Consider the following 60,948-nt stretch of genomic DNA (forward strand, 5'->3'; position numbering starts at 1 on the left):
AAAAGCTTTCTTACTGTTTCTCAAAGCATTCTCTCGTGTCTGTTTGTGGTGTAGTAGAATCCTATCAATGTCTAAGGTTATTGTACAGTACAATGAGATCGCTAACTGGAAGGAGGAAGAAGGATCATAAGTGATAGAATTTGGTCTCCTCATCTGACTTCCAATATAGCCAACAAGGAATAAACGTGCAGTCCAGACAGGGGAGTTCGAATTCAAACTCATGGATTTATTTGTCTCGGCGGCCCAGAGTGAATAAAAAGGTTGCTTTTCACATACAAGGATTATCAGAATACATTAACATGTCTGTTTTGTACACAGGATCAACAAGGTTTGCATCTCAAAACCCCAACATGTAGGTACATACAACAGTCATTGTTAACATCAATGAACATAGAGAATTTACTGTAAGCCGCTTTTCATATAAGTAAGCCTGGTTTCTAAGATAGGTATCTTTATATTCTATTCTAACCAACATAATGGGTCCATCCAGCCTACTTACATGAACATCAGCCGACAGCATTTCTCTGGGTGGGTAGCGGGGGAGCCGCAGACCTGGGGAGGGTCTGGGCTCCTGAATCACACTATGTTTTGCTCTTAAGTACTATCTTTTCCCACCAATAATAGCACATGTTACTAATACGTTTGGTCCAATCCGATTGGTTCTTCTGGAAGGGCGGTCCGCCCCTCCCCCTGGTTTCCTCTGTGGGGGCTGGCTGCCCCCACCTTCTCGATCTCCTGTGTGGGTCTTGACTCAGTAAACAGAGGGGGCCCGCCGATGGCCCCCCATTCGGTGTGGTTCCTTTGATGAGTACAGCAGAGGGCGCTTTTGATGGCCCCCCTCCTTGGCTGCTCAAATCTCCTCTGACTGAATAAACATTCCTGTGTGTACCCTTAGTGACCAGATCATATAGCTGTGATAACTCTAAATATCTATATAGATGTTTTTATTGGTTTCTTTATCTAATCAAAGCCAATCAAGTATCATGCTTTTTCATTTAGCTTTAAACCATGTCTTTATTGATTTGTCCTGTCTTATACTTATCAGAGCCAGCTATCTGGTCTCGGCTGTCAGTGCAGACATCTGCTAACATTTGGGTGTGACAAATACATTCTGCTCTTCAACAAGTCTAAGCTGGTCTGCCCTCTGCACCCCGTGGGGGCTATCACCTTTTTACATACAGTACTCAGTCCCGTGTGGGGGTTGAGAATGGCTGTCTCTGTAACACCAGTATCGGCTCCTTACTTTTAGCACTGAAAATCCATTCTGCTATTGAAAGGTACACCTGGCTTTTACATCATGGTTCTCTAATTTATTCACACATTTTAGTTATGAAATTCAAGGTCAATATTACCACATTCCCCACTTTGGCAATTCACATTGTCATATACAGTATATTGACTTGATTTTCTATACATACTAACCATACAACATAATAACAAAATCATAATTCTTTCAAATGTCTCCATTTTTCTTTTTTCTCAATTTTTTTTTCATTATTCTTTGGTACATATCATCAATGAGTTTTTGCTCCTCAAGGCTCATTAGCCAGAGGCCCACCTTTTAAACAACAACTTTTGGGCTTGTTGAAAACAATAAAACAATTTCTTTTAATCTACAAATTATACATTAAAATATAATAAATCACAAATTTAAAACCCAATTTCCTTAATCTATATGAAAGTCTGTTTCCACACTCTTTTAGATGATCTGGTTGAGAGAAACATACATTAGTATCACAATATTCATTTCCTTTCTTACCTAAGACAGCACAATCACATCTGCATAATCCTTCAATTGGTCTTCTCATCTATCCACCCCCCTTATGACCATATCATGGTCATATAACCTTACCACCTCGTCGTCACCAGTCGGGCAGGGAAGGCGGAGAAACACTCAAGGAGAGAAAAAAATTTCACCACCTCCTCACTTTGGCCATAATCTATGTGTATGCGTCTTACCCTGCATTGTGTCAATCTATCTGCCCTCTGCCTGTGCCTTCTACCAAATCACATGTGCACAAACAGAGTCCATCAGTTGCTACCGTTCAGTTACCTCCCGTCCTCCACACCAATCAAATTTCACATTCCACAGAGGCCCTTGCTCACCTATCCTGCACAGTTCCAGACCGGCCTTGCCTCCCCCTTCCCCCCATGCTAGCCAGCCTCAGCCGTAGCAACTGTTTGTAGGCCTGTGATCCCGTCACATTTCGACCTATGACTGTCCTTCCTCGGATTTACAGACGGCTCTCCCAGTCTGGACGTTTCCCAAACCTGTGTCTGTTTTGGCCTCTGTTCTCGGGGCTATGATGAAGGAGGGGCTAGCGTCCACAAGCGACCTCTTTTCCACAACCTAATAATTTCCCACAGGAAATAACTGAACAGGTTCACTCCTCTGTGTCGTAATCTAATGAAATGTATTCATACTCAACATTTATGACTCCTCTACTTGTGTCGTTCCGCTTCCCCCCCCTCGACTGAATCTGTGAGGGAAAAAAACACAAAGCAAATCCTTTTACACACTACGTCAAATACTTTTAAGAGAAGCCAATGTTAATCATATGCAAATGTGATGGAGCCACTTAGCTTTTGTTGACATTCTGTCCTGACGCCATTACTCCTGCCACCAGCTCTCTCCTCTCACACCCAGACCATGAAAAGCAGATTAGAAATAAAAACAAAAGACAAATAATTAACAAAATCGCCCAATAAACTCATCCTTCAACCACATGTTTTGCATACAACAGTAAAGCAAATAAAAATAATAAGCACCAAACATTAAAATTAAAGGTTTTTAGAAGGGAAAGAAAAACCCAAAATAAACCAAACACATTCTCCTATCACCTATGCGGCAGACCACTTGTGAATGCTCCATGCATACCAAGAAAATATTAAAGGAATAAAAACAACAAGCTTCAAACTTCACATGCACACCACCTTTTAACTCTTCATTTTCAGTCCAGAAATGTACAGAAAAAAAAACAGAAAAGAAACCTAAAAATCTAGACTCAAATGCTCATCCACACATAACAGTGTCTGTTAACTTCTAAGACATTCAAAAGAAATAAACTTGAATGAAAGCAGTGTATCAAAACCACCACCGCTTTTAAAACCTCTCTCCTTAAAAAAACAAAATCCACTCTTTCATTCAATATCTCACAGCCTCAAGCACCCACTAAAATCAAAAGATACTCAGACATGCACTCACACCCCACTGAATTCATCCTCACATAACTGTTCCATTCAAACATGTCTTTGTGACTTGACACGTCCAAGTTAGCACAGTCTCCCCTACAGGCTCCATTCAAACACATTTCAGTCCACATAATCAAAGATTAAAATAGAACTATATACTGACAAACCATCCAAAAGAAATAAAATCAAATGAAAGTAATAAAATAAACTCCTTCAAACAACTGACATGAAACCAAACAAACACCTTTCATTCCATATCTCCCACCATCTCTTCCCAACATATAACACATCTCATAAACAAATACTTTCAACCTTTTAATCAACCACAGACAAGACACTTGGACAAGACACTGGTTAGTATTTCTTCCCGCCTCACTCAGCTCTCTCTGTACTCAACCCTAGGCTAACCCAATATACTTCACTTAGACTCCTACCCTCGCTTCCAAGATGGACTGGAATCCATCTTTAATTCAAACCTATCCATGCATTCCAGTGCACAGGCAGTCTCAAATTATTCCCTCACCAAAATAGTCACCATTCAAAAGTCATAAACCAATTGAATGATCATCTTATTGATTTGTATCGCTCGCCCTCCAGCTGTCTCCTGAATTAGCCCCCTGTCTCATCCTCTTGTCACCTCATGCTGCCTTTGATCCTGTATAGACCCCTTAAAACCACGTCCTGTGCCCCTGTTTGTAAAAATAGCTGTCATCTGTTATCACACTCTGACCCACGCTCCCTATCTCCACCAGCTGTGACCTCTCCCCTGTTGCATCTAATCTGACCAGGCCTGCTCCGTCATCCTGTCGTAAAAAACAGCCACTGTAAGCAACAGCTGTCCCGCTTGACCCCGCCTGGGCATACAACGTTATCAACTTCCTGCTGTAAAGATATTCTAGGTCCCTCTCGTGAGTGTAACAGCGATCATAAACAACAGGTTCTAGCAACCCCCGTGGCTTCCCGTGACCTGTCTCAAAAGGATTTCTACCCCCCTGGGCAATACAACCTTCTCAACTTTTGTCTCTTTCGTGATCTATGCATACAGTCTCCCCTGAGCATAAAGGCTTTTGACACAAAGACCCTATCTCCTCACTTCATGAATATAGGCCCCCTGTAAATCATTAAAAAGTTAATCAAAACATCTCGTCATCCCCCCAGAGGCAAGCCGCCTCCTAGGTTTGAATAAAACACACATTCCTACTGCTTCCAGGGGAAGGCTAAACACCCTCCCCTCAGAGGTTAAGTAGCACATATTTGCAATTTCACCTAGTCACAGACAGTGTCCTAAGTACAGATAACCACGGAATAAAAACAATCATTTCAATTACTGTAAACACAATCATATCAAAATTAAAACAGCCTATATAAACCAATGGCTTTAAAGAAAAACAATCACTTCAACTACTGTAAACACAATCATAACCATTAAAAAACAGCCTATGTAAACCAATGGCATTAAAGATTTAACATACATAAACACCATATCAATTCTCCACACACGTGCACAACCTAAACAGTTTCAACTCAACAGTGTGACTCTATTTAAGTTAACAATGTTATTAAACATTTCAACAAAAAGTAAACAGACTGCATATCACAGATATAAGCATTACACATGTGGATAGACATCCTTAGTGGTTAAACGTTATGATGAATTGAAAACGGGGGAACCCTGTCTCTGGTCTGCATCCCCTTAACAATTGTATGTATTTAGCTGTACTATTTTTAATCAATCAATCACTCAATCCCCCCTTGGTTAAAAATATACCCTTGTGTCCAATGTGTATCTGTATGGTTCCATCAACTACACTAACCCAGAGCAGCCAGGCTGAGAATCCCAGCCTTGTATAGGCCATGTATTCATTTTTTAATTCCCCTTGATAGGCCACTGCCTTGTTTGCAGCCTAAGTAAACCTCTTATTGACTTCCTCCCATAATCTAATCATCATACATTACACATCTGTCCCCCTTGTTACACAAACATACAATATCAATCTACAAATACAAACATTTCAATACATTGCCAAATAGTTCCTCACCCGTTATTCATCCTCAGAGCGAACGAAAATGAATGCAGCGATCCGCATTGTAACGCGCATGCGCAGTAGCGCAAACGCACAGCAACCAATGTATACCGCGACAACGTACAACTATTATCACAAAACACTCCGTTTCGTCCTAATACAATGCCACGACAACCACCGCGTCCTCTAACACTTCCTAACTATCATTCTCAAAACTCTAACCATAACACATGTCCCCCGCAAACTCACAAAACAGCCGCACGCAAGCTAACAGCCTAGCCAGCCTGATGCTCCCCCTTCTAGGTCCCACAATATGACGTCAGAAGCGACCAACTTTTGCAAATAACTCCCAATCAACGTTACTACTACACAATCGCTCCATACACAAACATGCTCCACTCAACGCCACTATGCCGCTTCTAACCATAATATTGCACGAGCCCTTTCCACGGCGTTATCTCCCAAACGCTCATACCAGCTAAGTAGCTAGCCAACCTGATGTGATGTTCAATGCGCTCCCGGGAGCCGCGCGCTATGTGCCGTTCGAGATCCATACATTCCATTCAGTCCGCTCGTCACCAATCTAACTCCAAACAACTCACACATGCTTAAATCTAATCCATTTTAAAAGAACAAACTATCGTAAAAGAATTTAAAACATCCTTATATACCAACGCCGTTTACACAGTCCAACACGAATCATAAACCAATTCTCCTACCCTTTCTTTGCCCGGCTCCACACACAGCCAGGACGTTCACACACTCCACTCAACACTATGACGTCATCAACCGGCGACTGCTTCTCCATAACAACATCATTGTCCACATTGAATACCGCATTAAATATAACCATTAATACGGCCACAATCACATCAACTTACGCCTCGATTAGCTTCTTAACAACAATTCCTTCCACAGTGTTCTGTCAAATCTCCTACCTCGCCGCCTTATCGTCCCTAGAATTACCGCGGCTCTTCCACAGAGCTAAGCCAGTTAGCCCCAACATCCAATATGATTCGCTTCAGACTCGTATACCGCCCTGATCCACGTTAAACAACACAACAACCCGGCCGAGTTTGCTATGATCATACATGGTTACACAAATACATAAATACATAAAAACATAAATACAAACAAACCGACCCCCCGTACGAGACATCGATTACATGGCGCAACGCTATCATTATTTTATCGTCACTCCGTTCTCTGTTTCTATGTTATCTGTACTCTGTTCTCTGTTCTCTGTTCACTGTACTCTGTTCTCTGTCTCATTGTACTCTATACTCTGTAACTCTGTCTACTCTGTAACTCTGTCTCATTGTACTCTATGGTATCATCACTCTGTGGTACGTTCATCACTCTGTGGTATCAGGGCTCATATTCCCTGTACTCTGTTCTCTCCGTGGTACCAGGGCTCATAACAGCCTGTACTACAATCACGGTTCTCTCTGTGGTCTCAGGGCTCATATTCCCTGTACTCTGTTCTCACCGTGGAACCAGGGCTCATAACAGCCTGTACTACAATCACGGTTCTCTCTGTGGTCTCAGGGCTCATATTCCCTGTACTCTGTTCTCACCGTGGAACCAGGGCTCATAACAGCTTGTACTACAATCACGGTTCTCTCTGTGGTCTCAGGGCTCATATTCCCTGTACTCTGTTCTCACCGTGGAACCAGGGCTCATAACAGCCTGTACTACAATCACGGTTCTCTCTGTGGTCTCAGGGCTCATATTCCCTGTACTCTGTTCTCACCGTGGAACCAGGGCTCATAACAGCCTGTACTACAATCACGGTTCTCTCATCACACTCTTTACCTTACCCTATAATCTTCTCTTTAAGATCTGACTACTCTGCATTGTCCATCACTTTCCATAGTCACCTCACAGTCCCACTTCCTGCCTTTCTGCAACTATACTCCACGTTCTACCGCTCCACGCCGTGTCCCCTCAAGTAAATTACCTATCCCTAACCTATCCCCCTAAGATATTACTTTCAACAAAAATTAAAAAAAAAAAAAAAAAAAAAATACTATCCCCCTGTCCGCAAGGGCCTGGTACCAAATACGCTGCCCGTACTTATTGCCATAAACCTCAAGCGAACAGGCCGGGAACGGCCTCCTGTGTCTAAATAACCACACAATACATCAAAAGCTCATGATTGTATATTCACTGCACAACAAGCGCGATCCCTTTACCGTTGGACAGTCTAATCTAAACACCGCTCCCCCATTCCTGTACGCAAAGGCTATATTCACCCCGGGCCCCAACTAGTGGCCTACACAACCAGCCTCCATCCTGTCCCTTTGTCCTCCATCCAGACAGCAAAACCCTGCACTGCAACCCCTTAATGAATTTTCCTGGATGTCCCCAACATGCAAGCAGGGCCGTGGCTCTGAGCAGCCAGCCACACAAACCTCACCGCACATCTTCAGGGGGGGCACAACAGGGCGGGTGAGACGGCACCATTTCTGTTGTAGAATCCTATCAATGTCTAAGGTTATTGTACAGTACAATGAGATCGCTAACTGAAAGGAGGAAGAAGGATCATAAGTGATAGAATTTGGTCTCCTCATCTGACTTCCAATATAGCCAACAAGGAATAAATGTGCAGTCCAGACAGGGGAGTTCGAATTCAAACTCATGGATTTATTTGTATCGGCGGCCCAGAGTGAATAAAAAGGTTGCTTTTCACATACAAGGATTATCAGAATACATTAACATGTCTGTTTTGTACACAGAATCAACAAGGTTTGCATCTCAAAACCCCAACATGTAGGTACATACAACAGTCATTGTTAACATCAATGAACATAGAGAATTTACTGTAAGCCGCTTTTCATATAAGTAAGCCTGGTTTCTAAGATAAGTATCTTTATATTCTATTCTAACCAACATAATGGGTCCATCCAGCCTACTTACATGAACATCAGCCGACAGCATTTCTCTGGGTGGGTAGCGGGGGAGCCGCAGACCTGGGGAGGGTCTGGGCTCCTGAATCACACTATGTTTTGCTCTTAAGTACTATCTTTTCCCACCAATAATAGCACATGTTACTAATACGTTTGGTCCAATCCGATTGGTTCTTCTGGAAGGGCGGCCCGCCCCTCCCCCTGGTTTCCTCCTGTGTGGGTCTTGACTCAGTAAACAGAGGGGGCCCGCCGATGGCCCCCCGTCGGTGTGGTTCCTTTGATGAGTACAGCGGAGGGCGCTTTTGATGGCCCCCCTCCTTGGCTGCTCAAATCTCCTCTGACTGAATAAACATTCCTGTGTGTACCCTTAGTGACCAGATCATATAGCTGTGATAACTCTAAATATCTATATAGATGTTTTTATTGGTTTCTTTATCTAATCAAAGCCAATCAAGTATCATGCTTTTTCATTTAGCTTTAAACCATGTCTTTATTGATTTGTCCTGTCTTATACTTATCAGAGCCAGCTATCTGGTCTCGGCTGTCAGTGCAGACATCTGCTAACATTTGGGTGTGACAAATACATTCTGCTCTTCAACAAGTCTAAGCTGGTCTGCCCTCTGCACCCCGTGGGGGCTATCACCTTTTTACATACAGTACTCAGTCCCGTGTGGGGGTTGAGAATGGCTGTCTCTGTAACACCAGTATTGGCTCCTAACTTTTAGCACTGAAAATCCATTCTGCTATTGAAAGGTACACCTGGCTTTTACATCATGGTTCTCTAATTTATTCACACATTTTAGTTATGAAATTCAAGGTCAATATTACCACAGTGGTCTTGGGGAAATTCGTTGTGGTAGGTCGGCTGAGCCCTTTGGGAAGTGTATCCGTGCATTTGCACACCTTAACCTTAGACCTGGATACTTCCCGTGGGGGTCTGGCCACATTGTCATACAAAAATACAGAATACTTTTATATGAAATGCTTTTTTCTGTTTTGCTCCTGTGCTAGATAAAAAATAGATAAAGTATAAAATAGAAAGTCAAAAGTACGTAAACAAAGTGTAAACAAAAGTGTTCAATATACATATATACAATATACAATACAGAGTAGAATTTTTTTTGTAACTGAGTTACAATACAATATACAGTACAATGCAGAAATGGGATGAGGTACAACTTAGGGTAAGGTGCAATGAGGTATGAGTTGTAGTGCAAATCTCTTTACCAATAAATATAAAGTGTGTTAAGTGTCTAAAGTGGGTAAAGTGGGTGCTACAGTGAGTTGTTTATTTAAAGTGAGTGTGTACGTGTGGATGTGTGTGCTGTGAGTGTATTTGATAAATTGTTACATAGTGTTATTGTCATTGAGCATTGAACATCCTGATGGCCTGGGGATAGAAGCTCCTTCTCAGTCTCTGTACTGGCCATGCGACTCCGGTATCGCTTGCCTGACCGCAGCAGTTCAAAGAGGCAGTTGTTAGGGTGACTAGAGTCTTTGATTATTCTCTTAGCCTTTCCCCTGCAACGCTTGTTGTAAATGTCTTGGAGAGTGGGAAGGCCACCTCCAATTGTGCGTTCGGCTGAACGGGCCACTCTCTGTAGTCTGCTACGGTCTTGTGCGGTGCTATTCCCAAACCAGGAGATGATATTGCCAGTCAGGATGCTCTCTATTGTGCATGAGTAGAAGTTCTTAAGGATCTTCTGACTCTGGCGGCTAGGTGGCGCAGTGGGCAAGGCGCTTGCCACCAACGCAGGAGATGCTGGTTTCGAGCCCAGCTCTCTGTGTTGCTACCAGCTTGGCTGGTCGTTCATACTAATACAATTGGCAGTATTAGGGGGTGGGAAGCTGGTGGGTGGGGATCGGACGTTGTGGACAGCGACTCCTACAGGTCGGTTGGTGCTCCTGCGCAGTAGAATCAGGAAGCGACGAGGGCAGCGTGTCCCTCCCATGCAGACCCTCGCTGCTGAGAGATCGCGCTGTGCAGGTGAAAAGATGCGACGGCTGCCTCCTCGAGTACCGGAGGGGACACGTGATGCAAGGCTTCGTCCACATTGCAGCCGGCTTGTGGGAGGCATGGCCTAACAACGTTCGAGACAGGGGAGGGTAGAATTGGACAATACGAAATTGGGGACGGGATAAAAAATAGAAAAATGGGGAGAAAAAGTAGATAAAAAAAAGGATCTTCTGACTCGCTTTGAACTTCCTTAGGCGCCTAAGGAAGTAGAGGCGTTGCCGTGCCTTCTTGACTACACTGTCAATGTGCGTGGTCCATGTCAAGTCCTCGGATATGTGGACTCCGAGGTACTTAAAACTGTTCACTCCCTCGACCGGTGCCCCGTCGATGCTGAGGGGGCTGTAGTCCCTGACCCCCGACCTCCTGAAGTCCACAATCATCTCTTTTGTTTTGCTTCAGGGAGAGGCAGTTCTCCTGACACCACCGTGCCAGATCCTCTACCTCTTCCAGGTAGGCCCTCTCATCGTTTTCAGAGATCAGGCCCACCACTACTGTGTCGTCAGCAAATTTGATTATCGTGTTGTTGTTCCGCTGTGCCACACAGTTATGTGTGTACAGTGAGTAGAGGAGAGGACTCAGAACACAGCCCTGGGGGGCCCCTATGTTGAGGGTAATGGATAAGGAGGTGCAGTTACCTGGGGTCTTCAGTCAGACAGTCAGAGGAGACAGCAAAGCATCACACCAGGTGAATCCTGGTGGAATGGTTGTCACTGTTTGGGTTCACAATCAATTGGAGAAGCCAGCTGATGGCATACGTGGGCTTCGCACTGAACTCAGCCACTATGAGGGCCACTCTCTCCCCTCAAGAGGACATTCTGGCATCCCTACAGAGGTTCCATCCTCCCATGACGGTCAATGCTCTGTTAGTGATGCACCTCCTCAGCAGAATGTCAGCAGGCAGCCTACCCGGTGGTTTCACGCATGCACAAACTACAGAGGTGGTTTGCTCTTCTCAGAATCGACCCAATGCGCCAGAAAGGGAAACTGATTACCATTCCCCCATCTGTCAAGGGTGATCTGGATCACTGAAGGACCCCCTAAAACTTGGCGAGGGGAATTCTCACAGGCAGCATCCCCCCACATTACTGTTTTCACAGACACCTCCCTGATAGGCTGGGGAGGGACTTGTCAGTCACAGGCAATAGGGGGCAGGTGGACAGAGACTTCTGCCCCCCCACATCAATGTGTTGAAGCTCAGAGCAGTTCTGCTAGTGCTCACTCACTTTCACAGCCTTGTGAGGGGTCATCATGTCTTGGTCAGGACAGACAGCCGAACCTCAGTGGCCTACACGAACAGACACGGCAGAGTACACTCCCCCCTTCTTCGCCAAACAAGTATAGAACTGTGGTCCCGGGCCTCAGTCCACCTGCTCAGTCTCCGAGTTATCTTGATTCTCATTGTCTCCAGGTGTGGACAATGTGGGAGTAGATCTTTTGTCCAGAGGGTCCCCCCTCGAGACAAGTGACACTTACATGCTTTCTATGGCGCAACGTAAGAAGTTCAGCAGAATCTGAGGAGACAGCGCCAATTATTTTATATAATTTTCAGATTCTGAAAAATAGGTAACTATAATCAACCCGGATAACATTCGAAAAATGTGTAATTAGATTATAGATACATTTGTCAAGGAAGCTTGATAAAACATTTTATTACATCTTTAAAATATGGCAATTTTCTTTCTCAAAGCAGACCCCTGCCGTCCCAATCCACAACTCAACTTCTGACCCCCCCCCCCCCCCCCCCCCCCCCCTAAAATGACAGTGATCTCAGCCTTTGCATTTCTAATTGGGCTGTTTCTACTAGCACAAAGATAGATACCAATTTCCCCTCTGCGTTCAGTAGAAAGCTATCCAGCTGCAAGCTATACTAATTTACCACAAATTAATTGAAATAGTAGTTTCTGTAGATTTTTTGTGAAGTATGTCAAGAAAAATATTATTCAATAAACACATTTATAAAATACAATGTGAACGAAACAATACACAACAGTAGACGTTTATGTCAGAATGCTTTTTGTTAGGGTCATTTGATTTGACCAACTGTAAATGCTTAATATGCTAAATGTTTTATTTGCAAATGTTGAGATGATTAAAGAGTATTTGTGGAACAATTTATTTTGTATAAGGTGGCAGGTGCAATCTTTTCAATGTTTGATTTTCATCAAAAAGTTATCCAAAAGTATTCAGATTAGATTACAACTGTTTTATAATCTAAGGGATTACGTTGCTTATTACAAAAATGTCCATTGTCTTCAGTAACTGACTACATTTCACGAGTATCACCAGTTGTTCACGCATGAATAGGAGTGTAGGAGTGATTGACTGTTCTTATGTGTATACTGCCACCTAAAGGCTTTGATTTATACAGTATGGATAGTCCAATATCATGTTGAGACAAATATATTCAGATTTTATTTTGTAGCGAGTAGGTGTCCAATGTTAATCATTAAAAAATAAAAGAAATTATGCTTTTACTCTACAGCATTAAATGTAGTGGAGTAAAAGTATAATTTGTATTATTTTTTATGTAGTGAAGTAAAAGTGAAAGTCGCAATAAATATAAAACAAAAGTATAGATGCTCCCAAAAACGTAAAGTACTGTAATTAAGTACTTTTACTTTGGTATTTTACACCACTATCACATCGGCCTGGAGTCTGGACACACAACGTCATCTAATACAATGGTCTATTTAAGGTGACCGTGACAAATGTGTAATTGTAGGTACCCTGAGTGGTACTGCCTTGGTACTGCCTTGGTACTCCCTTGGTACAGACTTTCTGCAGAGCAAATTCTATGTTCTGGTGGAGTTCTCTGCATATTTTGTTTTCCATTGTTGAAATAAATGACCCTGTGTTATGTGTGCAAAGAAACTATCACGTCTTGTTCATTCTAGGCATATGTCTGGGAAGGTACAGCCGTGAAATTGAGTGGTGTGTTGAAATGCTGGTGGTCCTAATTTGTACAATACGCATGCTTCCTTAATTCATACAAAAGTTACACATTGTCACTCTAAACTGAAAGCTCAATTTGTCATTCTCTGCTGCCTTCATTTGTCATTTGCCATTTAGCTGACTTGGTCACTTACCTGCTGTTGCTTGCTCATGCGTTTTTTGCTCTCTCCACCACCCCAGCATCCACCTGTGGGCTCTGTTTCTCACGGTCTGAGGAGGATATGGCTTTATATGAAATTGTATGGTTTCCCCTTAGGGTGTTTTGTAACTGATCACTCCCTGTTCTAATATATGTTTGGCTGATTTAATGAAACACAGCCCTGACGCCATAATACATAGCATGTGCATGGCAATATGGTCATACTTTTCTAATTAACTTTTGGTCAGAGACCGACAGACATGCAAATAAACATACAAATAGTCAAACAGAGGTGGAGGTAATTACTTGCTGAGGTGGAGATTTGGTTGAGGTGACTGAGGTAGGGCCTGCAGGCCTAATTTGGGCTCCTGTAAAATATTTGTTGGCTTCATCTTGTGCATGAGTTCAACTACTAGGTGCTCAGCTGGGTTGAGTCCTATAGTGGCCTACATCCTGTAGCTAAACAGCCAAAATAGGCTAATCTACAGTATAGAAAATTATCCTGTCTGGGGACTAAGGTTAATGAAGAGAGGATGTTGGCCAATCTAATGTTGCCAACATTTTAATCTGAGAACTGATATAGTATAAAACTTGTGGATGTAGACAAGGACTATGTTATCATAACAAAAATACAACAGATATGGTTGGTACTGAATAGTCAATGCGCGATCATGCCTCTGTCTTATGTCATAGTCATGGTTTCACATGCAGATACAGAGCTGATAGCTTAACATGTCAGTTTTCTCATACATGGAAACATTGATTACATGTGCCATAAGGTATGCAGCTATCCTTGGGTAAATATGAAACAAGGCATTGATACCATGCACCCTAAGTGTGTAGGGTTAGGGTTGATAAGACATCATATTATAGTTAAGCGGTCCCTGTGAAGGTGTAATAACAATATGAAATGCAAGTTAGGCAATGCATTGTTTGTATTGGCTGGGGATGGATGTCTTTCTACAGCATGCTGAGCAGTCTCACTTACAGTAGGATATACATTGTTGTAGCATCGTTGCTTGCTAAAATGTGAGTTTGTGAGTAACATGTGAATTGACCTATCTCAAACCTCGCCCTCTTTCCTTGATCCTCCAATCACAACTGTTGCTTCCTTGAGAAGGCTATCTTCCTTGAGATAGGTAAATTGTATTGTCTGAGTGGTCTTGTATGAGGAAGTCTATTCAGTTGGCTGATAGATTGTGATTCTGGCAGAGGTTCACCAATGCAACTCTGCACTGCCTTAAATGGGAAACGGAGCGAACCAGGCCAGTTCTCCACTACAACATGGCTCTGATTAGGACCAGATTGGTCTGCCTGTACTTGGTTCTGACCGACAGCCAATTCCCACTCAGGGACATGACTGTTTACTCTGTGTTACGCATACATTTATTGCATCGGCTAACATTCACTCCCTTGGGACCCTAACCATTGTTTGAGTATAAATCAAAGGATATAAATAGCCTGGACAAAAGAACATTGTAGCAGTGGCATTCAATAATTTCAAACCTTAGGTTTGAATCTTGCGTCAACTAGCCCATCATCCCTGTCTATGCGCTTACAGAAGATTCAGTCTTAAAACTTGCAATCAAGGTTTAGGTATTGGGGTGTAAAAGGTACAAATTATACTTATTATTAAAGTATTAAAGTATGGGTACCGTCTCAAAATCGTACTCAAGTAAAAGTCAGAGTATCTGGCTAAAAACACACTTGAGTAAAAGTCAAAAGGTTTCTACTTTTAAATGTACTTAAGTACTAAAAAGTAAAAGTAAAAATTTTTTTCTGACAGCCTATTCTTCTGATAGCAGGTGTTTAATCAAAGATCCCCGCTTTCTAGTCTTGCACAAGGACCAATCAGCATGGGTATGGCCGTATGGGCGGGTTCATTTTCCATTGATGGGGATTTGATTGGCTGTTTTTAAATAAAGTGCGGCCGCATGATTAATGACGTTAACGTTAGTTCAGCCAGAGAAACAAACATATACTAATTAAAATGGTTAGACCAGCGAGATTTGTACTTTGTAGGTCTGCATGTTAAATGTAAGGAGAAAAAAGTATGTTTTTTTCTCTGAAATGTAATTGAGTAAAAGTACAAGTATACAAACCTAATAATACTTGAGTAAAGTACAAATCCCCCAAAACAGTACTTACGTATTGTAACAAAGTACAATTACTCAAGTACTTTACACCCTGTGTAATCTACAAATTCCAATCTGGCTTCAGAACATCCCACTCCACTGACACATGCCTTCTCTATTTGAACGACCACATCAAACAAGAGGTGGACGGGGGCAAATACTGCGGCATGGTCATGCTGGACCTACAAAAGGCCTTCGACACTGTCAATCACTCCATTCTGATTGACAAGCTAAAAGCAATTGGTTTTGATAGTCTATCAGTGAGCTGGATGCAATCCTACATGGAGGGGAGAGAACACTCTCCCTGGAGGGGAGAGAGGACCGCTACTGTTCCTAATTTATACAAATGGCATGTCATCAGCTTGTGACTGCAATTTGTTCCTGTTCGCGACCGACTCAGACCTGCTGGTCTCTGACAAGAACAAGTTCAGGTTGAAAAAACCCTCAGCTCGGAACTAGGCAAAATCTGCACCTGGCTCGCTGATAACAAACTATCATTACACCTGGGTAAAACAGAGTCCATTCTCTTCGGTTCAAATAACAAACTCAGCAAGACCGACGGCTTCTCAGTTACAGTGGGTGACAATATTGTCACAAGGAATACCCAACGCCCCCCCCCCCCACTCCACCCACCCAACCACTTCCAATGTACAGTTTCCCACCCCATAATTGCTAAACGTGTTTAGTCCCTTGTTTGAGGCAAATCTGGGTTTAACATGATTTGTGGAGCTCCCTCTGGTGTTGTGTTCGTGGTATTCACTGACCTTTGGGATGTATTTTGACATGTACATGGGTACCTTAGTCGTGTGTATCTTGTAGACCAGGCCCATTGCAAGTTGCTGTACTCTGTCGTCTACTATTTTTTATTTTATTATTTTTTTTTAATCTTTTCCCCCCTTTTTTTTCCGTTTTCCTCCCCTCCCAATGTTAGTCGTTATGCCAATTCCCAATCCCCTTCCTGGTCGTTGCGCACTCTACCCCCTAGTTCCTTCCCTTGTTGTGCAGGCGCCCCGACCGAACTGTAGGAGTCGCTGTTTACAACGACCAGGACCCACCCTCGCCAGGTTTCCCACCCGCTAACACCGCCAATTGTGTTAGTATGGACGGTCGGCCAACCCGGAAGCACCACAGCTGGATTCGATCCCACTGTCTCTGTGGTGGTAGGCAGACGCTTAGTCTGCTGCACTACCCGGCCGCCCTTCTGTTGTCTACTCTAAGCCATCCTACTAGGTAGTCAAAGTGGGCAGGGGTGAGGTGGGTTCAAGGAGTAAGGCCAAGTAGTAGTCTGACCAGTTTGTTTTGTAATCTTGTTTTTAGCGCCTTTGAGGTGCTTTGGTACCATGAGGAGCAAGCATAGTCGTAGTACCCTTGAATGAGTGCTCCTGCCAGAGTCTTCAGGGTATTCTTGTTTACCCGAGAGGAGATCCGGTACAAGAATCTAGTTCGTTGGTTGACTTTTTTGATTACATTGGATGCCATTTTGTCACAGGAAAGATTTGCCTCTAGGATGGAACCTAGGTATGTAATTTCATCTTTCCTTGTGACAATATTGTCACCCACTGTAACGGAGAAGCCGTCGGTCTTGCTGAGTTTGTTATTTGATCCGAAGAATGTATATACTCTCTTTTTAGACTCCTTTTGTACACATAAACAGTACTGTATTTGTAGATCTGGTATGTCATAAATGTCTAGAGATGTCATGTATGTCATGTTATGATGAATTGAAAATGGGGGACCCTGATGTAAACAAGACGAAAGTCTTTCTCTGGTCTGCATCCCCTTAAGAATTGTGTGTATTGAGCTGTACTGTATTGTACCCATTCTACAATCTGTTAATAAATATTTCAACCAATCAACCAACCGTATTATGAGGTTTTCACTGCATGTTTCTCAGCAACGTCTCTCTGCTGACATCTAGTGTCCAATTTAGAATAAAACACAAGAGAAACACAACAGCATGAATAGAATAGAATAGATTAGAATAGAACAGAACCCAAATAATAATTTTACGTTTTTGTGCAGCAAAAATCAAGAACACAAGACAGAGCCCAGGTTCCACTACAGGGCAGTAATATTGGCCTACAGCTATAAACCATTTTCACAGCCGTCATTTTGATTCGTCATAGCAGGGTAAACACAGAATAACATTAATCATGGGTCCATTCCATTTAGGGCCCTGGTATTGTGCTTGCTGGCTCACTTGAATGGCTCTGGCAAACCTAAATGTATCGGAACCCTAATTCATGTTACTAATACACTTGTGTTTACCCTGCTATGCCACATTAAAATGGTCACTGTGAAAAAGGTCTATTGGGCCAAACAGGATTATGTCGCTTTCCATTCAAAGCCAGTGGTCGGAAGCTCCTAGCTCGGATTTCAGAATTACGACCTCAGTGCATTCCAATGTCCAGCTTGGAAATACAGAGGGAGAAACCATTGATATGTGATATACAATGTATCTAAAGGAAAAGCATGTGACCTTGCAAGAAGCTGGTGCATGAGTGGTTGGTTTCTGAGAACAATATGCTGAAATAGGCTACCACCACACTGGTATTGATGAGAACCTCGCTTCAAGTGTCTTCTAAAGATTAAAACTATGTTGTTTAAATAGTTTATACTATAGTGTATGCTGCTGAGTTGAGAGATCATGTCTTATTAAGTTTCATACTTGGAATATGTATGCCTATTGCCTATCCAGCAGCTAGGTCCATAAAACAAATAATGTTATAAATAAATATGAATTGGCTGCTACAATAAGTAGTCTATGTTAACATAGCATAAAAACTACAGCATACTAATCAGCGTTATATATTTTAGAAATCTATGCAAAGAGAACTTTTCCGTTCATTGTGTGTGCTGCCATGTTGCTGTAACTCTGACCAGAGAGATCTTGCCTGAAATTCCAACCTGGAATTCCATCTTAAATGGCAGTTATTTTGCAATTTCCAGAGTAGGAGGTTAGATTCTTCCCAGTTATAAGTTGCATTAATGATACTGGGAAGTTTCCAGCCAATACCTCTTGAACGGCCACTGAACTTGGACCTCTGAGTGGGAAAGTTGGAGTTTATGACATTTGTGACATCACATTAACAATTTGAAGTCTCAATTTTAAATAGCTGCATTTTGATAGCTGTCAGCATTGCTTTAGTAAGGTGAACATACAATTGAGGGACAAACTATAACCAAAGTCTGTCTAAAGAGAAGTCGTTTCACTATGCTGCCATCTTGATAATGGGGACTAACAAAACCTGACCCCTATCTCTTTGAATGGGGAGTCATCCCTATAGTCATATAAGATAATGTTACACCCGCTAAGTTCCTAGCTTTAAGGAAGACACAAGAGTGTAGGTTAATTTAACAATAGTATTTATTATATAAAAAGGGGTGGACAAAAATACTATAAGCCCACTTCAACCTCATGTCAGGAACCCCAATCAGCGTTGACCGGGCAGGGTTTGATTCACGGCAACCTGGTGATACTTCACCCAATGAAGGAGAACGATATCAAATGTCAATAAATAGCACTTCATACGATATCAAATGTCAATAAATAGCACTTCACACAATGAAGGAAACTTTATCACACATCAATAAATACCACTTCAAGAACTGTATAAAAAGAGATATCAAACTTCTCACAATGAAGTAAACGGATATCATACCACTCGGTGATTCAACTTTATCAAACATTGGCACACGTGTGCATAACCACGGCATCCATATAATAATAATAATAATAATAATAATAATTTAGGACCTGCTCCGAGGTCACCATTTGGCACACATGCGAACCATGCATACAATGCGTATCTGCGATTAACCCATCCCGTCGTCCTTCCCCCCCAAGGGCAGCCGGGAGCAGACAGGCGCCACGTGAGCCGCGCCAGGGGACCAATCCAAGTGCTCCTGTCCGTCTTCGTCAAGGACGCCACAGCGTTAGCGATCTTGTTGTTGTGCATGTTTTTCCATTGGGTTTATCTTATCGGGGGGGGAAACCCTTGCGAGCACGGGGAGAACATGCAAACTCCACACAGAAAGGCCTGGGAGATACCCCACCTGGCCCACCTGGGTAATGGCACACTAGGCCTGCCCGTATTCACGTCTGAGAGAGGTACCTGGTACATGGGTTGGTGTTAGGGTGGGGGGGGGGGAACAGACACACAAATAAACAAACAAACGTAGATAAAGAAAACTAATCCGCCCCAAGGGCAAGACCCAATTCTTTTTGCCCGTCTACCGGCCCACTGGCCCGGGCGGATTAGACATGATTATAACTACCAAACAATAACTAAAACGTGTTTCACGACAAGAGCAGCTGGACCACTGGTGCTCTGCCGGGAAACAAACACAACAGTATTAAAACACTTTATTATTAAAACAATAACACACATACTTATTAGACAACATTACATGTGTAGCACCCTGAATATGTGACTATTATTCAGAAGTGCTGACTTGCCTTTTATCTCCCCTTTGTGCACAAAGACATATTAACTAGTTTCCATTGATATTCCCTCGAACAATGACGCAGGTTTCTCCTTCTCTCACCGGCTGGGATATGGATTATAAACAGTAAACTGAATCATATTCTATCCACCCAGTTCTTCCTGTCGGGCTAGTTGGCGGTACCAGCAGGGGCGGCGGTGGCAGGCGGAGCGCACGAGAGAGGCATAGAGGGAAGCAAGTCAACTGGAACGGAAGTGAGGAGAGCCAGCCTCTTCGACATTGGACTTGGACCTGGTCGGTCGTGTCTTGACAGAGCCCCGTTGTGGATCACGCGGGTGAACATATTGAACTTGAGTATATTACGGGTTATACTAGAAATATAAGCGTAGTAGCGTGTTGCATGTCCCCACTGAATAACCCTAGTGATACAACGAGTTATCCTAGAAGAAAAGCGGTATAGCCAAGTGTTGGCTTATGTTAACGATATCCCCTCCAGTGAGGTGCCCAGCCAGCGTGGCTTGAAGAGGACCGGTGGTTAGAGGCACCCTGCGTCATTGTATGTTGCGGCTAGCAGGAGGGCTGTCTAGGACCCACAGAGTAGCTTCAGTTAAGGTAGGGCCAGATTATTGTTGCGCGTCAACCCAGCACCGGCCGTCAGCAGCCTGTCTTCGCCGGCGTTCTGCATCTGCTCTGCACCGGCGGTCATCAGCCCAGCACGGGAGTTCGTCCCGTCCAGCAGAGGTCGCCATCACCCAGCACGCGCCCTCAGCCCGCTACTGCTCCCTCTGCCCCACACTGCTTGCTAGCGCCCGTGACGAGAGCGTTCGATGCCATCTTACCACCCGGACAGTGGTGGTGCGGCGAGATAAGTGAAATTCTCTCGGTCGTGACCAAACTCCATGCAGACTTTGAGGTACGCTTCGCTGATGCACAAATGAAAGCGCAGGCGGAACTTTTTGATACCTTCCATCGGGCAATGTCGGAGGAAATCAGGCTGGCGGTAGGTCCGCTGAGAGAAAAGATGGAGTCGCTACACGCTGCCGCCGCAGCTAACGCTAACGAACTAGCTTCGCTAACGGTTGAGGCCTCTCGACAGAGCGAGAGGGTGGCCAGTGGGTCTGGAGTCCTGGGTCTCGACAATCACAAAGTGGCCATTTTCGAGGACTTCACACCGGAGGTTCAGGCACAGAGGGTCGAATTTTCATTTTCATTTCAACCTTTATTTAAAATCGTAAGCATCTGAGGTTTCCCTCATTTACAGAAACGACGATTGTACAGTACATAATAAAAACAATATTCACAGAAATTTAAACACCAGAGTAAAACAAATTAAAAACAAACTGGTCATGGCCAAGCTATGGAAACTGGGCTTGAGGCCTACGCTATTCGCCCCCGCAAGATTGTCTGTGCTATGTAAGGGCGATGACCGTCGCTCATTTTGGTCGTTGGCCAAAGCGGAGGAATATCTCGGGGGGTTGGTCGAGACGGTGGCTTGATAGCTTTGTCGGGTGAGTGGCTTGGCGTTGTGGACCTAAATACATTGTTAGGGCGGACTACTCACAATTGCTTGTTATCAGGCCCAGACAGGCTAACTATCCGCTGCCCATCCGAGCTCTATGGAGGCTAACGAGCTAACTGAACAATGTACATGACAGATTCTAGCGTGCTAGCCGGATTCATCACTAGCTTATGCGCTGGCCTCGGGCTGGCTAGCGGGCTGTGTATATCGCCCGCGTCGAGACATTCGTGATCCGATAATGTTTACGTATTTTGGTTGCTGTTGCTGTTCAAAGTGACATCGGTTTGCACAATTCAATGGTGATCGGGTCCTTAACTAACTTCTTGTATGCTTTTATTTTTATATCCAGGATGTTTTGAGCTTTGGGCTCCAATAGTAGAAGGTCGGTTGAATATACATATACAATATATGATAACAGTTGGGTCGGGTATAGCTTTGTTTGCACTTTAGCCATAACCCTCTTTTCATTTTCTCTTATTGTCGCTGTTTTTATGTCATCTGTATGCGCGATTTAAATGTGATCTGATTTAGCCTTAGACTATCTGCTGGTATGCTTTAATTACATTTTGTTTTGAATTTTCCTTTATCCATTTATGCTATGACGTTGCGACACTGATACGCAGACTCTGAGGTAGATGGTTACAGGGTTGATGTTGAGTTATTATATAATAATGGCTATTTTTTCCATTATAGTTGTCTCATGTTAGGGCCAAGGCTCACGGTGGTTCTCGACCGAATATACATACAAAATATATGATAACAGGTTGGGTCAGGTTTAGCTTTGCTTGTACTTTAGCCATAACCCTCTTTCCTTTTCTTCTTATTGTCGCTGTTTTAATGACATCTGTATGCGCAATTTAACTGAGATCCGATCCTGCCTTGGACTATCTGCTGGTATGCTTTAATTTGATTCTGTTTTGAATTTTCCTTTATCCATTTATGCTATAACGTTGCGACATTGATACGCAGACTCGGAAGTAGATGATCACAGGGTTGATGTTGAATTATTATATAATAATGGATATTTTTCCATTATAGTTGTCTCGTGTTAGAGCCAAGGCTCACAGTGGTTTTCGACCGATATCTTTATTGAGATACATTTTTATTTTTATTTGTGTTTATTGGAATCAGGGGTTTATCTAGACGGGGGTCGGAGTGGAGAGCGTCTTATTGGATCCATGACTCCAGTGGGTGATGAGAGGAAGATGACCATCCTTAGTGGATGGGGCATAGGGAGGGGATTGGAGAGTGGGTATAGGAGGGTTAATAATAGGACGGGTGGGTTAGGGTTTAGAGTAGAAGGAGGGTGGGTTGTAACTGGGGTGGTATTGTTCTGTGTTTTATGTACTGTTGTCTTATATGTGTGTGATTGTTCCTCCTCTGAACTCCTGAGATTGACCGTCTGGGCCCGCCTGGATCAGCGCCTCGAGCCTCAGTCTAGCTGCACTGGTATGCATTTAGACAAATTCGACCATGGCTAAATTTAATATTTTAATTTGGAACGCTGGGGGTCTTAACGCCCCTCACAAGCGTGCCAGTGTCCTTTGGTTATTGAAGAGAAGAAAGATTGACATTGCTCTCCTTAGTGAGACGCATTTATTGGTAGGTGATGTGTCAAGGCTGGCAAATCGACAATATCATGTTATCTCCTCATCCTCAGCCGATGATAAGACAAAAGGAGTCGTCATAGTTACAAGACGTAACCTTGATATCAAAGTCCTGGGCGTATGGTCGGACACGGAGGGAAGGATTACTATAGCAAAAGTTGAGTTCTCTCATAGGAAGATGGCAATAATAGCATTGTATGCCCCTAACACATTTGATTCAGCGTTCTATAATACAATCACAAAGAATTTGTTGGAACTTACTGGATACGCTCTCATTGTGGGTGGCGATTTTAATGCGTGCTGGGATGCGGAGATGGATAGGTCCGGGTCCTCTGAAACAAGCGACCAACAACAGTCCTCTAAGGCCCTCAGGATGTGGGCCCAGGACACTGGGCTCACAGACCTATGGCGAATATCCAATCCCACCCTCAAGGATTACTCTCACCTGTCAGCCAGACACGAAACCTTCTCTCGAATAGACTATGCATTCGCGTCCCCTAATATGTTTGATAGTTTCGACGTCTCATTGGTTTCCCTGGCTCTCTCGGACCACAAGGGGATTTTCCTTACGGCAACCTTTGGCAGGCTCTCCACGAGAGCTCCCAGATGGCGTTTTAACTCAACCTTGTTAAAGAACGATGATTTCTGTTCTGAGTTCAGGAGTAAACTAGCTGGATTCTTGCAGATCAACGTTGGCACAGTCGAAGACCCTAGGGTCCTGTGGAACGCATTGAAAGGATTTATCAGGGGTCATGTCACACTTTTCGCCTCCAATTTGCGAAAATCCCGGTCAAAAAAACTAGAAGGACTGGAAACATTATATGCGGACCTATACGCATCCTTGCAAACTAACTATAGTGAACGACTAAACACACAACGTAAGATAGTCAAGAAAGAAATAAACTCCATACTTAAACAACAGTCTGAGTTCTTGATACATAGGACAAGACAAAATTACTACTTTCACGGCTCCAGACCTAGCCATCTATTGGCAATGAAAATACGCTCGAATGATCATTTCTCGGATATCCCCTCGATCAAGACGAGACAGGGTACAGTCACTACTGATTCGAAAAAGATCAACGACACTTTTAAAGAGTTTTACTCACAGTTATATAGCTCAGAGGTTAATCTCGACGACTCTAAATTTGAATCGTTCATTGGCGGGCTTGAGATACCCCACATTTCTGAGGAAGAGGCCAAGGAACTGGGGAAACCGATCACTCTTATGGAATTGAGGGAGACGATTGCTGAAATGCAGAGGGGTAAGGCACCAGGCTGGGATGGTATTCCACCCGAGGTGTATTTAGCTTTCTGGGACCAACTGGGTCCATTGATGCTCGATATGATCAATTATGCTATCGAACAAGGGGAGTTCTCAAGAGATGTCAACATGGCGTTGATTTCCTTACTTCTCAAGAAGGACAAAGATCACAATGATTGTGGTAGCTATAGGCCCTTGAGTCTTCTCGGGGCCGATTTAAAAGTGTTTGCCAAGGTGCTGGCCCGCCGCCTGCAGAGATTTATGACGGTATTGGTACACTGCGATCAAACTGGTTTTATCCCGGGGCGCCTGGCTGTAGATAATCTTAGGAGGCTGTTGCATGTAATCGATAACAGTAAAGACAATACAGCTCCGTCCACAGTTCTGTCTTTGGATGCCATGAAGGCGTTTGACAGACTTGAGTGGTCATACCTGTGGAAGGTACTTGAGGTTATGGGTCTTGGAAAGAGTTTTATTCATATGATTAAAGTCCTGTACGCCTCGCCGTCTGCGATGATACTGACAGGCAAAAACTGTTCCACACTCTTTCCAGTCTCCAGATCTTCTAGACAGGGTTGTCCTCTGAGCCCAGGACTGTTTGCGCTTTCCCTCGAACCATTGGCCCAATTTATTAGGCAATCGGAGGACATCGTCCCCATAATGGTCAATAATACTCCACACAAAATTGCTCTCTATGCGGATGACCTGCTGATTTTTATGGACGACCCTTCCCGGTCGGCCACAAAATTATTGGGAATAATCGACGACTTTGGTAAATTGTCAGGCTTTAAGATTAACTGGAACAAATCAGCCTGCCTACCTCTTAATGAGCTGGCCAAGGCGGTACGACTACCAGCTGATATCCCCATAGTAGAGCATTTTAAATACTTGGGCATAGAGATATTCCCCACGCTGAATCAAACTACTAAGTACAACTTCACGGGTACTTATGATAAAATACGCCAGGATCTAGACAGGTGGTCGTCCCTTCCTAACTCCTTACAAGCCCGGGCTTCCATAATCAAAATGAACGTCCTGCCTAGGATACATTTTGTTAGCTCAATGCTCCCCCTGCCCCCTCCAATAGACCACTGGCGCAAGGTACAATCGATGGTATCTAAGTTTATCTGGAATAACAAACGCCCGAGAATCAAAAGGGCTACTACTCAACGTAGAAAACAAGATGGGGGCCTCGCAATCCCTGATTTTAAGCTTTATTTCTGGTCCTTTTCACTGAGACCTCTGATGTGCTGGCTAGACCCTGTTGAGGCTGTATCTTGGCGCACCTTAGAATCGGCGGCGGTTTCACCGCTAAGATTGCAGGATGTAGTGTACTCCACTGTCCCTATTTCGAAATGCCGACTGAGGTATGGACCGATCATAACTCACGTGATCCAAACGTGGCGTAATGTACAGAAGTCGTGTGGGGTTAAATGCCCATGGCACCTGGACTCTCCAATTTTTAATAACCAGCAATTACTTGTTGGGCACAAGCCGGTTAATATTCCTCAATGGCAGAGGAGGGGAGTTCATACTCTGGAGGATATTTATGATAAGAACGGCCTCCGTGCGTTTCAGGACTTAAGAGAATTTTATGATCTTCCCGGCGAGTCTTTCTTTCTTTACCTTCAACTAAGGTCAGCACTGAGGGCGCATGGCGTGCCGTGGGCTCAAGCTTTGCAACCACACCCCTTCCTCAGGCTCATAGTGGACAGGACGACCTCCAGAGGGTTTGTCTCAGACTTTTATACGCGCTTAATTCAATCCACGTATAAAAATGTATCATTGGATACAATCTGGCGTGTGGATATCCCGGAGTTGGACCCCGAGTTTGACTGGGATGATGTTTGGGCAAATGTGGCATTGTCTTCCCGCAACCCCAATCACCAGCAAATTAATTTTAATTATATTCATAGGAACTATCTTACACCTAGGAAGCTATTTGCTATGGGACTGATAACCGACTCTCGGTGCACTTTGTGCTCTCAAAAGGCCACTGGCACTTATATGCATATGTATTGGGATTGCCCACCAGTGGCCCGCTTCTGGAGGTCAATAACGGACAAACTTTCAGATTTGTGTGGCTTAACTATCCCATTCACAGCTGTTACGCTACTCCTGAACGATATAACGACACTACCCGCGTCCGTACAACTGAAAAGGGTTGTCCTAGCAGGCGTCACAGCAGCGAAGAAGCTAATAGCAATGAGATGGAAGGAGCCTGAGAAGCTCACAGTGATTAACTGGTCCCTAACACTGTTGGATGTGATTTATCTTGAGATATCCACGGCGCGGGTGATTGGGGTGGGGCAGGCTGGGATTGACCTATGGTTCGCAACAGCCGAGAAGGTCAGGACCGTTATTTTCTGTGAAGTTCTGAGTATTGTGATTGTGGTTATTGTGTTGTCTTGTTTCATGTGAATAATAATAAAAAAAATTGATAAAAAAAAAGAAAAAGAAATCCCATCTAATTAACCCTTCCCCTGCGGGGAGGTTACCGACCGGTTGTATCATAAGTAAAGCCTTAGAGAGGTATTATCACTACCATATAATTAAAGCCTGAGAGAGGTATTATCCCTCAGAGGTAGGCCAAATCAGTCGAGTGAAGCCCAGCGGCAGGATATTCACCACAGTCCACAGGGTATCAGAACCCCAGACGAAGCTCAATCAGGCACAGATCCACCAATGGACATGAGTCCAGAGCCCATCCAGCCACAGACAGCAGTAGAGAGGAAGATGAACGGACGAAAGCCTAAAATCTTGTGGCCTAAATCCTGCCAGAAAAAGGAGTGGGAAACCACCGACACAGACCTTATCCATATTCTAGAAGGTCTGAAAGGGTGCGTGGAAAGAAAGCTGGACAAGATTGGAGAAATCATTTACAGCTATGGAGCAGAGAGATTTGGGGTGAAAAGTCAGAACCTTAGGACACGGAAGGAACCATCAGCTCATCTCAAGTCCAGGAGACAACAAGAGATTGAAAGACTTGTGAAAGAAAGAAGGTGCCTGAGAAAGCAGTGGAAGAAGGCCACAGAAGTGGAAAGGAAAGGACTTGAGGCTCTACAGGGGGACATCAAGCAGCGTCTTGCAACACTGCGAAGAGCAGAATGCTTGAGAAAGCAACACAAGAAGAAAGAGCGAATGAGGACCACCTTCTACAGAGATCCCTACAATTTTGTCAAAGATCTCTTTGTCAAGGAGAAAACTGGGACCCTCAAAGTACCCATAAGGGAACTAGAGGATCACCTGAGGAAGACCTACTCTGACAATCAGAGGCATGTGCCAGCCAGCATTCCGGATGACATGCCAACAATACAACCACCTGAGCACCAGCTGGAAACAAGGCCCCCAAATGGAGCGAAGTTGAGAGCACAGTAAAGCGGGCAAGAACAGCCTCAGCCCCTGGGACCAACGGCGTTCCATATAGGCTCTATAAGAACACTCCGGGCGTCTTGAAGTACCTCTGGAAGCTAATGAAAGTGGCATGGGAAAAAGGAATTATACCAAAGGCATGGCGAAGGGCAGGAGGGATCCTGATTCCCAAAGAGAAGAACTCCTCAACCATCGACCAGTTCCGCCAGATCAGTCTTCTGAATGTGGAAGGAAAGATATTCTTCAGTGTTGTGGCCCAGAGGCTCTCAGTATTCTTGCAGAAGAACAACTTTGTCGACACCTCAGTGCAGAAGGCAGGGATAAGTGGTTTCTCAGGATCCCTGGAACACACAAGTGTCATCTGGCACCAGGTGCAGACTGCCAAGAAGGAGAAGAAAGACCTGCATGTGGTTTTCTTAGATCTTGCCAATGCCTTTGGATCAGTGCCTCATGAGATTTTGTGGACAGCGTTCAACTTCTTCCAAGTCCCAGAGGGCATCACAAGGCTGGTCAAAGCCTACTTCCAAGACCTCCAGTTTTGTGTTACAGCACAGGCCAGTACAACTTCCTGGCAGCACCTCGAGATAGGCATAATGGCGGGCTGCACCATCTCTCCACTGGCGTTTACCATGGCAATGGAGCTCATTATTCGAGCATCCCGATGGGTGGTTGGAGGGGAATGGTTGAAGAGCGGGCTGCGTCTTCCTCCAATCAGGGCGTACATGGATGACATGACGACAATAACAACAACAAAGGCATGTACCAAACGCCTGCTGGATAAACTCCAGGAAAACATCAAATGGGCACGAATGGAGATTAAACCAAGCAAATCCCGCAGTATCTCCATTGTCAAAGGCAAGCTCGCCAATGAGAGGTTCCACGTTAACAACGAGCCAATACCAACTGTTCTGGAAAAGCCTATCAAAAGCCTTGGCCGCTGGTATAGCGCAGAACTCAAAGACTCGAAGCAGGTGGAACAACTCAGGCAGGATACAATCATTGGCCTCAAGCAGATCAACAACACTGCTCTCCCTGGGAAGCTGAAGCTGTGGTGCTTTCAGTTTGGACTGCTGCCCCGTCTCATGTGGCCAATTGCCATCTATGAGGTCACTCTATCCCATGCCAATCGGCTGGAGAGACTGGTGAATGCACATGTGAGGAAGTGGCTTGGACTGCAGAGAGGCCTTAGCAGCATAGGCCTGTATGGCAATGGAGCCCTCTCCCTACCAATCTCAAGCCTGGTGGAGGAGTACAAATGTGCCAAATCAAGGCTGGAAATGACTCTCACAGAATCCCGGGATCCATTCGTCAGAGGTGCTGCTCCAACCCTAGCAACGGGGAGGAAATGGAAGCCATCTGCAGCAGTTGCAGTGGCAAAGACCGCCCTCAGACACCGGGTGTTACGACCCTGGCTCATGGGTACGCAACCTATGTGTAATCAACACCAAAACCCTGTGCTCTAACTCAAAAATGCTACTAAACCAAGGAACTACTAATATAACTATAAGCTAATGTACTGGTAACCCAACGGACAAGGACTGTAAGAACCTGACAGCTCTTTCACTAGGCACAGACAGTGCATGTGTGTTACTGGGTCTGCCTTTGAAGCTCCCCAGCAGGTAACCAATCAGCACTAATTGGCTAATTGGCAGCCCTCACCTGTATGCCCTGGTGACACAGGAGTGACTAGGCCTCTAGTACATAACACCTCCCCCACCAAACTGGTTGCCCAAGAGGCAACCACTACACAACAACCCATAAACAAAACAAAAACCAACTGTGACCCCTTAGTTGTCAGGGCCACTACCACAACAGCGATAACGGGTACCACAAACACCGGCACTATGATCGTGAGAGGGCGTCTGCTAGCACGTTGTCCCTCCCACGAATGTGGCGAATATCCAAGTTATACGCCTGGAGGAACAAACTCCATCGCATCAAACGATGGTTCGAATTCACCATGCTGCGAAGAAAAACCAAAGGGTTATGGTCTGTATACACAACAAGGGGCAAACTGGAGGATCCAACGTAAACATAAAAATGGTTCAAGGCAAGAACCGGGTCGGCCCCTGTCGAACACGACCACTGATACCGATCTGTCAAAATTATACTGCAAACCAAAATCAACCTGAGAACTGCGCTTAACAGAACAGACCACAGCACAACAAAACCATAAATCACTGATACCACCACCGCACCCATATCCATCCCACCTGGCACTGGCAGTTCAGGATACTGCACACCGTGAACATCCAGAGTAGGCTGTACCGCCTCAGGTACAGCCCCAGTGTACCGGGAACCTGGCAGTACAACAGCCAGCATAACGTCTGGAACACCATCTAAAATGGCGTCACCCAAAATAACTTTGTCCTGATCAAAATCAAAATGGCTGCCACTCAACAGACCAGGTCGCGAAGGCGGCTCCTGCTCCACAGGACACAGGTAACTAGGTTGACCATCACACCTAGTGCATGGCAGAGAATCAGTGTGGACATGTGGATCAATGTCAGAATCATCAACTGACATACTGGGACCATCCCTGCCCACAAGTGAAACATTAGGGACAATAGAGCTATTGTGGGAAGGCTGGCAGCCTAAATCAAGCTTAGTAGCCCCTCCAACTAGAACGGTGTCACATAAAAAAACAGCACCTCTCATAGCATCCTTCCCACACTCCTCCTCCAATTCGTTCGTGGCCTCAGCCACCGTACAGGCTGGGAAGACCTTGAGACATTGCGCTGCCATATCATCTCCTGTCACATGCTTCTCCGGCACGCCTGTCAACTCTGGTTTCACCACCGGACCTAACACAAAACCACAATCAAGAGAATAATTATGCAGAGGTACATCCACAGTGTGCTTTCCAAAATTCTCAACAGGTGCACCTTTTAATTCAACAAAGAATGTGTCACTAAGTGTAATGTCCCAAGTCGAAGTATCAACAACATCACTTTTGTCCTTTGACATTTCTCGTGCCACAGCACACACCGGAAACACTCCTGGATGTTTCTGTGCCAGCTCATTAGAGACCTCAGAAACCACAGGAATGGGAGTTACAACCGGAGTAGCCAACACTTTGTCACCAGCCAAATCATTCCCTAGAATGAAGGACACCCCCTTTATGGGAATGTGAGAACATACCCCCACAACAACATTGCCTGATACTAAGGGAGAATTGAGCGTGACCTCATGCAAAGGTGCATCCACAAATCCACCCCCAAAGCCCTGAACAACGACATCGGAATGCAAAGAAGAGTTTGATGAAAATGGCAAAACCCCCTCCAGAATGAGGGACTGAAAAGCACCGGTATCTCTCCAAATTGTTATAGCCTGTTTGGACTCTAGTGCATTAGTCAGGGAAACAAATCCATTCATCCTAAACCTTGAGGAACCCTCGAGCTCTTTGTCCACACGTTTGATACCTTCCCCATCCCCATCTAACGTTGGCATAGGCGTCCTGCATATGGTTTCTACCAGAGCCACGGTTCTGAAATTTTTCTGCTCAAGCACCGGGCATCCAGCAACGATATGACCAGGTTCCTTACAGTAAAAACAGATAATCCCTTCTGGGAATGCACCAGCAGAACCACCCCGCCTAGGAGGTGAAGTTAATTGACCAGCAGACACAGGTTTTGGGAAACGGCCCCCCTGAACAGGACGCCTATCCCCGGACTCAACACGGTAGTCCTCCAAAAACACGGACTTGTGTGTCAACACAAACTCATCGGCGAAGACAGCGGCGTCGCCTATCTTCGATACCCCACGCTCATTTAGATGTGTGGAAACGGTATCAGGAACACATCTTTTAAATTCCTCTAGGAGAATCAACTGCCTAAGCTGCTCTCTTGACTCTGCCTTCTGAGAAGTGCACCACCTGTCAAACAGGTTCTCCTTCTCCCTTCCAAACTCAACATAAGACTGCCCCTCGGACCTACGATAACCTCTAAAACGCTGACGATAGGCCTCAGGGACCAACTCATAAGCCCTCAAAATGGAAGCTTTAACCAGCTCATAATCAGCGCTTTGTTCAAGGGACAGAGCAGTGTAGGCTTCTTGTGCCCTACCAACCAAAACACATTGCAGCAGCAGTGTCCAGGCGGTATCAGGCCACTTCAATGTGGTTGCCACCCGTTCGAAAAGGGGAAAATATCTTTCCACGTCTTTCTCAAAAAATGGTGGCACCATCCTGATATTCCTGCCTACATCAAACCCGGAACGTGACTCTGGCTGCAGAGCACCCGCCTGTAAGGCAGCATGCTTAAACTCAAGCTCCTTCTGCGCACGCTCGTGCACCAGCAACATTTGTCTCTCCTCCAGCAACATTTGTCTCTCCTCCAGCAACATTTGTCTCTCCTTAAGCTCCCTCTCCTCTTTCCTCTCTTTAAGCTCACGCTCCTCTCTCCTCTCTCTCTCCTTAAGCTCACGCTCCTCTCTCCTCTCCTCACGCTCTCGCTCTAGCTGCCTTTCCTTAAACTCCAACTCCCTAATCCTCCACTCACCCTCTACACCAGGTAATAGCGGAGACGTGCCAGACGATGGAGGCTCCTCCACCCTCTCCTCAAGCACCTGTTCCCTAATGAGCAAAACCCGCAAAGCACCCAAGGCAGATGGTTTCAAACGTTTCTCACTGGGAGTAAGCTCGACCTTGTAGTGCACAGCAAGCTCGAGCAGTTGTTCTTTGGAAAATTTGTCCAATAAGTCATGAGACGGGCGATCAACAAAGTCCCTGATGGAAGCCATTGTCACTGAACTAGACACCCCAAGCTACACACCCAACCTCACAGACACGAAGAACCACTAACGAACCACGAAGACCCCCCCAACGAACCACTGAAGAACAACGAAGAACCACTGAAGAACCATGAATAATGCTAATCGCCAACAATAACAACCAGAAGGGAACGCGGTGGAAATGTGAGCTCTACGGAGCGCACCTTTCCAGGTTGCACAAACAAACAAAAAAAAATAAAAAATAAAAACACACCCACCCTAAATAGACGTGTCATACACGCAGGGTGTTAGGTGCTACCAGGTATGCTCACCAAACACTTAAACAAACAAAATAAATCCAACAAAATATTCCAAACAGGTGCGCCTTCTAACCTGATGTGACCACATATGCTTCTACGTCTAAACTGCAGAAAACCCCGGCCTACCACATGTCTACCCTAAGAAACACTAAATCAAGCCCTACCACACTACCTGTTTCCTGGCCGCCCTAACCTACCTACCCTTAAACTAATGCCCTGTAGACCTAACTTTCTTCAACCACACCTGCTACCAGTCAAAGATCATATACAATCATTTCATTGACCGCCCCAGGAGTACGCGGTGCACCGGACGCTAACCAACAACCAGAAAATAATATCCCTATCTACATGTGGTGCCTACTAAACTATATATTTTAACAGCATAAGTAGTCACATCAAATTACAAACAAATACGGCATACTCACCTGTTTGATGAAAATGGCTCAGCCCCCACGTTACACCATGTGTAACGAACACCACCCAAACCATAATATGATGACACCCCGTGCAACACAAAAAAAATCACCAAACAAAGTTCTAGGGGTAAAAGATCCCGGACGAGCGCCCAATTGTTACGACCCTGGCTCATGGGTACGCAACCTATGTGTAATCAACACCAAAACCCTGTGCTCTAACTCAAAAATGCTACTAAACCAAGGAACTACTAATATAACTATAAGCTAATGTACTGGTAACCCAACGGACAAGGACTGTAAGAACCTGACAGCTCTTTCACTAGGCACAGACAGTGCATGTGTGTTACTGGGTCTGCCTTTGAAGCTCCCCAGCAGGTAACCAATCAGCACTAATTGGCTAATTGGCAGCCCTCACCTGTATGCCCTGGTGACACAGGAGTGACTAGGCCTCTAGTACATAACACCGGGATATAGTGGGGCATGTCCAACATGGCAGAGGGGGCCTTGGATTGGAAGCAACTACACCCACATGGCAAAAGGCTACTCCAACCGAACGGTGGCACATGGTGGTGGAGGAAGTGCGCCACCAGGAGGAAGCAGCCAGGTGTGCCAAGGCAGTCTCCCAAGCCCAGCAAGGCCGGTGGATGAAGTGGGAGGGCGTGGAGAGGAGGAAAATCACGTGGAACGAACTGTGGAGCATGGAGTCTAATAGGCTAAGCTTCATCATCAGAGCCACATATGATGTCCTGCCCTCACCAACCAACCTACATCTCTGGTATGGAGAGGACCCAGCCTGTCTCCAGTGTGCAGCCCCAGCAACCCTCAAACACATCTTAGTGGGTTGCAAGACCAGTCTAACTCAAGGAAGTTACACCTGGCGCCATAACCAGGTACTGAAGTGCTTGGCTGCCGAACTTGAGAATAAGAGAGTAACCACCAACGCCATGCCTCTAAATGCCCAAACTACCTTCCCACGGAAAACAACCTTCATCCGGGAAGGGGAGAAACGGCGGACCAAGCCGTCACCTCCGAACTCAGGCCCACTGAACGCAGCCCGGGATTGGGAAATGCGGGTAGACCTCAGCCAGAGGCTTACCTTCCCATCTGAAATTGCAGCGACCAACCTGCGCCCAGACCTGGTCCTCTGGTCCAAATCTTGCCGGCGTGTCTTCATCGTTGAGCTGACGGTCCCATGGGAGGAAGCCATCGATGAGGCATTTGAACGGAAGAGGCTGCGATATGCCAACTTAGCAGCTGAAGCAGAGGGGCGGGGCTGGAACGCGAAGGTGTGGCCAGTGGAGGTGGGCTGCAGAGGCTTTGTAGCCAGTTCCACCACAAGGCTCCTGAAGGAAGTAGGGATCAGAGGACAGGCCCAACGGAAGGCAATCAAAGAACTTGCCACTGCAGCAGAACGGAGCAGTCACTGGTTGTGGCTGAAACGTAGAGACGCATCATGGGCTGCTAAATGAACACGTGGTGCCACCGTGCGACACACACCCAGGCCTGATCAGCCTGTGGTGGGCCAACCTCTGCAGAGGGTGTATTGTGATAAATGGCCGAAACACCCAATGAGGTCGGGGAACACAACTGAAGATGTGTCGTACTGGTGGCACCACGTGATCATTGCCAAATTCCACCCCACTCCAACCTCATTCAATTGTTGTGCTGAATATTTAGGGATCTTTAATAACTAGTCCTATTAAGAACCCCTGGTACTAACCCAGACGTGGGTGATGAGTCAAGCACATTGAATTATACTATACTTAGGTCGGCAATACCTGGTTCCATACGATGTGGGTGTATAATCTAAGTGTCTATAAGGTATTGAGTTACAAATTGGGTAATAGTAAAACTCCATTCTATTTGACTCATTGTTATTAAATCTTTGTAACTGACCAGTATAAGTAACAGTAAAGAATTAGATGGGAGTTCTGTGTGCGTGTCCATTCCTGAGTCTATGAACAACTCTTTTGGTGTGGGTAACGTTAATACCATTAACCCCTTCCTATCCAACTCTTCCCTTTTTACTATAAGGTTTCTAATGTCACCGAGGGGGGGGGGGGGGGGGGGGGGGGGGGTAGAGTACCGTTTACCTCCACCATCTGTTCTCTCCCCTCCAGGTAGGATTGCATCCAGCTCACTGATAGACTATCAAAACCAATTGCTTTTAGCTTGTCAATCAGAATGGTGTGATTGACAGTGTCGAAGGCCTTTTGTAGGTCCAGCATGACCATGCCGCAGTATTTGCCCGCGTCCACCTCTTGTTTGATGTGGTCGTTTAAATAGAGAAGGCATGTGTCAGTGGAGTGGGATGTTCTGAAGCCAGATTGGAATTCGTAGATTAGATTTTTCGACCTGTTCGTATACATACATAATTGCAGCATTAGATAGTCGACGTGGGCAATATAACCATAGACATATTATGATATACCTTGTTTTATCCCTAATAAGATTAATTATTTATCATTGGTTATGTATCATGGATTTCTGATAATTGTTTGAAATTAACATACTTTAATGTTGTACTATTTTGAGTTGCCATGGGCCCGGCCCCTGGCTGCACCCCCTGGTTCTGCTGAAGTAGAAATGATTCTTATCATCTTTCTCGCCTGGTGCTACAACTCCCCAATGAAGTTGAATAGGAGAAAAAACACTACAGCGAGCCGCGTCTCTTCCGCCTTGTACATATATATTCTCTGCTTCAAAGTGGTTATGCTTTGGCCCTCTTTCGAAGTGGGTTATGCTTAGAGTAGGGTTAGGGTTAAGGTCAAGGTTAGGGTTAGGGAACAACATATTAATTGTTGTTGAATATGCGGAAGAGACCCTTCGGCACTAAACCAATCAGAGAGGGTCTTCGCTGTACTCCGCTAGTCAATCAGAGAGCGTCTTCGCAAACATAGGCTACGGAAAGAAATCACGCCAGCGGAAGCCATTGAGGTCAAAATGTCCCTCGTTACTATCCGTAGTTTCACGTCATCAAAACATGCCAAGCTGAAGCTGAACAGGCATGAATCGCTCGCGTTGGTGAATTGATGACCTTCTAACTAAGGAGTTATTCAATTTAAATAGGTGAGATGATCATCATTACATGGTGCCGATTAAACGAGCACGTTGAAGTTAATTCTGAGTAACGTTAGTGTCGTTTATTGTTCACTCTCTCGCTGAGAAATGTAGAAATAAACTCAGCTAGCTTCTGATGCTAGCAGCAAGGGTAACTGTTGCAAAGAGGTTGACAGCATGTTGACAGACACGTTGATGTGGTTTTATTCATTATTTTGTTTTTAACCTATGATAGGTTTCGAAATTGTACCTGAATATTATCTTTCTTATAGCAGTACAGTTACATTGAATCAATGCGCAATACATCAAATGTAAATATCCTAACCCAACCCCCTCCAATGTACAGTCATTTACCTAGTATGGTTTTGTCAATAGTCCAATGTACAATTTTGTTTGTTTGTACAGTGTCTCCTCCCCCCCCCTCAATGTACAGTTTTACTTGTTTATACAGTGTGCCCCCCCCCCCCCCCCAACCACCTCCAATGTAAATTACCCAGTATGGTTGTCAATATCCCAATGTACCCAACCCCCCCCACCCAACCTCCTCCAATGTACAGTTTCTACGTCAAATGTATATACTCCCTTTTCTTGACTCCTTCTGTATCACAAACGGTACTGTATTTGCAAATCTGGTATGTCATAAATGTATAGTATGTATGTAGTATGTAGCAGTACTGACTATCTGTATGTCATATATGTCCTGATGAATTGAAAATGGGGGACCCTGATGTAAACAAGACGAAAGTCTTTCTCTGGTCTGCATCCCCTTAACAATTGTGTGTATTGAGCTGTACTCTGAACCGCTCCCGCCTACCTCCGGTCAATGGTCTCTAACTACACACCCTCAAGACCCCTACGCTCTGCATCTTCTGGCCGCCTCAGACCTACTCCTATCCAAGCTCCGGGAGGGTCATCAAAGAGAAGTCGCCTATTCTCAGTCCTTGCCCCACAATGGTGGAATGAACTACCGACCACAGTTAGGACAGCCGAATCACGTCCAATCTTTCGCCGTCGACTAAAGACGCACTTCTTCAACCATTATCTGAATAAAAAAAAAAAAAAAAGAATCTAACCCTAACTAACCGTACTGTCATGCACTTGTCCTAATAAACTAACCTACACTGTAGCACTCAACACTTTGATGAACATTGTTGCTCAGCTGATAGAGTTGTGCCCTTCCTGATGGCTTGTCGTACAGAACTTGTAAGTCGCTTTGGATAAAAGCGTCAGCTAAATGACTAAATGTAATGTAAATGTACTGTATTGTACCCATTCTGCAATCTGTTAATAAAGTTTTCAATCAATCAATCAATCAATTCAATCAATCAATCAATACAGACAAATCATCAGCACTGAGCAGTTTCAATAATTTATCTAATTGTATGTTATTTGTGCTTTAATTAGATACGCTTTTACAAGATGTCAGTGGCTGTGAAACAGGCATCAATCCATGCCAAATGGATCGTTGGCAGAGTAATCGGTACCAAGATGCAGAAAACTGCCAAGGTGCGAGTCACCAGGCTGGTGATGGACCGTTATCTGCTCAAGGTAAACTCAGACACTGTCAGCTGCTCACCATTGAAATACAGGTTCACTCAAACATTTTGATGTAGAAATAAGGACTGTCTAGAGTCACTCCACACAATAAAGGTCTAATACAGAATGTTTGTGTAGTGGTTATATATTTTTTTCCAGCATGGCTGCCTGTAACCATTGGTAACCATTTTCAAAAGAAAATGCATAGTTTCTAGTTAAATTACATTTATGTCATGCTTTTACAATGTTTCACCTACTCTACCACTGCATTGACATTACTGTTCCACTGTGACTTGTTTATACAGTAATAACTAAGACACTAAATTATTATGTTTTGTTGATATATTTATTGTATTATCAACACATAGCAAGTTAGCAACCATTGTTTTGCACTTAGCAACCATTGTCTCTTCCATTGCCATGTACAAAACAATGGTTGTTGAAAGAAAACTACACAAACATTCCATGCAAAGTCTCTATTAAGTGGAAGGAGCATGTAATCTAATGGTTGATGAGTCTTAAACTGTTCTCATTCCAAACAGTCAAACATGTTATTGAATGCACCTTTAAATTAATAGCCTACTTTGTTGCAGTATTATATTGTGGCGTATGTGAATCAGTTTACTTTTCAAGCACTATATATTCACTTGTGGTTCCATGCCATGCAAAACAAACTACTGAGTTTTTCCTGTTAATTCCATAGTTCTTTCTATCTCTGAGAAGTGAAAAATGCCATAGCCTCTGACAATTGAATGGCAACATGGGAGATCACATGGAAAAGTTACCATTAGGGACACATCTTCTTCACTGCAAATACTGATTCCCAGTCCTAAAATTGTGACTATTGGGAGTATACAGAGTACCAATCCAATACATTACTTCTACTAATCAGTTCGACCATTAGTTTGGGGGACTGTTAGCTTGGGCACACCGGACAAGAATGAAGACAGATGTCTTCATGGTGAAACATTGATTCTAACATATTTATGTCCCAAATTGCAGAAAAAAGTATTTCCTTTTAATTTCAGTCATGAATACGCAATTCTAGTATTGGTTACATTCTTCCAATACTGACAAGTTTTGCCCAATGCCAGTAAAAGTGCATCCCTACTCACTCACCATCATTGATAATAGATGATCCATGGCTGTAAAAAAATAAATAAGAAGAAACGAGTAATAAAAAATAAATAAAAAAAGGATTATGCTACCATAACAAAATGTACAGACTTTGTTCCATAGTATCCTACTTGGCCAAAATATTATAATCTTTCCAGCTAACATAAAGCCCAAAGTGCCATAGGCAGATAACAGTCGTGCTTATCAGTGAGCAGAGTGATCGAAACAATGGTGTTGAAGCAAATGGAGTGATGTTTTTATTTAAAAAAATGTATTGCTATACATTGACCATATTTTCTATTTGTTGTTGAAAATGTAATACCTTCAACTCTACCATTTCCTCTTCTCAGTACTACAACAAGAGGAAGACCTACTTCGCTCACGATGCTTTGCAGCAGTGCACAATTGGAGATATTGTTCTTCTCAAGGCCCTGCCTGAGCGCAGGTCTAAACATGTGAAGCACGAGCTGGCTGAGATAGTGTATAAAGTGGGTATGGTGGTCGATCCGTTGACCGGAAAGAAAGTAGCAGGAAGGGAGTTCCGGGAGCCGTTGACTGACCCTGGACACAGCCTGGAGGAGGAGGAGGAGGCGGTGGTGGAGGAGGCTACATTAACAGAAAAACTACAGGAACTGAATATCTCTGCCGCCACCACACCCTCTGTTTCCATACCAACACAAACATCCTGACCTCATGCTCCCAAACTCAATGTTTTTTCTTGTATATAAAATAGTTTGTCTATTAAATGGCACTGTGGAATAAATCTGAATCGGAAACACTTTGTACAGATGTACAGGGCTTTGACTCAAATTATATTACAAAAAAAATTACACAATAGACATAACTTTCACAGTATGGATGGACACACGATAATAGGACAGTTGGACCTCACAGGACAGTGTAAGCGATACAATAGATTACACATCACTCTACATATATACACACTCACTACTGGACATTAGGCTAATTTTAGCACCATGGCATAGGCTACATCAGTGGTTCTCAACATGGGGTCATTTGGAGGGAGGGGCTTAATTTCACTATTATTTAATTGACTAGAACTTAATCCAATGAGAAATTGAGAATACATAAGAATAACTATTCCGATCATAGGTTTCACTCCTCTGTTATTTCCCCCACCTACAGTAGTTGGTTATTGAATCCTGGACTAAATCATAATAGCAACAATCTTCTCAGATGGGGGGGCCCTGAGATATAATCTCATTAAACGAGGGTCCACAGCCTAATGTGTATCAATTTGGGGGCCCTTGACATCAAAAGGGTTGAGAACCATAGGGCTACAGTGGTTGCAGGCAGCTGTAGTGGATAGTGGTGTAAGTGTCCAGTAGTGCATTAGTCCAGTGTATCATAGCCTACTGAATATAATGGCAAGAAAGAGCTGAGCGTTATAGAGGGCATCATTCTTGAGGGTGTACAGTTGCATAGTGGGCAAAGCTGAAGAGCGCACACAGGACTGAAGATGAATTGGATTTGGTCTATTTTATTTGCTCTTGAAATGTTAAGTACATGCCTAATACATTTGCAATAAATATGACAATGAGAATGTAGTAGCTAAGCTATTATATTATTAGCTAGTGTCAATCCATGGTTTTACAGCAAACATTTCCTGCTCCCACTCACACCACTAGATGTCTGCCATACCATAGATGTCATCTAGCCTACACACCCACTTACTGTATGCTGACGTTGTGACGTAACAGTGATTTTCATAGTTTGTCGCTTGGTTTCTACTTCCCGATGACATATTTTTTGGCATTGTCAAGAAAATGTACTTTCATTTGACTAGATATAGCCACCTTTATTCTACCTTGTAGAATGTGTGAACATAGAGGGTTTTACTGCACTGGTCCAGTTTTCATATAAATAAAGGTCTAGAGAGATATTTACACAGATCACAGATATTTATTTAGGTTGAACCCATCTGAAAAGATTTACGATTGAATGTCATTTAACATTAGATAGTACTACAGAGACAATCAATCTCACACACACGTTCACTGGGCCAACTTCTGACAAATTAAACGAGAACTGTACTGGAACTGCAGCGCCACCTACTGAAAGCGACACGAAGTGCGAACCTATCAAGCAACACAGCATTCAGGGGAAAGATGGCGACCCGAGCCCTTCAAAGTGTGGGCAACAGCCTGAAACAGACAAGAAATGGGATACAGACGAACGGACAGGTCTCAATTATCATCAGGTTAGACTGTTCTCTTTCCATTCTTATTAATGCCGTAAACGTGAAGTTAACCCCTGAGCAATATACAACTTTCTAGTTGAGATGTGGCAATGTCTATTATGCTAGCTGGGTAGCTAACAGTACTCTCATTCTCTGATGACGTGCTAACGTAGGCGCTAGCTAGTTAGGGCCAGTCCACTTTGTATTTTACTTACTTTTAATCACCACGCCATCTACTATACACACTGTATTTAAATATTTGTGTAGTACACACGTCCCCCTATAATTACAGTACAGTAGTCACTTGCAGAAAGCGAAACCCAAGCTAAAACTGTCTAAAGCGTCACAACTTGAAGGTCAAAACAAGAAATGCATTACAACATAAAGCTGTTTGTGCTGTTGTATGTTTTGAGATATGCATCCACAAGACTACAGTGATATAAACACGATGTCAACGTAGCTAACGTTAAGTGTTGCAATGTCATGTTAATTTTAAACTATGCAGTTGAGTCTAGGCTTGTGTGGTGCTTGTGAAAGTTGACAAGCTGTCAAAGCATTGTCTCTGCAACAACAACCTGCAACAACCAAGTTGTGCTTGGCCATACTATTATACAGTAGGTTGGCTATTCATTTACTTGGAGCAAACTGTACTGTGGTCGTGCACTTGTTCCAAATGGAGACGATGGCAGTAAATGTGTCAAGTAGAATTACTAATCCTTAGCCTTAGGTACTTACAGTTTCTCCTTAGTGGCTAGGCCCTAATGAGTTGGACATATTCCAACAAGAAAACGGGAATGTGTCAGGGTCCCTGTCAAATGAAGCCCTCTCAAGTCTGACAAGAAATAGACATGTTTAATAAAAAAAAAAGGGGGTGAGGGGGTTTGATTGCTGCATCATCCATTATTTTTACATTTATTATTCAGCTTAGTGTATTTTTTAATTAATGGTGTTGGAATAAAAGAGTGCAAGGCATTATTGCACATGGCCTGCCTAGTTGATATTCACTCAGTGTTGCATGTGACATAAATTCACATTTTAATTTTGTGCTAAATGAAACTGATGTTCTATTCCTCCTGCTCTGGTAACTCTTAGGAGCCTGTCGGCGTCCAACAATAGGAACCGTGAAGACAGCTGGTTCAAGTCTCTGTTTGTCCGAAAGGTTGACCCCAGAAAGGATGCTCACTCTCATCTCCTGGCTAAGAAGGAAGACAACAACCTCTATAAAATACAGTGTATGTATCTCTTATAGGGCTGGGTGGTACTATGGGAAAATAAAGTAGGCTATATGTCGCTATAATCAGATAGATATTGACATATAGCCTATATATCACAATATGTGCTTACAGTAGGTATGACAAATTGCAAGTGTGATATTGTGCTAAAACTGAATTTCACTTTACATTCTCAAATATTTGTAAGAACTAAATATTACGTTTGTATTGTTGTTGTTTAGACAAGATTGTATCATGATTCACAATAATAACTTTATAAAAATTTAAATAAATATGATTGCACAAAAGAAAGACTACAGTATCGTGGCACTAATGGAAGTTTAATTATAAATATTAATATATTGCCCAGCCCTCATTTTTTGTTGCAGAGCGGAAGCATTATGCTTATGGCCCATCTACAATGGCCCAACAAATCGAACTCCTAGCTAGCTGGGGCTATGGTTAGTGTAGTCAATTGAAGCAATTACATTCCTCATGCCGTGCCGGCAGTGCCTACATGTACCAAGATGCATTGTGCACAAAATTATATCAGCCTGCCACGTCAAAGGGAAGTGGAGATGGGAATGCTGCTGAACGACAGCTCGTCATCGTCCTCCTAAATGCCTTTGAGGGGAGGATTATCCCTCATGACCGATGCATGGATGGACCAGAAACATTTATACAGTGTGAAGCTTGTGAAGAGTGAGATTCAAGTGGAGGCAAAGTTCTTTCTGATATGCCAATCATTTTCTAAACATGCTCTTCATCAGAAGGCATAGATGATGAAGCACAGAAGCACAGTCCAGCAAGAAAATGAATTCATCAAAAGGCCTAGATGGTGCTGTACACTGCACTCTCCATGGTGCTGAAACCTTTGTCTCACATTTACCATTTGGTTTTGGGAGAGGTAGGCTAATGTTAATGCAACAACTATAAAGACGTAACTTATAACTTTACCAGCCTACAATTTATGTTCTGTTCTACAGTGTTTCTGCTGCTTAGCCATTTGGCATATGTATCGCCCTATGATCAGTTAATTAAATCTCATGAGACATACCTACGAAAACATAAAGGTTCAACCATTAAAAACATCAAATGTACTACTAACCCCAAACATTAAATAAAAGTAGTTTTTTCATCACTATTGGGCAAAATTATAAATAGGCTAAGCAATTTACAACCATGTTGACAATATAATAAGGAAAGCATATCTACAGGCAAACAGAGTTGAGAAGAATGGTTGGTTGGATCCTGCCTGACAGGCACTTCCAGTGTTACACTGAAACGCCAAATCTACTGAGCCCAGTGAGTCTGCATTTCTATTGTGGTTGCCTTTATCCTATAATAATTATATTTAGATCAAATGCTTTATACTTTATTTAAACATGATTTCTACCCAAGTATTCAGTATTACTTTACTGTCCAGCAAAATCGACATGCTGTCCTACATTTGAATCATGGATTTGGTCACTCTAGTGGCACTGCTGCATCCAACCTTCTCAATAGGCAAAGTCAACATAAGGTCTGTAAATTATATAGAGACTACAGAAAAGAGTGCATAAGGTTCATGTTACCCACAACCTGTGCTGTTAGCTACACTTGTTGGAAAGTGCATGTTCATGTTTGCCTTGGTGGCACTAATGCCACTAATCTTCTTGTGTTTATATTGTCATACAGAGAAATCACATTTACAATCTCATGTGAAAATTGGTGTGGGCCTTTGAGATCGAAGGGACGGGGGAATTACAATATTGAATCGGATTTTCTATCATCAACATTGAACACACACACAGGGAGTGTTATGAAGCTCCATGGCACAAGATACTGATAGGTTTACAGTGTCTTGATTGTGTGGATAAAGCAGGATTAAAAAGATGTCAGGCTTTTGTTTGTTTTTAGTTTTTTTTGTCATATGTTGCATTACCACACATTTTTCCTTTTGTAGTTCACAATGTCAAGCCTGAGTGCCTTGATGCTTACAACCAACTTTGGTAAGACGTCTCCATTCTCCTCTGTCTTTACTTCAAAACCCTGCCGTTGACACGGCGATGTGTTGCAGATAAATGACCATGCTTGGTGTTTGACTCTCTGCATGTGTGTGTGTGTGCGTGCGTATGTGTCCTCAGTGAGAACGTCTTGCCTTCTATCCATGCGGACCCTCATTACCCCTGTGAGCTAGTGGGCACTTGGAACACATGGTACGGAGAGCAGGATCAGGCAGGTAAGAGTGTGTTGCTGATAAGACACAGCGCCTCTATGCTGGGAGTGTAACCATCTTTTTTAGTTTCAATACAGTGTATAGAAATGTAAAACTTCATATAGATAATTCTCTATTGCTATTAGTATAATGTTGAAGACTAATTATTTTGAAATAAGATCTTTTTCTGAGTTGTGTGTGTGTATATATGTATATATATATATATATATATATATATATATATATATATATATATATACAGTGCATCCGGAAAGTATTCATACCCCTTCACTTTACACATTTTGTTATGTTACAGCCTTATTCCAAAATGGATAAAATATTTTGTTTCCCTCAAAATTCTACACACAATACCCAATAATGACAAAGTGAAAAAGGTTTTTTAGAGTTTTTTGCAAATGTATAAAGAAATGTTAAAGTATAAACCGATAAGTATTCACACTAGGGGTGTAATGATGCATCGATTAATCTAAATGCATCGATTCTAATGTGTTTGATTCGATGCATCGATTTGAATATGTTAGATTCGATTATACATTTTTTTTTTTTTTTTTCCTATGTTTTCTTTTTTTGTGTATTGTTTTTATTGACCTATAGTCCATTCATGCTGAGTGAACCAGTTCCCCCAGCCACATTTGTGTATTCAACATTTTTTGGGGAATTAACTGATAGAAAATTAATAGAAAACGAATCGAATCCAATCGTGGTCAAATGAAGAGATTTCATGATGCATTGAATCGTTGCCTGAAGAATCGTAATCGAATCGAATCGTTGTGAGGTCGAATTGTTACACCCCTAATTCACACCCTTGACTCAATACTTTGTTGAAGCACCTTTGGCAGCAATTACAGCCTCAAGTCTTCTTGAGTATGATGCTACAAGTTTGTAGGGCTGTCCCCGACTAAGGATTTGGATGGTCGACTATGATTGGCCAAAATTTGCCTTTAGTCGACTATTGGTCGGCCAAAAAAAAAGTAATATTTTTACTTATTTATTTTTAATTGTTTTGTTGTTGTATCATTCCATTTGGGCTGTGGGGGGTGCTTAATGTCTGAATGAGTCGACTGAAGGCTTCTTGTCCTCTGCAAAAGCATGCAATTGGTCCACTGATGGATACATCTTGATATTTGTCTAGTCTAGTGTGTTCATTAGATGGGTGAAATCCTCTTTCAGTGCCTCTGTGCCTGTTTTCGTAGACAGTTAGCTTCTGGTATGCGTGCCATTAGCGTTAGCCACGCTTCTAGGCCTCTTTTCTTTTGGAAAGAATGATTACAAAAAAATAGGGGTCAGCCCTACAAGTTTGGCACACCTATTTTTGGGCAGTTTCTCCCATTCTTCTTTGCAGATTGTCTCAAGCTCCATCAGGTTGGATGGGGAGCGTCGGTGCACAGCCATTTTCAGATATTTCCAGAGATGTGCAATCGGGTTCAAGTCTGGGCTCTGGCTGGGACACTCAAGGACATTCACAGACGTGTCCCGAAGCCACTCCTTTGTTATCCTGGCTGTGTGCTTAGGGTCATTGTCCTGTTGGAAGGTGAACCATCGCCCCAGTCTGAGGTCCAGAGCACTCTGGAACAGGTTTTCATCAAGGATCTCTCTGTACATTGCTGCATTCATCTTTCCCTTGATCCTGACTAGTCTCCCAGTTCCTGCCACTGAAAAACATCCCCACAGCATGATGCTGCCACCACCATCCTTCACTGTAGGGATGGTATTGACCAGGTGATAAGCGGTGCCTGATTTCCTCTAAACATGGCGCTTGGCATTCGGGCCAAAGTGTTCAATCTTGGTTTCATCAGACCAGACAATTTTGTTTCTCATGGTCTGAGAGTCCTTTTAGGTGCCTTTTGGCAAACTCCATGCGGGCTGTCGTGTGCCTTTTACTGAGGAGTGGCTTACGTCTGGCCACTCTACCATAAAGGCCTGATTGGTGGAGTGCTGCAGAGATGGTTGTCCTTCTGGAAGGTTCTCCCATCTCCACAGAGGAACACTGGAGCTCTGTCAGAGTGACCATCGGGTTCTTGGTCACCTCCCTGACCAAGGCCCTTCCCCGATGGCTCAGTTTGGCCGGGCGGCCAGCTCTAGGAAGAGTCCTGGTGGTTCCAAACTTCTTCCATTTGCGAATTATGGAGACGACTGTGCTCGTTGGCACCTTCAATGCTGCAGCAATTTTTTTTGTACCCTTCCCCAGATCTGTGCCTCGATACAATCCTGTCTCGGAGGTCTATAGACCATTCCTTGGACTTCATGGCTTTGTTTGTGCGCCGACATGCACTGTCAACTGTGGGACCTTATATAGACGGGTTGTGTGCCTTTACAAATCATGCCCAAGACTCCAATCACGTTGTAGAAACATCTCGATCAGAGGAAACAGGATGGAGCTGAGCTACATTTTTAGTGTTATAGGCTAGCAAAGGGTGTGAATACTTATGTAAATGTGATATTAAATCTTTTCATTTTTAATACATTTGCAAAACATTCTAAAAATCTTTTTTCATTTAGTCATTTTTGAGGGGAAACATTTATTTAATCCATTTTGGAATAAGGCTGTAACTAGGGATGTTCGATATTGTCCAACTCTTAATTTCCGATACCGATATCAACCGTTACCTTTTTTCACACCGGGTGTTACATTTAATTCCCTCCGGTGCAGTATTTTGGGTCAGGCAAGTCTAGCGGTTCACCCGATCACATTGAAACGCTTCCAATGCCCCTCGATGCATGTGTTGTGCCGGATTATGTCGGGGACACGATGGACACCAATACTGGAAATCGCGATCAGACAATTGGAATATTCTTTTTGTGATACCTCCTAGTACATTTAAGGACTACCGTATATGACATCAATCCTACTTTGATCCAACCATGATTTCACATCGATCGCAACGATCATATGTAACATACTCCAAAACGTATGCCGTTGGTGACTATCAAAGCATCAAACCCCCCCCCCCCCCTTCATGCATTATATAATACCTAATACCTAGTACATAATACCTATTATATACCTTTTGAATTGGAAATAATAGCGTGTCCAGCATATGCTCTTCGTTCAGTTCAATTCAATAATGCTTTATTGGCATGACTGCATTTGTTAGTCAGACATCTTTTGGAAAATTGTAAAGTTGATTCCTTTTGACTTTATGTAAGATTCACTACTTTTATTCATGGCATTTAATAGTCACATTTAGTTGGTTGTAAAATGTTTTATCTTTTCTTTTATATTAAAACTACATTGCTACACATTGAAGGTAATAAAATGCATTGAGATATGTTGATTGATATGGATGTTTCAGATCCTTATAGGGTGTTATTTATAGTTTTTAGTACCATTTGTACCATTTGGATTGTGCTTAGACACATGGGTGATATAATAATAATAACTTTATTTGTATAGCACGTTTCATACAGAAATTGCAGTTCAAAGTGCTTCACAACAGTAAAAATAGAGGCAAAAGATAGAGGTAGCAAGGTAAGGTAAATCACAGTTTTTCACATTAGGATCTAGCATCTCAATAGGCCTCTCTGTTTACGGTTTCATAATAAAAATAATATAAGGTCAAAGACATCTTAGACATAGGATACAGGTGATATAAGGTCAAACACATCTTAGACATAGGATACGGGTGCTATAAGGTCAAATATGTCTTTTGGAACTAGAGTACCGTTTTAAATTAAAATGGGCAGCAACAGTTTTGTAAGGCAGTCCCACTGTATGTTAATTTACTTTTCAGTAAGATGCAATAATCGTATGTTATATATTTTTGATATGTTATTACCTTATCCGGTAAAGTTATTACGGGGGGGGGGGGGGGGCGTTCCAGACCTAATATTAGATGAAACATGAGCTCACTAGTCATGACTCATCTACACAAAAATAAAATCTGGCGGTGTAAGACGGAAAAAGTATAAGAGGAGCAGATCCTTTTATAGCTATTTTGATTTTCAGTTGGCCTATTAACACATAACCCGCCAAAGACGAGTGTACTCGTTATAGCCCACCAATCAAATTCTGCCAACAACGAGTATTGGCACGATTTATAATGAAATGCAGTAAAACACTGTTTTGCGTCGTTTCCCGGGATTACACAGAATCACTCTAAAACTATACTCATATTCACCACGGTATAAAACGGAAATGTATGAATGAAAAAAGTATCTGTTTTTTGCATGTTGACCGGAAGAAACTCACTGACAATCGACGTTGTTATTAGATCCATAGCTATAATATTTAATATGGTTTTAGCACTACAAACACCGGCATCTACCCCCATTTCATTACAGCGCTGGCACAAACTGCCATACGCCCACAGCGACCTCTGGCGTCCAATGTGTTAAGAACAAATTAAACAATAAAATTGTGATTAAATAACCAGAGGTCAGATGTGGTAGACCTATGCATATTTGTCATAACTTAGCCAATTTGATCAGTTTTAACACTGAACAGTGGACTAAATGCATGTTGCTAAATGATATGCTGAATAATATATAACCAAAATTGAAAACAAAGCTAATTTTGAGGTTGTAGAATATAATTTAACAACAGAACTGTGAAATATATAATGAACAGCCATGGTTACCACAGCAGGCAGTAGACGTATTCAGTCAGCAGTTGCCCTTGCCCATTAGGGTGGTGCTACATTATTGGGCAATGTTGAACACATTTATCCTGATTCCATGGCAACCTCTTGTTGCCCAGATAAAGCTCAGGGTGTATTCTTACCTGTCTCAATATCCTGTGAATTGTATCGCAATCCGACTGCACTGTGTACTGTAAACGTCTGCACTCTAGCTAGTTGTAGTCTGTAGAGAGGGTCGAGCCGCAGAGCATGTAAAGATGTTCGGATTGCGATAGACCACCGCAACACTTCCGGGATTCTGAAATCGGGGATGAGATTGCGGGGGGAGCATATGAATGAATGTGGATGAGAGCCTTGATGTAAGTGGTTGCAGCTACGGCTGTGGGGGTGCTAGAGACATGATCGAATAGACCAGTGATTCTCAAACTTTTTACACCAAGTACCACCTGAGAAGGTAGCTGGCTCTCCAAGTACCACCATATGGCCGACGTTAAAATACAGTCTATACAGTCATTCTCTCTCTCACTCTCACTCTCACTCTCACACTCACACTCACACTCACACTCACACTCACAGCAAGCAAGCAATTGTCCTTCATTCTCTCTCTCTCTCACACACACACACAGCATGTTGTTGTCCATTGACAACTCGCATAAGCAGGGCCGGACTGGGGAAATAATTCAGGCTGGGAAATATAGCCCCAGTCAGGCCACTTTCTAAGTGGGGGTCCCCCACCAGGAATAATTTTTGTTACAAAGACTTAATTTCCTGCATTCTGGTGCAGGATTTTTTTTTACCCTTTAAATTCCAGTGTTTGTGATGGGCATCACAAATTATTGTTAAAAAAAAAAAAAAAAAAAAAAAACATATTCAATAAATTTTCGCATTGTAAACCTTTAAATGCCAGTTTGTGTGATGGCATCACAAATTATTGTAAAAAAAAAAAACACAACGTAAAATATTTTCAATATATCAAATGCAAAGTACATTTTTCTGGGGGGATTATTACAGGCTAGGCACGTGTCAATGATTAGCAACAACACAGATTTTGATGGATTTTTTGTAATGTCGGATTTAACGACAACTCTTTTCTGAAAAGTGGGAGTATTTCATTTTTTATCTGACATTACAAAAAATCTAAAAATGGTTATGATCAGGGCTGAAGTTGAATAAAAGATTTATGACTGTTTAGACTGCATTACTCTCTGTCACAGTGATCTCCTGGTTGTTCCCCACTTAGGTTATCTAACTATCGCACCACCACAACTAGAAACACTGGCCTGGCCTGCTTCTAAGGCCAGTGGCCTGACTGCAAAAAAATATATATATAATTTATTATTATTATTATTATTTTTTTTTTTTATAAAATGTTTTCAAGTACCACCAGCAGTACCACCAATTACCACTAGTGGTAAAGCGTACCACAGTTTGAGAACCACTGGAATAGACTTTTATGCGCCTGAATCTCCTGAACCCATTCCTAATCGATCAGAACTAAATCGGCCGAGCTTAAGTCCCTTTTTCAGCACCTACTCCCCATACGCATGCGCAGATTGTCAACGGAGTCTGAACGGCGCGAGACGACGCGCGAATTAATGTTGAATGTTCCATCAGAGGGGGGAGCTTGTGGTGGTAGTAGTGTGAGCGGCTATAGACCACTGCATTTAAATATAAACATTAGTCTACACTCAATGAGGTAATTGTAGATGTCGCCATAAGACGCGTCTGGCCATTGAGTGGGATAATTTTTTCATTATCCTGTTTGGCTGAAAGGACACTGGCCACGAAGCTCCCCCCTCATACTCCGTTGACAATCTGCGCATGCGTATGCGGAGTAGGTGCTGAAAAAGGGACTTAAGCTCGGCCGATTTAGTTCTGATCGATTAGGAATGGAATGGGTCAGGAGACTCGGGTGCATAAAAGTCTATTGGATCATGTCTCTATCACCCCCACAGCCGTAGCTGCAACCACTTACATCAAGGCTCTCATCCACATTCATTCATTTGCTCCCCCCGCTATCTCCTCCCCGATTTCAATGTAACGCGGAAGTGCAGTGGTCTATACATCTTCAATTCATTAATAATGAAAAGTTCTGCAGTTTCAAGGACATGGGAAGCCATCCACAGCCAATACAGTAGAATATCACCAAATGGTTAGTGTGAGGTCAGAGGGCTAGATAAACAATGTCCTCGTTGATCAATAAGGAATTGACCTATCTCAATCCCTGCCCTCTTTTCTTGATCTGGAGGATCAAGAGTTGTGATTGGAGGATCAAGAAAAGAGGACAGGGCTTGAGATAGGTCAATTGTTCCCCTATAAGCCACTCTAATTCTCCCTCTCTCTCTTACCTAGTCCACCTGTGGAGATATCGAGGAGGATACGCAGCCCTCGCCGAAGTCATGAGCAAACTCAAGCAAAACAAGGTATGACTGTCCTTTAATACAGCAAATTGGCAACTAGCAGCTGGTGGGCCACCTGGCTATACGTCCCTGAAATATGGCCCCCAGATACATTTCTCATTATAAGTGCAGTTATAGGGGCAAGCACCTAAATCTTTTTTTTACAGGGACAATTATGATAAGCATATATGGTGTTATATGTTTCTTTTGAGCTTACTGATCACTGCCGTTTCTATAAGAGCCCCTGCCCCAGTTAACTCACCTACTTTTTTGGGCTTACTGTGTTTCAAATCGGGTATATGAGGCCCATGTCATCACAGCTCTTGCATATTAGAGAGGTGTTTTGGGTCCTTAAAGTCTACAAAGATTATTATCAATGATTCAAATGTTTACTCTTTTCAGAAGACGAGTCACAATTCATATAACAGGACTCTTAACCTTAAGTAACCTTCTAAAGCCTACATAGACAAAGGTTTGCCTGGACACATGTTAAATCTTTTGCCAATTCTGAGCTTATTATTTATTATTGAGTATCAAGTGTTATACCTTTTATGATTCAGGGGAACCTACCCTTTATTTCTGGTGAAGTGTAAAGTCATCATCATACCTTGTGTGAGCATACAATATTTGATAATTAAAAAAAATGTAAATGGCCAGTGAACAAACCTTGTGTTTTGTTGAACAACTGCATAGTTTACCCGCGATTTTTGTTGTTCTGGGTGTTTTTTTTAGCAGACAATGTGGAAATACATACATTTTGTTGTTGCCTTCTTATTTGGACCAATATCTCCCTGCAATTTACCCCCTCCATGCGCGGGTCGTGCGCACACACACACACACACACACACACACAATACATTTAATAATTGTCGGACCGCTTCAAAGGCAACATTTTATACTGTTCAATACCAACGTCAAGAGTAGTTGTGCTCTTATGATTTGGTTCAAGATTGGTGAGGCTTATGTGTATTGGAGTGGTTACTATGGAAACGAGTAAAGATTATTATATAAAACACTTTCTTAAGTTAAACATTTACCTTTTATTGGTTGTAACAGTGAAATAATTAAATAATCTATCCCTCCATCAAAGGTTATGAACCAATTATCGGCCGTAATACTTAATAGTTTGATCTTCTCTGGGTGGCTGCAGTGGAGGGAAATCACAGTGGAACCTCACTTCTCAGGTCTACGCCGCACTGTTCAAATCGCCCCCAAAAGAAAAACATCTAATTATGATTTTTCTTTTGCAAATTTATTCATCTGTTCGCTAAAACACTGATATTTTAATTGTAGTACAGCACATTTTGTTTACGTGGTCTGGCAGTCACAACTTTATAAATGTGAGAGAAACATGGATGGACTGAGGTGGGTGAGAGACATTCACTGGATAAAAACATTAAAGGGACTGCAGCGTGCACAGAATGAACAGCTCTCTGGCACAGCGCTAAATGTAGTGTGGAAAGACGTCTGGCTACACGAGACTAGATTCACATAGTCTAGGTCTAATAAGCTAAAATATATTTATTATTTAACTGCAACAGTTTACCACTCAAAAGAGGACATATTATGGGTTTGGCCTAAACTGTGGATTTGTCTGAAATGTTATTTAGGTGCTGGGGGGAAATTACATAGATACTCCACAGGCTTTAAAGTATTCAGATTAAGTCTGAACAAGCTGTTCACAATGATTGGCTTTGTGATGTCATAGGGGGGACAGAGGGTGTTATAGTGTTATATTGCTAAAGGAAACGCTGCACATTACCACGTGAAAGTCACATTGGCACTGACACAGCCAATGTGCGATGACATGGTCTATTGGCACAATCGTACACTAAAAGCATTTGAGAAATGTGGCTAATTCTGTTAAATGAAAGAAAAAGTGTTTGAAATGTGTTTACACTCGAAAGAAGTATAGTTTTGGCACTGTTATCGAAAGATGTTACACTGGTATTGAAAGATGTTACACTGGTATTGAAAGATGTTACACTGGTATTGAAAGATGTTACACTGGTATCGAAAGATGTTACACTGGTATTGAAAGATGTTACACTGGTATTGTAAGATGTTAAACTGGATAACGGCATTTATTTCAAAATTAAAGTATTGTAAATTGGTATCGTTTGTCTAAAAAAATCTGATGTTTCCTCCTCAATGTTGGAGTTATGGAGTAACTGTTGTTTCTGATGTTTCCTCCTCAATGTTGGAGTTATGGAGTAACTGTTGTTTCTGATGTTTCCTCCTCAATGTTGGAGTTATGGAGTAACTGTTGTTTCTGATGTTTCCTCCTTCATGTAGGAGTTCACAGACTACAGGAACGAGAGGGGGAAGATGCTGCTGTCCCGTAGAAATCAGCTTCTGCTGGAGTTTAGCTTCTGGAATGAGCCTGTGCCCCGCCCAGGACCCAACATCTACGAGCTCCGCTCATACCAGCTCAGAGTAAGACAGTCGGACCACCCCAAACTCATCCAGACCACCAATCACCTACTAATTTTGACTGATTATTGGGCAGTGTGTTTTCTTTGTTTATCCTTCTCTCTGTGCTTTATTTACCCGCATTCTTATTGTGTGTAAGTAACAACATTTTCTTTTAATGTAGTTAGATGTATAGCTCCTCTCACTTTCCCCACATCTCTTCTTATCATCTCTCTTCCTGTATCCCACTCTTTCTATCTTTCTTTTTTTCTTCAGCCAGGGACTATGATCGAGTGGGGAAATTACTGGTAAGGACTTTTATTAAAGAAAATGAAAAAAGGTGTACTAATATGTCCTTTTATTATATGAAATGATACAATACAAAACGTCTCAAACTTACAACCACACAAGATCTTATCTGTTGTTATTGTTATGTTTTATACCATTGACAATAAATAAATACTACCATATTATTGCCTTTGCAGATTGTAGAAGCTGAATATAAGTGAGAAATACCGGCACTATCTATGCATGATTAAAGCATGATAAATAAATGACACACAAACACAATTGACCTATATGCATTTTATTTTATGTATGTCTAATTCAATTAACCAAACAATATCCACAAAGCAATCTGCTTATAAATTAATATAAAAAAAAACTGGGAATATTAAAAACCAGTGTTGATTGGAATGTTGCACATTACAGTTTGGCATTTCAAACGAATGGTTTACTATTAAAAAATGTGAAAAACCAACAAGCGCTTCATATAATGGGAGCCATTGGGAGGTTAATGATTTGGGTTTCAGTGAACGGTAATTTGAAGTGAAATATGTCATGTTTTCCTTTTGGATACAGGGTTCAATGAATTGTGTTTCTGTAATTCTTCAATGAATTGTGTTTCTGTAATTCATAACTCGCCCCCCTCTCACTGACGAGTGGCTGTTTTCTTCATCATGTGACCTACGTGTCGTGCAGGGCTCGTGCCATTGAGTTCCGCCAGCAGAACCATGAGGCAGTGGGAGGGTTCTTCTCTCAGATCGGAAGTCTCTACATGGTGCACCACCTCTGGGGTAAGAAGATGACATGATAGTTGATGGTCAGTCAATCTGTACTCCAGTATGTTCAGAACTCAGCTGCCAGTGTTCTCACTCACACCAAGCCCTGGCAGCACATTACCCTCATCCACCTCCACTGGCTCCCAGTCAAGTTCCGCATCACCTTCAAACTCCTGCTCCTCACCTACAAGTCCCTCCATGCCCTCGCCCCCCATTACCTGTCTGATCTCCTCCACCAGCACACTCCATCCCGGAACCTACGATCCTCTGATCTAGGTCTCCTCTCCATCCCTCGCACCAGGTTACGGACTTTTGGGGACAGAGCCTTCAGCGTGGCGTCCCCTACCCTCTGGAACTCTCTCCCCCCCGAAATCCGCAATGCCCCAACCCTGGACACCTTCAAATCTGCTCTAAAAACACACCTCTTCACCAAGGCTTTTCCCCATCAGTTAGTTTAGATTAGATTAGGTCCATTATCCATTATCCCTTACCTTCCCTCATCCCCTTTCCCCCCCCTATTTCCCTAGCCCTATTTTTTGTCCTGATTGTGAAGTGACCTTGGGTTCTATGAAAGGCGCTATATAAATTTGATCTATTATTATTACATCCCACATGGACAGAGAAAGCTAAATGAGCCATTTCACTCTTCGTTTTTTAGCTTACAAAGATCTTCAGTCAAGAGAAGATACAAGAAATGCCGCCTGGACGCACGACGGTTGGGATGAGGTTGTGTATTACACTGGTAAGTTGTGTTTCTGTGTAGCAGCCTACTATGGACCTGTCTCAAACACTGCCCTCCTTACTTCATATCATCATAATTGTTGTTTTCCTCTTGAGTTTGTCCGAGGAAAGCAACAGTAGTAATTGGAGGATCATGAATAGAGGGCAGAGTTTGAGACGGGTCAATTTGCTCTCCATCATTGTCTTTCAGTTTACAGGCTGCACAATTTACATAGGGTGGGTGACTCAAATCACAGAGCACGAGAGAGGGAGAAAAGAGCAATCTGCACCATGAACAGTGCTGAGTGGGACTGGGAGAGAACTAGAGAGAGATGGTGCTGATTGCTCTTCTCTATCTCTAGCCCTTTTTACACAGACTTTGCGGACATTATACCGCAATGTGGATTATCTTTTTCCCCCCCAATCTGCCGGCTTTGGGTTGTCCACACTGAACCTAGCAAGACAGAATACTGTGTTCCCGAGTCGGATAGACGGAGACACAGCGTGGATACAGTAGAAGGCACATGCATGCACGCAATGAAAGATATTATCAAATTGACATGCATAACTCTAACTCACGATGATTACCGTAGTTAAGACAAGCTTTCTCTAGGCTTTTGAAAATGTAGTGCATACCTTGTTGGTAACAGGGCAGCCGATAGGAGAGGAACCTCCAAATCACAAGTATTTTTTTTTGTCCAGGGCAGCCAGTTGATGTACTGTGAGCTTTTTTTGCATCTTCTCACGTTGCATATTATTTTAATTTGCATATTATTTTTATTAGACATAAAACATTTTGCCTATTATTATTATTATTATTATTATTATGTGTGGTCAACCTTTGTTCTATTCATGCGACAACTGATGGTTAGATAAATCAATATTCCCACGGGTTGGTTGCATGTTATTTTAGATAGACATAAAACGTGTAGCCTATTATTATTATTATTATTATTATTATTATTATTATTATTATTATTATTATTATTATTATATCATGTGCACGGGTTGGTGATGCATGGTGGTTCACCCTATCCCGCAATGCCGGGATGTCCCTTACACACAGGAACGAAACTACCCAGCAGTTTTACTAGTTTCAAGTTTGGTTATTATTTGTCACAATAAAATACAGAATACTTTACGATGAAATGCTTGTTTCTGTATGAGCCCTGAGTGTGCTTCATACAGTAAAAAAAAGTTATTAAGAAGTAGGTAAAAAGTAAGTAAGGAATGTTCAATATACATTAGTGATGCACTGATGTGAAAATTGTGGCCGATACCGATATTAATATTGCTGTTCTGGCCGATACCGATGTTGATATCTCTGCATAGAAAACACCTTTTTATGACAAATAAAGAGTTTTTTTTTTTTTTTTTTCTTTTTTTATAATGTCGGTTCATATCGGCCCTATCTTGATATCGGACTGATACCAATGTGTAAAAAAACTGCCATATCGGCTGATATTATATCGGTGGCCGATATATCGTGCATTACTAATATACATACAGTATATACAATACAGAGTAAATGGGTAACAGTGAAGTACAATGCAGAATGAGGTACAAAACTTAGGGTAAGGTGCAAATGAGGTATGCATGTAGTGAAAATCTCTTTAATAATAGATAAATAATAATATAATTTAGTGTTAAAGTGTCTAAAGTGGGTGAGTGTTTGTTTAAAGCGAGTGTGTACATGTGGATGTGTGTGCCATGAGTGTAGATGATGGGTTGTTACATAGTGTCATTGTCATTGAGCACCTACTATAACACCTACTATACCTGAAGGTGGCAAAATGCCACATCAAATTTGACCCCCCATTCCACATTTTTTCCTTTCACACAGAACAGCATGCCATGATAATGGAGTTCAAATTCCGGCTTTAATGGCCAGTGTGAAAATGGCTTCTCTCTCTAGTTCTCTCCCAGTCTCAGTGCTGTCCATGGTGCTGATTGCTCTCTCCCTCTCTCACTCTCACTCTCACTCTGAGATTTGAGCCTGCAGCCTTATATAAGGAAAACAAAAGATATATGCCCAGCAGCCCATATATATGTCAAATATTTCAATTGAAGGAATTATTCTGAAGGAATAAGAATCCAAATGACACATTTTCTGGTTTTATAATTCCTAAGTGACACCTGGGATATTCAAATCAGCTATTCAACAACAAATGTAACATCTGAACACAGATGGTGTCCAAATATGTGTCATGGAAGTGTGTCACAGGGAAAAAAAACATGGAATTGTATTAGCAAAATAAATGTATTGGAACCATGTGTTAATCCTTCTAAGCACAATATAGAATGGGGTCTGAGTGTGATGTGTGACCAATTATTCTGTCCTTTTCTTCCAGTTCCACTTATTCAGCACATGGAGTCTAGAATAATGATTCCCATGAATTCCTCTCCCTTGAAGTAACTCCCATCCAACAACACATGAGAGCAACAACCACAGCTACTACCACACTGATCAACAGAGATGGTAACCACCAACTGTCGCCGTGGGCACTGCCATGGATTTCAGCACAGCACGACATCAACACGTCGTTTCACGTTTCCTTTTTCCCCCTCCTTTTCCGTGTGTCTTCATTATGGTTGATGAGGTCAGATTGCTTGTCACAAAGAAGACTGTATTTGTTACTGAAGATAAGTTGTTACTGATCCACACAGGTGTGCGTAGGTCAGAAAAAAACACTGCCATTCTTTGCTCCTTTTCAGTCTTAATCACTAAAAGCTGATCGGTCAGTTTTAGAAAGAGTAGCATGTAGTTTACAAATCAAAGAGTGTGTGTTTTGTAATTGACATAAGTGATTTGTCACAGGTGGTGGCCTATGCTCTTTGGGGTCACGTGTGTTGCTATGCCCTAGTAGTCTTAAGTAAAAGTCAAGCACTAGACCCGTTGTCCTTTCCATTACCCTCCCTCCCACGGGACTTCAATCCAGCCAACTGATTCTTAATCATTTGGACGGATGATGTGCTACACTGTTGAGGATGCTTGGAAAACGTTGAACTTCACCACAACACATGATGGTGAGTCGTGCTTGACACGTGCATAGTAAAGGAAGCTAGCTTTGAAACGGAAAAGGGTGCAGTGGTATTCTGGTCAAAGTAGATGTACTGTACAAAGGGTATATGAAAATAGTATTATCCATGAAACGGATCTGAAAAGTACTTTTTGAGTGTCTCTCCTCTGCAAAACTGACTACAGGTCTAGGGAGCTTTTAGCTTGTGCAATTATGAGACTTCTGACATGTCAATACGTAGAGGGGGTGATATAATTCTTGACAAATATTTCAACAAATGCTTTTGAATGAAGCAGAAGTAATCGATACCTGCAAACTGCTGATAATTGGAATGGTTTGACTTAAATTGTCAGAGGTTCTTAACCCTGTAATATCAATCTAGTTTCAATCAATCAAGTTCATGCCAACCAGGTGACTCTATGCTGCAACAGAAGTAAATGTTTAAACAAAGAAAAAACAGGCTTGGATTGTAGATATACTTAGTGGTTTTACTGACCAAGACAGAGGTATAGTCAATCGGCTATATGAAAGCGTGGGATTCTGTATCTGATCTTATTTTGATACATATGGTGGTCAGAGGATAGACATGGTTTCTCATTGTAGATCATGTGAAATGCAGTGCTTTAATAAGATTAGTTGTACATATTGAATTAAACTTCAGATGGAAATGAAAGAAAAGTGTTTTGTTCTCTTATACTTTGTTACATTTTGTTTTCTTATAGGATGGTATATATGATTGAGCCAATCATACGCTCATAAAAAGAGGCACAATCACATAATTATGTGTTAAAGGAACATGCCAACATTATGGGAAATGCAATTACGGTCTTCTACGGTCAGACAATAAGATGGATGCCAATTTTCTCTTTGCGTTCAGTAGAAAGCTTTTTCTGGAGAAGGCGATAAGTGCATTTCCCATAATGTTGGTGTGTTCCTTTTAACTGTAACACATAACTATGTGATTATTTGTAAGACAGGCAGAGTATTGAGGTGTTTTGACTGTGATTATATGTCAGACAGGGTCAGTATTGAGGTGTTTTAAACTGATATGTCAGAGCGGGTCAGTATTGAGGTGTTTTAACTATGATTATTTGTTATACAGGTTCAGTATTGAGGTGTTTTAACTATATGATTAATTGATTATACGTAAGACAGGCTCAGTATTGAGGTGTTTTAACTATGTGATTATATGTTAGACAGGCTCGGTATTGAGATGTGTGTTTAGACACCTTCCCCACTTGTATTCATGCTTCATAACTGACCCTGCATCTTGTTGGAAAAAAAGGACCAGTTAGTTTTGCTTTTCATTCTTTGTTAATGTATGCATTTCATCATATCTCCCCTGAGAAGGCACTAGGGACTAAAAATGTAAGTAACCGTGAAATCTGTAGATTTGTCAAAGTACTTGCAAAATGTGTTAAAAAAAATACTTACAGCAAAGTAACTATAAAGCATGCAAATACATACAGCATGTGGACAAACATTTTTTATTAACACCACATTGCATATTAAGTATTTACTCCTGTTGATTCAGATTACCACATGACCAAGAATTTAAACATTTAACAGTGTATGCTAGCTACATAGCGTAGAGTTGCATACATCCGGGGACCAGTGATGCATTGGCCTGCATTGTTAGAAGCTTACAGGTGGCCCCATTATTAATTGAACCCCTAACCCTGGCAGTGTTTTAGCCTTTGGTCTTCACTCGGGCAGGAAGGGGATTTTGAACTGCATTTCCATTTTTAAGTTGGTTTCAGGGTGTAGGTGGACATCTGAATAGGCTATGTTCATTCGAGTTTAGTTTCAAATAAAGTACAAATTACCCTCCCATTACATTTGGTGCTTCCACATTAATAATTAACAGGAAAATATTATTGAAATTGCACCTGGATGATGGACTGAGAGCATAGAGAGCCTATTTGGACTTGAGTGAGCACAGAAGTGTTATTTTCTTTCCTAGCCGCATTTCTCGGAGACGCTCTCTGATTGGCCGACGCCTGTTTTTACACTGGTTAAGCTTAGGCAATCTTTCGAAGTTGGTTAAGGTTAGAGTTTGTCTTAGAGCATGGCGATAGAATGCCAGGTAGTTTGCAGGCTGTTCGACGCGGAAATGGGCAAAGACACAGCTCTGACACATGCCTTCTCTACTTGAACGACCACATCAAACAAGAGGTGGACGCGGGCAAATACTGCGGCATGGTCATGCTGGACCTACAAAAGGCCTTCGACACTGTCAATCACACCATTCTGATTGACAAGCTAAAAGCAATTGGTTTTGATAGTTTATCAGTGAGCTGGATACAATCCTACCTGGAGGGGAGAGAACAGATGGTGGAGGTAAACGGTACCCTATCCCCCCCCCTCACAGTGAGCTGTGGTGTTCCACAAGGAAG

General features: G+C 42.7%; 2 protein-coding genes across 2 annotated transcripts; both read left to right on the top strand.

Moving 5' to 3' along the window:
* The first annotated feature begins 35,993 nt into the window (after positions 1-35,993).
* mrps17 (mitochondrial ribosomal protein S17) lies at positions 35,994-39,497 on the top strand. The gene is made up of 3 exons (XM_084319901.1): positions 35,994-36,091; positions 37,487-37,630; positions 39,085-39,497. The coding sequence occupies exons 2-3, from the start codon at positions 37,502-37,504 to the stop codon at positions 39,421-39,423; spliced, it is 468 nt and encodes a 155-aa protein (XP_084176027.1). The 5' UTR covers positions 35,994-36,091; positions 37,487-37,501; the 3' UTR covers positions 39,424-39,497.
* Positions 39,498-40,831: 1,334 nt separating this feature from the next.
* On the top strand, positions 40,832-59,334 carry LOC311233081 (protein NipSnap homolog 2-like). The gene is made up of 10 exons (XM_084319953.1): positions 40,832-40,955; positions 42,027-42,166; positions 44,091-44,136; positions 44,272-44,366; positions 51,293-51,363; positions 53,635-53,775; positions 54,028-54,059; positions 54,733-54,827; positions 55,471-55,554; positions 57,884-59,334. The coding sequence occupies exons 1-10, from the start codon at positions 40,864-40,866 to the stop codon at positions 57,946-57,948; spliced, it is 861 nt and encodes a 286-aa protein (XP_084176079.1). The 5' UTR covers positions 40,832-40,863; the 3' UTR covers positions 57,949-59,334.
* The last annotated feature ends 1,614 nt before the right edge of the window (positions 59,335-60,948 follow it).

The sequence above is a fragment of the Notolepis coatsorum genome, assembly GCF_963971535.1.
Source record: "Notolepis coatsorum genome assembly, chromosome: 8".
Classification (NCBI taxonomy): Eukaryota; Metazoa; Chordata; class Actinopteri; order Aulopiformes; family Paralepididae; genus Notolepis; species Notolepis coatsorum.

Excerpts from the sequence above, each read along its gene's own strand:
- mrps17 (XM_084319901.1), top strand. The coding sequence starts at position 37,502 with ATGTCAGTGGCTGTGAAACAGGCATCAATCCATGCCAAATGGATCGTT. Across the intron at positions 37,631-39,084 it reads TGGACCGTTATCTGCTCAAG|TACTACAACAAGAGGAAGAC; the intron begins GTAAACTCAGAC and ends TCCTCTTCTCAG.
- LOC311233081 (XM_084319953.1), top strand. The coding sequence starts at position 40,864 with ATGGCGACCCGAGCCCTTCAAAGTGTGGGCAACAGCCTGAAACAGACA. Across the intron at positions 51,364-53,634 it reads GCAAACTCAAGCAAAACAAG|GAGTTCACAGACTACAGGAA; the intron begins GTATGACTGTCC and ends TCCTTCATGTAG. Across the intron at positions 54,828-55,470 it reads CATGGTGCACCACCTCTGGG|CTTACAAAGATCTTCAGTCA; the intron begins GTAAGAAGATGA and ends TTCGTTTTTTAG.